The sequence below is a fragment of the Erinaceus europaeus genome, chromosome 14 (genome assembly GCF_950295315.1).
Source record: "Erinaceus europaeus chromosome 14, mEriEur2.1, whole genome shotgun sequence".
Classification (NCBI taxonomy): domain Eukaryota; kingdom Metazoa; phylum Chordata; class Mammalia; order Eulipotyphla; family Erinaceidae; genus Erinaceus; species Erinaceus europaeus.
The window spans coordinates 13,520,217-13,589,306 of NC_080175.1; the positions used below are offsets into that span (position 1 = coordinate 13,520,217).

At 42.7% G+C, this 69,090-nt stretch overlaps 2 protein-coding genes across 4 annotated transcripts in view; both read right to left on the bottom strand.

Moving 5' to 3' along the window:
• The window catches only part of VWA2 (von Willebrand factor A domain containing 2), a 51,040-nt gene extending 31,038 nt beyond the window's left edge, over nucleotides 1–20,002 (bottom strand). The window contains exons 1-4 of one of the 3 annotated variants that reach the window (XM_060171241.1): nucleotides 19,576–19,991; nucleotides 8,831–8,906; nucleotides 6,054–6,117; nucleotides 1,850–1,924 (exon numbers count right to left, since the gene is read on the bottom strand). In XM_060171241.1, coding sequence (XP_060027224.1) covers nucleotides 1,850–1,924; nucleotides 6,054–6,105 — 127 coding nt within the window. In that variant the 5' untranslated portion in view covers nucleotides 6,106–6,117; nucleotides 8,831–8,906; nucleotides 19,576–19,991. Of the gene's footprint in view, nucleotides 1–1,849; nucleotides 1,925–6,053; nucleotides 6,118–8,830; nucleotides 8,907–19,575 lie in introns of all 3 variants that reach the window. The other 2 variants (XM_060171242.1, XM_060171240.1) reach the window with 2 other exon arrangements.
• Nucleotides 20,003–26,547: 6,545 nt separating this feature from the next.
• TDRD1 (tudor domain containing 1) lies at nucleotides 26,548–60,130 on the bottom strand. Its single transcript, XM_060171243.1, has 26 exons — nucleotides 59,987–60,130; nucleotides 58,217–58,547; nucleotides 57,359–57,417; nucleotides 56,458–56,602; nucleotides 55,843–55,948; nucleotides 54,930–54,993; nucleotides 53,324–53,428; nucleotides 52,116–52,298; nucleotides 51,510–51,653; nucleotides 50,600–50,771; nucleotides 48,742–48,828; nucleotides 46,642–46,809; nucleotides 46,409–46,516; nucleotides 45,452–45,622; nucleotides 43,104–43,346; nucleotides 41,812–41,949; nucleotides 40,037–40,147; nucleotides 38,985–39,155; nucleotides 35,866–36,141; nucleotides 34,887–35,006; nucleotides 33,755–33,871; nucleotides 32,621–32,788; nucleotides 31,351–31,578; nucleotides 30,801–30,847; nucleotides 30,625–30,717; nucleotides 26,548–27,405 (listed from the first exon to the last, which is right to left on the bottom strand). The coding sequence occupies exons 1-25, from the start codon at nucleotides 59,987–59,989 to the stop codon at nucleotides 30,625–30,627; spliced, it is 3,558 nt and encodes a 1,185-aa protein (XP_060027226.1). The 5' UTR covers nucleotides 59,990–60,130; the 3' UTR covers nucleotides 26,548–27,405.
• Between the last annotated feature and the right edge of the window lie 8,960 nt (nucleotides 60,131–69,090).

Genomic DNA, 69,090 nt, shown 5'->3' on the forward strand with positions numbered 1-69,090 from the left:
CATTATGAAATCACCAATGCAAATAATTTTTTTGCTTTTTAATTTTTATTTACTTATTTATTCATTTTTTTAGATAGAGACAGAGAGAAATCGAGAAGGGAGGGAGAGAGACAGAGAGACACCTGCAGCCCTGCTTCACCACTTATGAAGCTTTCCCCCTGCAGGTGGGGACCAGGGGCTTGAACCTGGGTCTTTGTACACTATAATGTGTGCGCTTAACCAGGTGTGCCACCACCTGGCCCCTCAATTGCTTTTTCTAAAAATTTCTTTATTGGGAAATTAATATCTTAAAGTATACATTAAATACAATAGTTTTTATATGCATAACATCTCTTATTTTTCCACATAACAATCCAACCCCCACTAGGTCCTCTGTCATCCTTTTCCAGGACCTGTACTCTCCCCCACACCCACCCCAGTCTTTTACTTTGGTGCAAACAAGACCAGAAGAGAAAACACAAATAGAACCTGAACTGGAGTTGGTGTACTGCAAATACATTTTTAAAAGCGTAAAATCTGGGAGTCAGGCGGTAGCGCAGCAGGTTAAGCGCACTTGGCTCAAAGCGCAAAGACCAGCATAGGGATCCTAGTTCGAGCCCCCAGCTCCCCACCTGCAGGGGAGTCGCTTCACAAGTGGTGAAGCAGGTCTGTAGGTGTCTATCTTTCTCTCCCCCTGTCTTCCCCTCCTCTCTCCATTTCTCTCTGTCCTATCCAACAACAATGGCAACTATAATAACTACAATAATAAAACAACAAGGGCAACAAAAGGGAACAAATAAACATTTTTTAAAAAGCATAAAATCCAGGGCCAGGAGGTGGCATACACAGTTAAGCACCCATCAAAAGCATACAATTCAACAGTTTTTGGTATGTCCACCAACCCATTCCATCACTACCACAGTCAGTTGTTGATGGTTTTCCATTCGCTGCAAAGGAAACCCTGTACCTTTTCAGCTAGCAGCTCCCTAACCCCACCCCCACCGCTGCCACCCCCACCCCCAGACCCGTGTAGAGGGAGGACTCTTATTCTCGAAGGAGGGATGGCATAAGCAGGGCACCGGGCAATTCAGAACTTCCCTGAGGCAAAAGCAATGGTAAGTGATGGAAGCAGGCTTGGAACCCAAGTGGTCTGCCTCCAGTGTCCGTGCCCCTCCGTGCCCCGGAGAGAAGAGAAGTCAGAGAAAGACCAGGAGTCACCCAGAGGGAAGCAACCATGGGAGATTTCACCAGAGTGGAAAGGAAGGAATATGGTGGCAGATGAGGCTGGCTAGGTAAAAAACAATGGTCACAGAACAGACTATTAAGCACTGGGCAAAAAATTCCAAGCAACAGAGACTCGCTCAGGTTTTTTTTTTATTAAAAAAAATTTTTTTTTTTGCCTCCAGGGTTATTGCTGGGGATCGGTGCCTGCACCACAAATCCACTGCTCCTGGAGGCCATTCCCCCCCTTTTTTTTTTACCCTGATTGTGTTTTATCATTGTTGTGGTTATTATTATCGTTGCCATTGATGTCATTGTTTTTGGATAGGGCAGACAGAAATGGAGAGAGGAGGGGAAGACAGAGGGGGAGAGAAAGATAGACACCTGAAGATCTGCTTCACCACTTGTAAAGCGACTCCCCTGCAGGTGGGGAGCTGGATGCTCTAACCCGGATCCTTATGCCACGTGCGCTTAACCCGCCCGCCGCGCTACCTACCACCCGACCCCCCTCGCTCAGGTTTTTACTCAGGTTCAGGACTTGGTCTGGTCTGGTGGAAGATCTTGACCACAGGTTGAGAGGAAGACAGGAGTGGGGCAGTGTGGAGTCATGTGCTCTGGGACCCATCACAGGCACAAAACAAACGCTTACTTTTGCTGGCAGCTGAGATCTTCCCGATGGTCTCTCTGCTGACTTGAACTTCCTGAAGTGGGAGAGATGGGGACACTAGGAGAAAAAAAAAAACAGAAGCAACCAGTCATCACAAGGCAGAGAAGGGTGAAGTGGTAGTAGTATTCACAGTGACAAACACTAACAGATAAGAAGAGAAACCAGGAATGTGGACTTTGATGTCACTGAATCTCAAAAATTATCAGCCAGAGAGCATGAAGAACCACCTTCTCCAACGATCCCACACCTATCATAAACTTCACGCCCCCTGTGAACTTCACTTTCTGAGTATTTTGCTGAGAAGAATTAATTCATATGCACAGAAAAGTTATGGGGGGGAGGCATTCTGGGATTCTGATGAGCTTTGCCCCTGGCTAGTGTGTGTCTCTTGCCATAAATATTCATCTTTGATGTGAGTAGACAACTCCAAGAAGAGAGAGGAACACACACACCAGCCAAGGGAAAATATTCAGGTAGGCAAAGAGACGTCTCAACTCAACCAGTGAGAGGTCATTTTACATGAGACATTCACTGATCAAACTCTCAATTTAAATGTTAACTGGTCTTTATGAAATCAGAGTCATAAAGCTAAGTACACCACCTTGTAGCATCACACATGGTGCTTATCCGACAGGGGACCAGAGTTAAACATGGGGAAACTTCTGTCGGGTAACTCCCTCCAATACTATGTGTGAGAGAGGGGTGCCAGGGACAGCTAAGGCCCACAGAAACAGTGCTGGGAATACTGGTCTCTTCTTTCAGCACGTTTACCATGAATGAGGGCTGAAACCTTTCTGGGTAGGAAGTTAGTGCATGGATATATTTTCATTTGTTTCTATAACAGGTCAGCTGCAATGATGGCATATGTGCCACCAATAATACCAATGTTAGAATTAAACTCTGAAGATGTGGGTCATAGGCTGAGGAAGTCTGAGAACTGTGATTCAGCCAATCAGGATGAAAGTCCTGAAGACCTGAGTGATATCATCACTGTTTTATTTATTTTAATATTTGTTTTGTTTACTTATTGTCTCTAGGGCTAGGCTGGAGCTCAGTCCCTGCACTATGAATCCACTGCTCCTGGAAGCCATCTTTTTTTCCATTGTTGTTACAGTTGCTGTTATTGTTACTGTTGTTGCTGCTGTTGTTGGATAGGACAGAGAGAAATTGAGAGAGAAGGGGAAGACAGAGGGGGAGAGAAAGGAAGATAGACATTTGCAGACCTGCTCCAGCAATTGTGAAGCAACGCCCACCCTCCCACCCCCCCACAAGTGGGGAGCCAGGGGCTTGACCTGGGACCCTTTCACTGGTCCCTGCGCTTTGTACTATGTGCACTTAACACCCGGCCCCCATTACTGTTTTTTACTGTGGTGTCTGATGCCAGAGTTCATGTTAGTGTCTGCTGAGTAAGTACTGAGATGGGCAGACCGGGAAGGGGTCAGGTGGAGGAAAGTGAGCATAGGGGAGAGGGTTGCTCACCTGTGCCCTCCAGAGCCAGAGGGATAAGAGAAGGGCTAGAAGGAAGGGGGCAAGGAGGTCAAGGAGAGGGAGATGGGGAAGGTGCTCAGAGGTGGTGTGTGTGTGTGTGTGTGTGTGTGTGTGTGTGTGTGTTGGGAAGGGAAGGGAAGGGAAATGCAAAGTGGCTGAAAATGCCAGGAGAGCAGTCAAGAGGGAAAACCCCACCATGGTGTGAGGCACTTGGGTGGGAACATGCCGAGTTTGTAGCCTCCCTGGGCGGTTCCAGCCCCACTTTCTGTGTCTGCAAGCTGGCAACTTCTGCTTACCTGCTCTGTCCTCCTCTCAGTCTCTTTTACAGAGCAGATGGCAAGATGGAACCAGACTAATGTCTGGAACTAGCAGTGATGCCATAAGCAGCAGCTGTCAAATATCTTTAATGAAGGCTAGGCGTTCTGCCACTTCCACCAGAGGCAGAAACAAGAAACAGGCACAAAGCCTGTTCCAGAACAAAGCTCATGACTAGCCTGCATGAGGCCCTGGGTTCGGTCTCTGTTGCTGCATTCAAAGAAATAAATATGGGGCTGGGTGTTGGCACACTTGGTTGAGCACATACATTATCATGCATAAGGACCAAGGTTTGAGTCCCGACTTGAACTGGGATCCTTACTCTGGTCCTCGCACTTCACGCCATGTGTGCTTAACCCACTGTGCTACTGCCCGACCCCCGTGAATAGGTTTTTATTTGGGATATGGTAAGTGGGCTGGGAAGTGTGCATTTTAATCTGCCTGGGATAGCTTTACAACTTTTTCTTTTTCTTGGAGCTGTTCTTGCTGCCAGAAGCCTTACTTACTTACTTATTTTATTGCCACCAGGGTTATCACTGGTGCTTAGTGTTGACATCAAAAATCCGCTATTCCTTACAGACTTTCTTTCCCTACTTTATTAGATAGGACAGAGAGAAACTGGGAAAGAGGAAAGGAGATACAGAGGAAGAGAGACACCTATAGACTTGCCTCACATCTTGTGAAGCACCCCCCCTGTGGGGAGGGGGGAGACGGGCTGGAACCCAGGTCCTTGCATGTGGAAATAGGTGTGCTTATCACCTTATCCACATGTGCCACCGCCTGGCCCAATTTATTTATTTTGATGAGAAAGGCCAGAACACTGCACAGCTCTGAATAAATGATGGCTCTGGGAACTGAGCTGGAGGTCTCAGTTCCCAGGTTTCAATGCAGTCCTGCATTCTGAGGGTGCTCAGAGAATTCCATCCTCCCCCCTTTTTATTTCTTTATTGGGGGATTAATGGTTTACAGTTGACAGTAAAACACAATAGTTTGTGCATGCATAACATTTCCCAGTTTTCTACATAAAAATACAACCCCCTTCCCCCCACCTCCCCCCCCTTTTTTTTTCTTGGAAACAATCATATTTCTTGTCTCTCCCTGATCACTGATCTCCTGATCCCAAATCTCTTTGAGCGATTTCTTCCTCTCAGGACGACGTATAATGTCAGTGGTCTATTTCAAGGGCACTATTAATTGGGCTTTTAAAAGAGCCAACAATAACACAACTAGAACTCACTTAACAATTTGGCAAAGTGTTCTTCCAGAACATAGAAGCTTTCTGTTCCTCCGCATCCAGAGATCACCAAGAAGGTGCCAACTCCTGGGCCCTGCTGGCTGCAGTCCATCCCATAATGCAGTGGTGCTGCTGCTGACCTCCCCAGAATAACCTGAGGGGCAGGGACATTCCCACCCTGTACTCCCAGAGTTCAGACCAGCTCCTTATACAGAGCCACGGACACTAGGTTTCCCTGAACGTATCCAGGAATAACTGGCAAAGCTGAAGACTCCCCAAGGTTCTGCAAAGAACAAAAAGGTCCTGCCCTTTTTAGACGCTTCTTCTAGGAGGTTCTCCAGCTAAGGTCTGGCCAGCTGTTTCTCCAGAAGTAAGAGAGGGGAACACAGTGAGCTGGGACCAATCAATAAACACTGGTGCTTAAGTCGGTAAGGCAACACCATCTGCAGATATACAGTCTCAGGTGACATTTCTGTGGCTCCTCTGTGAAATGTCCTCAAGACCACACAGTTCTCCCTGGAACAGACAGCTGCTGAATGTGGGATTGCTGCCTCCTCTTTAACCATCAGCCGATTCTAGAGCTTTTATCCCCTGGAGGTTGGAGGAATGGGAAAATCTCATCTCCTACAACCCTGCCACGCAGTAAATCACTCTTCTTTCTCAGAGGAGCCTAGAGCAGTGGGGCCAGCTCTGGAGTCAGGAGACCTGAATCCTCTTTCTGCCTCTGCTATCGACTGCTGTGTGACCCTGAGTGAGGCACACAGTCTCTCTGGGCCTCACCCAGACAACCCAGGGAGGGTCAAATTTAATGTTCTGCGAACTGGGCAGAGCCATGGAAGGGACAGATTGGCAGAATTGTCAGGGAGAGAATCTGGACTATGTCTGGGCTTTCAAGGGACACAGGCAGGCCTGTCTTCTGATGGGCCTCACTGCCCCCTCCCCCCGGCCACGCAGCTGCTGTGGGGATACAGTGTGGAGGTTAGGGACACAGCTCAGGTGTCTACTTCAGTGGCTCCGCCCTGTGTGTGGCCTGGGTAGAGATGCAGAGAACCTCCAGAGAGCTTTTAAAGTTAAAAATCACCAGGATGGGAAGCTGACCACACTTCCCAATACCATCTCCTACGCCTCCACCCCAACCCCAAAATTTACCTCCATAAAACAGGAAAATGCAGGTGACTTCCAGCATCAGGAAAGTATGCATGTTGGTATGACTCTAGGGCCAGAATAAAGACAATAAATAAAAAGCATAAGCAGCGAGTTTAAGAGGAATCTGGGTCCCCCAAGTCATACCCCCACCCAAGATGAAGACAAACCTGAACTTGGGTTTTCAGACCAGCTCTGCTATCAACTGCTGTGTGACCCTGGGAATGTCACACAGCTTCTCTGGGCCAAATCTGTTCAGTGCAGGGGAAGTTTGATGACATGCTGGGACAGAACTGTGACTGGGCCTATCCCAAGACACTCATGTGACCCTGAGGCCATTCCTGAAAAACCTGGAGAAGTCCCAGTGTCTCCAACAACTGGGGGAGACTACTCTGGTGACTTTGATTTTATTTTGCTTATTTATTTTTATTGCCATCAGATTATCATTGGGGCAGCAAATCCACCACTCCTAGCAGACATCTTTCGTCCTTTCCTTTCTTTCTTTCTTTCTTTCTTTCTTTCTTTCTTTCTTTCTTTCTTTCTTCCCTTTTCTTCCTACTTTGACAGGACAGGGAGAAGGAGACAGACAGAGATAAAGACAGACATCTGCAAACCTGCCTCACCACCCGTGAGAGGCTTCCCCCCTGAAGGTGGAGGGCATGGGCTCAAACCTTGGTCCTTGTGTATGGTGACATGTGCTCTCTCTCCTTGGTGAGCCATCTGCCGACTCTAAGCATGAATTCTCTGGATTAATTATAAACAGGAACATGGCCAAGAAACAGAATTGCTGTTGCCTAACAATTCTCTCCTGTGTGTCCTGGTTACCTACCAGTTTTTCAGGGAGGTAGGAAGAGTGGAAAAGCGAGATCTTTTGATAAGAGAGAAAAAAAAAACGAACAAGACTCTAATGGATTCTACAAGCACACACATTTGAATTCTTCTTTTAATTTTAGCTGTGGAAGTCAGCAAATACACACTTGCTATTTCAACTATAGGGCCACAGGTGCAAAGCAGACAGTGGAAGTACATATTTGCAGTACATGAGCTGAAGGGGGGGGGGTTTAAAGAGAAGGAAACAGACTTTCCCTCAGGGTTATTAAGGGGGAATATATAAAACGACTTCACTACAGATCCAAGACATTTGTTTCTTTTTCCTTTTCTTTTGTCCTTTGAGACCCAAAACAGTTAAGATAAGAGCACCAAGTGATGTTTTGGTCTCTCTCTCTCTCTCTCTCTTTCTCTCCCACTCTCTAAACATATAAGCTGAGAGGGCAGACAGATACTTCACTGGGTAGGGTGTCCATTTTGCCATGAATCTGGCCCAGGTTTGAGCCCTGGAATCACGTGGTAGTACCAGGAGGTTGGAGGAAAGCTCTAATGCTGTGATGCTCTTTTCTCCTCCCCCCCTTTCCCTCTCCCTACCATTTATCTGGATAAAAATGTTGAGCTGGGAGCAGTAAAACCGCTCATGTGCAAGGCCCTGGTTCCAGGGGGGAAAAGCTAAAATTTGGGTGAGGAGGCAGTCCAGTGGCATCATGCATGTGTTAGGTCCTTGGTTTAATCCCTGAAAAAGAAAGAGCTGAGGAAGGAAGGAAGGAAGGAAGGGAGTGGGAGGGGGGCAGGCAGGAAGGGAGGGAGGGAGGAAGAGAGAAGTGATGAATGAATAAAAGAGAGAGAGAGAGAGAGAGAGAGAGAAAGAAGGAAGGGTGTGAGGAAGGGAGGGGGAAGATGGAAAAATACTTTATGCCTGAGATACCATGTTCCCAGGTTAAATCCCGGAAGCCAACATAAACTAGAACTGAGTAGTGAGTGCTGGGGGGGAGGGGAGAGAATCATTGAAAAAAAAAATAAACACCTTTGTTGGGTCTGCAAGGAAGCTCATTTGAGAAGCCAGTTGCTTTGCCATGGGTTTGACCTGGATCCAAGCCCCCAGCCTCCATGGCACTGAGGAAGCTTTGATGCTGTGGTATATCTCTCTGTGTGTCTCTCTCTAATAATATTGATCTGGAGCAGTGAAATCTCAGTGACAACCAAAAAAAAACGGAGGGAAGAAAGAAAGGAAGAAAGAAGAAAGGGAGAAAGAGGAAGAGGAAGAAAGGAAGGAAAAACAAGACTTGGGGTGGGGCCAGGGAGGTGGCTCAGGGGTGAAGTATCTGCTTACATGAAGTCCTAGATTCAGCTCCCAGCACCGCATGGGAAAGCAATAAATAAACAGAACTCCATGGAGAGTGGGGGTGTACAGCAGCCTCTCCGAATTAAACACAACCAATCACTTCGTATGACTGGAGAGAGTGAGGCAACACCATGCATAGACCTTCTAAACATCCTCTTCCACTGAACTAAGCACACTGATACGCTCTCAAGAGTGAGCTCCATGGAGAAATTCCCCAGCAAAGGTGTGGAACAGGAAGCCGGAAATTTCCCTAAGAACCCCGGGTTCTAGGATGAGGGCAGAGACATGTGCTGGGTTCTGTCTTAGTTGCTCAAGGACACAAGTCTTCATGTCTGTAGCTCTCCACTTCCCCCAGGGGGCACCAGTTTCTCAAGTTTCTCAAGACCCATCCTTGCTCAGAGAAGGATGCCCTGGGCCAACACACCACTCTTGAGCCTGGCGTCAGTGACAGCCCTGGGCTGGGACTCCCAGCTCCTCCAGAGTACTGGCTGAACAGGCTGAGAGGCTGCACTGCCTGAAAAGACCAAAGTTCCCCAGGAAACAGAGCCTTTGGATGGGAGGAAAGCTTCGAGATGACCAAGGCATCATCCTAAAGGTGCTGTGACCAGACCTTACTGAGGCTGACAGGAAATAGGACTTTATGATTTCAGGGCCAATCTTTAGTCCTTGGGGTTGAGATCCAACTCCTGGGGGAGGAAACAGGGAAGCGGAGGTCAGTCTATGTGTGATAGGAAAATTAAGAAGCAACCTCAAGTGAACGAAAAGGATTGTTACTGGCTAGCAAGTCCCAGAGGGGCTTGGGCTCAGGCTCCCAAGTCCACCTTTCTTCTCTAATCACACTGCTGCAGGACCTTCTGGAGCCCAGGACAGCTCAGAGGCTTGAGCTCGGAACTCCCTGTGCACCAGCCTGACACATTTCTGTGACCAGCTGGCAGGAAGGAGGTGGATCTGCCCCATGATGGCTGAGAGCCTGTACCCTGAACCCTGAAAACCACTCTCATCCCAGGCCCTGGGGCACTAAACGCAGCTCTGGGTCCTCACTACAGTAAAGGGGGGCTGAAGCAGGTGTTGCTAGGATGCCTTAAAAAAATCCACTGGGGGCTGGGTGGTGCTGCACATAGTTGAGCATACATATTACCATGTGCAAGGATCCAGGTTTGAACCCCTGCTCTCCACCTGCAGGGGTGGCACTTCATGAGCGGTGAAGCAAGTCTGCAGGTGTCTTATTTTTCCGCTTCCCCTCTCCACCCCCCTCCCCCTCTCAATTTCTCTCTATCCTATCAAACGAAAAAGAAAAGAAAAAAAAAGCCACTGGGAGCAGTTGATTTGCAGTGCAGGCACTAAGCCCCAGTGATCACTCTGGTAGGAAAGAAAAAAAAAACCTGGGCCAGGGAGAGATCATAGTGATCACGCAAGAGGTTTTCACAATTCAGGCTCTGAGATCCCAGGTTTAATTGCCGCCATCACAAGCCACAGCTGAGCAGTGCTCTGGTTATTATGGAAAATGACAAAAGCCTGGCAAGATAGTTTACTTGGCTAGTGCACCTGCTTTGTCTTACACACAGTTCAAATTCAAGCCCAGCTACTATGGGGGGAAGCTTTGGTGCAGTGCCAACTTTCCTCATCTGCTTCTTCCTCTCTTTTTCTGAACAGGTTGGCCCTGAGCACTGAAGCCTGGGTGAAGACTAAAATAAAATAAATGTTTGTTGTTGTTGTTGGTTTGTTTTTGGAAATAGACAAAGAAAAACAGAGGGAAGAGGAAGAGAGAGAGACTAAGACCTTCAACACTCCTTCATTACTCATGAAGCTTCCCCGCAGCAGGTGAGGGCTGGGGGCTTGAACCCAGTCCCTGCACACTACAACATGTGTGCTCTACTGGGTGCAATACTGTCTGGGCCCCTAAAATAAATTAATGAAATCTCCTGGGACAACAGGGAGATGGATGGCGCGTATTATATGGTATGATGGCACAGAAATTTAGTTTTTGTTATATTTATTTAATTTTTCTTATATTTGTTAGGCTAGAGAGAAACTGAGAGGGGAGGGGGGCAGAGAAAGGGAGAGAGACACCTGGAGCATTGCTCTGCCCTTGTGAATCTTCCTCCCTGCAGGTGAGAACAGGAGCTTGGACCTGGGTCCCTGAGCACTGTAACGTGTGCACTCAAGCAAGTGCACCACTGACCACCTCTCACGACACAAGAACTTAGATTATGGAAGAGATACATTGTGTACACACACACACACACACACACACACTTAAAATTTTATACTGTAAACTAAAGTTAAATTTTTTTTTGTCACTTTTGGGTCTTCATCACTTCAGGCTGATTTTTTCCACATGAAGAGAAAGAGAGATCATGGCACTGAAGCTTCTCCTAATGTAGTTGGGGCCAGAAGCCTGAACATTAGTTGTGTGCCTGACAAACCGATGCACGATCCAGGTGAACTGTTTTGCCAGCCCAGTGTTAAAACATTTTTTTTTAATAAAAAGCTAAAAAACAAACAAACAAAAAAAAAGTATTTTCATTGTCTGCTGAGGTGGTAACACAGCAGTAGCTCACAGGACTTGTGTGGGAGACTCCAGGTTTGAGGGGCCGGATGATGGCACACCTGGTTAAGTGGACCCAGGTTCAAGTCCCCTGGTCCCCCTCCTGTAGGGGGAAAGCTTCACAAGTGGTAAAGCAGTGCTGCAGGTGTCTGTTTCTCTCTGCATCTCTATCTCACTTCCCTCACAGTTTCTCTGTCCCATCAAATTAAATAAAGTTAAAAAATTATGAAAAGATAAAAAGGGGGGCTGGGTGGCAGTGCACCCAGTGAGTGCACACAGGACTATGTGCAGGAACCCGGGTCCAAGCCCCGGCTCCCCACCTGCAGCGGGGATGCTTCACAAATGATGAAGTAGGTCTGCAGATATCTTTCTCTTTCCCTCCCCTCTCAATTTCTCTGGTCTATTGAATAACATAGAAAGAAAGAAATAAAGGGAAAAAAATGGCCACCAGGAATGGTGGTGGTTTCGTAGTGGCAGCACTGAGCCCCAGGTATAATCCTAGAGTGAAGAGAGGGGGGGGGGGCTAGGCAAGAGCCTAGAAGAGTCAAATCTCACTCTTCTTGGGAGGAGGAGGGGTTGCTTCACAAGTGCTGAAGCATGTCTGCAGGTGTCTATCATTCTCTCTACTCCCCTTCCTTCCCCTCGCAATTTCTCTCTGTCCTATCAAACAAACAAACTAAAGGCAGGAACGGGAGGTGGCCAGGAGTGGTGGATCCACCAGGAGCAGTGGATTCACACTGCAGGTACCAAGCTCCAGCATTTTCAGTTCTTTGCACTTCAGAAAACTTCCAAAACACACTCCACCCAGACCCTGTCACTGGAGTGTCTCTGTGTCCCACACAGCCCCAAGGCTCCTGCCTGCACCTCAGCTAAGTGGAAAATGAGGGTGCTGTGATTACAGTTGACAGTGACCGGAGCGGTGACAGGACCTGCTGAGGGCTGGACACACTTCCTCCCTGTCAGCTTCTAGCCTGGCCCTGCCAGCAAGATTTGTGTGTGGTTCCTCTCCCCCCAGTAAATGTTTTCTTTCTTCCAACTCCACACAACAGGACGAGGCAGGACGAGTCCCCACTCGTCTCCTGACAGCCAGGAGGAAAAAAAAAAGGTGTGGGGACGTGACAGAGGAAGCGGGCTTTTTCATGCTGCCCAACCCCTGCTCAGGTTCAAGGTGATTTCCTGGGGTCACAATATGACCTTGGGCACATGCAGAATGCTGTCAACCAGACTTGTGCAGCAACCTCATCAGGCTACTGTGGGGCACGGGAAACCAGGACTCAAAAGCAAGGTGGCAGAGAAGGCTGGAGGCTCCTAGCAAATAATGAGATGCTCAGTACACCTGGTTCCCTCCCACCGCTGCCAGACAAACCAAAACAATCACCTCTGGCTCCATCACATGCCTCTGCTTGTCGAGGCCACGTCCCAAAGATCCTGCTCATTAAAACTTGCTTGAAGTTGGCGATCTGCACCTCACTGCCCCCTCCTAAGGGTTTGGCTCAGAGGCACTGGCCACCTGCCTTCCTTCCCTGTCCTCAGAGCACAGCCACACTGGAGCTACCTTGCCTTCCAGGTGGCAAATGCCTCCAGGATCAGGAGTTGAATCTTAGCCTTAGCCCCAGCACAGTGTGTCTGACACATAGTAGGTGTGATGGGTTCTCCCTACATAGATTATGTGTTGTTACACTTTTTTTTATATAAATCTTTTTTTTTTTTTTTTTGTCTCCAGGTTTATCGTTGGGCTTGTTGCCTGCACAACGAATCCATTGCTCCTGGTGGCCATCTTTTTTCCACTGTTGTTATTGCTGCTGTTGCTGTTGGATAAGAAAGAGAGAAACAGAGAGGAAGGGAAGATAGAGAGGGAGAGAGATAGACAGACACCTGCAGACTTGCTTCACTGCTTGCAAAGTGACCCCCCCCTCCATAGATGGGGAGTCGGGGGCTTGAGCTGGGATCCTTGATCTGGCTCCTGCACTTTGCACTATGTGTGCTTAACCCAGTGCACTACCGCCTGGCCCCAAATATTTTTTTGTAAATTTTGATAGGATTTTGATAGAGAGGGGAGAGAAATAGGGAGAAAGCAAGGCACCTGCAGCAAGGCTTCACCACTTATGAAGTTCCCCCTCTGTAGGCGGAAGGCAGAGACTTGAGCCCAGGTCCTTGTGCATGCTAATGTGTGTGTTTGATCAGCTGTGCCACCACCAGGCCCCGTGCCCTTACACTTGATGTAGATGAGTGCGAGGCATAGCTCCTGCAGAATCACTGTGCACAGTCTCACTGCCTCTTTTAATACTGAGATGAATGACACAGTGCTGTTAGGATGCTGGTGAAATAGTAGTTGTACTTTTTTTTTTTTTAACTATCCAGCCCCACCCAGTTCTCTTAACTATTCAGTTATGCCTCCTTGAGCATCAAATTCTTCTTGTACAATGCTACATCCAAAAACACTTTTATTTATTTATTTATTTTGCCTCCAGGATTATTGCTGGGGCTCGGTGCCCGCACCATAAATCCACTGCTCCTGGAGGCTATTTTTTCTCTTTTGTTGCTCTTATTGTTGATTGTTGTTATCATTGTTATTATTGCTGTCATTGTTGGATAAGATAGAGAGAAATCAAGAGAGGAGGGGAAGACAGAGAGGGGGAAAGATAGACACCTGCAGACCTGCTTCACTGCCTGTGAAGCGACATCCCACCCCCCACAGGTGTCTTTCTTTCTTTTTTTAAAAATTTTTTAAAATTTATTTATTTCCTTTTTGTTGCCCTTGCTATTTTATTGTTGTAGTTATTGATGCCGTTGTTTTGAACAGTACAGAGAGAAATGGAGAAAGGAGGGGAAAATAGAGGGGGAGAGAAAGACATCTGCAGATCTGCTTCACTACCTGTGAAGCAACTTCCCTGCTGATGGGGAGCTGGAGGCTGGAACCGGGATCCTTATGCCAGTCCTTGCACTTTGCGCCACATGCGCTTAACCCGCTGTGCTACCGCCTGACTCCCTATCTTTCTTTCTTTTTTTGCCTCCTGGGTTATTGCTGAGGCTCAGTGCCTGCACTATAAATCCACTGCTCTTGGAGGCCATTTTTCCCATTTTGTTGCCTTTGTTAGCCTTGCTATCATTATTATTATTGTTGTCATTGATGCTGTTGGATAGGACAGAGAGAAATTGAGAGAAGAAGGGAGGTAGAGGGGGGAGAGAAAGATAGACACCTGCAGACTTACTTCACCTCTCATGAAGCAGCCCCCTCCCATAGGTGGGGAGCCGGGACTCAAACCAGGGTCCTTATGCTGGTCCCTGCACTTTGTGCCACATGCACTTAACCCGCTACACTACCGCCTGACCCCCTAAAAACACTTTAAGTTTTTAAAAATATTTATTTATTCCCTTGTTATTGTTGTAGTTGTCGTTGTATAGGACAGAGAGAAATGGAGAGAGGACAGGAAGACAGAGGGGGAGAGAAAGTTAGACACCTGCAGACCTGCTTCACTGACTGTGAAGCGACTCCCCTGCAGGTGGGGAGCCGGGGGCTGGAACCAGGATCCTTAACATGGTCCTTGCGCTTTATACCACCTGCGCTTAACCTGCTGCGCTACCACCTAACTCCCCCTAAAATCACTTTTTAAAGACTATTTTTACTTATAATTACATCAATGAAACAGGAAATGAGAGGTGTCGGTGAGATTGTGGAGAAAAGGGGGCCTCTGCTCCACTGCTGGTGGGCATGCAAACAGGCACAGCCCCTTTGGAAGACTTATGGAGAGTCCTTCAGCAAATAAAAATGGAATTACCTTATGACCCAACAATATCACTCTTAGGCATTTATACAAAGGACATAAAAACATTAATTCAAAGGGACATATGCAGTCCTGCGTTCATAGTTGGATTATTCACAATGGCCAAAGACTGGAGGCAGCCTAAATGCCCACTGACAGATGACCAGGTAAAGAAGTTATGGGATATAGGGCACAGGCGGTAGCGCAGTGGGTTAAGCGCACATGGCGCAAAGCTCAAGGACCGGCATAAACATCCTGGTTTGAGCCACCAGCTCCCCACTTGCAGGGAGGTCGCTTCACAGACTGTGAAGCAGGTCTGCAGGTCTTTCTCTCCCCCTCTCTGTCTCCCCCTCCTCTGATTTCTCTCTGTCCTAGCCAACAACGATGACATCAATAACAATAACAACAACAACAAGGGCAACAAAAGGGAAAAAATAGCCTCCAGGAGCAGTGGGTGCAGGCATCGAGCCCCAGCAATCACCCTGGAGGCAAAAAAAAAAAAAAAAAAAAGAAGAAGTTATGGGATATACAGTCCAGTCCATGGAATACTACTTTGCAGAAATAAAAAGAAAGATGATATTGTGTCCTTTGGGACAAAATGGATGGAACTGGATTGTGTTTAGTGGAATAAAAGACGAAAGCCAACTAGCAGATGGCCTCCTCATCTGTGGAATCTAGAGGCCTGATACACATGAACTTGTCAGTGGAAAGCAAAAGCAAAGTGTAAGACGTCCTGAGAACTATGGTGGTTATCTGTGGGAGGTGGGAGGCTGGCGACACAGCCTTGGTGGTGGATGTGATGTGGAACTTATCCATGATCTTCTGATCCACTACTAACCACAAATACAAAATAAATTAAGTAAAAGACTAGTTTCTTGACTGTTTTCATGAGAATGAGTGAGAGAGACCAGAACACTGCTCATTTCTGGCATTGCCTGGACTTGAACTGGGCACCCCCAGCATGCATGATGTGCTAGAACTGTACTACCTCCCAGCCTGGTATAAAAATCTTGTTGTTGTTGTTGTTGTTGTTGTTGCTGCTGTTGTTGTTGTTGTGTGTGTGTGGTGAAGTTGGGGCCTTGCATATGTGTGACTTCAGTGGTCTGGGTCTTTCTCATTCAGATAGAGAAAGAAATAGAGATAAAGAGAGACACAGACGAGGAGAAACAGACACCACAGCAGTGGAGCTTCCTCTGGTGCCATAGCACCTCTTGTGTGGTGCTGGGGCTTGAACCTGAGTCTTGTACAAGTATCTTAACCAAGTGATTTATTTCTCTGATTCTGAAAACTTCTTCCCTCCAACCCCACCCATTAAAGAATTCCACAGTAAAAACAGTAAAAATGAATAGCTAGTACCAAGTAGGCATTTGCTGTGTGACTGGCATTAGGCTCCACACTTCTGTGTCTCCTTTGTCCAGTTCCTCAGTTAGCTGTGAAGTGTGCATCATGTCGTCGGCCCCACGAGAAAACGGAGGTGAGCAGGAACAGAGTGTCTGTCCCAGATTACAGAGGTTATCTGTGGATCAGACTTCACCTTCCTGACTGGGTGAGTGGGTGGGTGTGTATGTGTGTGTGGGGTAAGATAGAGGAACTGCAGCATCACTAAAAATCTGCCACCCAGGGAGTCAGACAGTAGTGCAGCGGGTTAAGCACACATGGCGCCAAGCGCAAGGACCGGCATAAGGATCCCGGCTCGAGCCCCCAGCTCCCCACCTGCAGGGGGATCGCTTCACAAGTGGTGAAGGAGGTCTACAGGTGTCTATCTTTCTCTCCCCCTCTGTCTTCCCCTCTTCTCTCGATTTCTCTGTCCTAACCAACAACAACATCAATAACAACAATAACTACAACAATAAAACAAGAGCAACAAAAGGGAATAAATATTTAAAAATTAAAAAAAAATAAAATTTGCCACCCTGATTCTTGCCCTCTGGCACTTCTCTCACCAGCTAATGCCTGCCAGCAACTCCCATACTCCAGCACATAACATGAGAAGACTTCCAGAACCTTCTGCATTCTTGGGCAACGGAAGGTCTACAAGCCAGGAGCAGAAACAGATCACTCGGCCCAGGTGCACCTGGGAAGCCGTTTCCATCAGAAGAAAAAAAAAAAAAAACCTACTTCACTCATCACACTTGTTTCTTGCTGTTCCATTACTCAGCTGATCCCACACATACATACCTCCTTCCTGGATTCTGGGGCTCTCACACATGGGCACAGATCCCTCTATCTCTACACCCACCCCAACTTTTTCATCTAGTTGTGGCCTCCAAACCCCTGGCTTCCTTACAGCAGTATTGGGGGCGGCAGGCGGGGGTACGGGGGACTGCCCAGGGCCTGCTTTGCCACCACACAGCAACAACCAGAGACAGAACAAGGCCACTTTGAAGGAGGGCTATCGGGCAGTGGCTGAAAGCAGTTTGGCAGGACAATGCGGACCTTCTGCAGAGAAGATGAGAGTGAAAAAGGAAACTGCTTGCACTTCACTTACAACCTGCAGTCCTAACCTGCAGACTCCATTAGCCCCCAGTGTCCCTTCTCCATCATCCAGATGTAAATATGAGCCCTTTACAAGAGCAGTCAACACAGAAAGACCTTCAATTCGAAAGCCAAAACAAAACAAAACAAAACAAACAAACAAAAAAACCCTCCAGCCAGGAAGTCCTCAGTGATTTCTGCTCTAACAATCACCTTCCTTGTCCAGGTGGCAAATCTCTGGCACAGGTCCAGAGCTGAAGGAAGTGAAAGACATTTCAAAGCTGTCCCAGGAAGGAGGGGGTGGCAATCATGCCCCCCCCCCATCCCAGAAGAATCACATAACTGGAGAAACTCTCTTCTGACAACCAGAAAGAAGTCAGCAGTCAGGAAAGGAGGAACTCCAGCAGACAGGCTTAATTACAGTTTCTCCAGGTTCCCCACTCAGTTCATTAGACATCCAGAAGAGTTTTCAACATCTGCTTTTGAAAATTCTTCTTAAGTGGGGAGGCTGGGCAGTAGGTGGCATGCCAGGGGAAGCGCACTTAGCACTATGCACAAGGATCCAGGTTTCAGCCCCCACACCCCGTCTGCAGGGAGACGCTTCACAAGTGATGAGACAGGTCTGCAGATGTCTGTCTGTCTGTCTGTCTCTCTCTCTCTCTCCCCTCCCATCTCAATCTCTCTGTGTCCTGTCAAATAAAATAGGAAGGGGGGGAAAATTGGAAGGAAAGGCCTCCAGGAGCAGTGGATTTGTAGTGGGGGCACAGAGCCCCAGCAATAACCCTGGGGGAAAAACAAAACAAAAACAATCTTCAAGCGGCAAAGTCACAGCTATGGGACTCCGGGAAGCACATCTACGAGAACACTCACAAGGTGAAGAGTCCAGAAAGAGAAGCCAGCCAAGCTCTGCCTCACAGCTTTCTCTGCCTCTACTATTTCACCTGTCTAATGCTGGTCAGTCTCCACTGCAAGACCGAAAGAGAGACAAGAACACATTCAACTCTGGAATAAGATGATGTCAGAGATTGAAGCTGGGGCCTCTGTGGCCTCAGACATAACAAATTCTGTGCTTTGACACTCAGCTATCTTTCCAGTCTCCAAAACCATTTTTGAAGTTTTGCTTATTTTTGTCATCATGTGAGCTTCACCCACTCCCAGTCAACTTAGACCTGAACTCATGAGCCACCTAAGAAGTTTCCCCTTGTTGAAACTGAAGAAATTCATAGTTTGAACATTGTACACATTCTCATTCTTCAGTCCAAGACACCAACTGTTGGCATGGTGGCCGCCGAAAAGCTCCTCTAGGCTGGATAACTCTAACCCTGCAATGAGATCAGCCTCTCCACCTGGCCACCCTCCCCGAGTTTAAGGCCATGCCTGGTGCAAGTTTCAAGGGACAATTCTGAGGCTCTACCTGTGGCCAACCCAGCTGATGATAGGGGTCGGTGGCAGGTGAAATGCAAGAAGCAGGTGGCTGGGACAAGAGGCTAGTCTTATGAAAGCACAACAGAAAGCAAGTCCCCTGGCCACCCACACAGAGCAAGGGGGCTGTGGACTCTGCTTAGAGACTTTGTGGGGGCTTCGGGCTGTGCAGGGCTAAGCTCAACATCTGCATGTGGGTGTTTTTTTGTTGTTGTTGTTCTTTTATGGGGTGTGGGGGGGCAATGAATTTCAGTGCCTTTGTGATTTCCCAGTTCCACATAACAAGTGTCTGCTACATTCCCCCCCACACCCCACCAAAGCCTTGGAATCCCTTCTCCCCCAAACCCCCTATTCCATTCCCTCCCCAGAGTCCCTTGCTTTGGTGCTGTATACCAAAAGAGACTCCAACTCCTTTGAAGTGATGTGTTGTAGAACAGAACTGGGAATACAAACACCAGCAACAAAAGAAGCAAAGGTAGGAAAAAGGAGAGCAGAGAGGTCAGTCAAGGCCAACTATCAAAGACCTACACATTAGAAGAGAAACTCTAAAATCTCAACCTTTGCCTCACCTTCTTTAGAACCTGCTGGAAAAGTGTTGGGTGGGATGATTCAGGAAGAGAGGGAGGAAAGAGAGGAATACTGGATAACTCTATATGTCAGTAGAACTGGGGAGACTGAGTCAGAAAGGGGGGACGCGTGCAGGGGTAGATAGCAATGGTTATGCAAAGAGACTGTCATGCCTGAGGCTCAGAAGCCCCAGATTCAATCCCCCTCACCACCATACGCCAGAATTGAGCAGTGCTCCGGTGTTTCTCTCTGTGTGTGTCTCTCTCAAAAAATAAAATAAATAAAATATTTAAAAGAAAAAAGAAAAAGAAAAAGAAAAAGGAGGAGGAGGAGGAGAAGGAGGCGAAGGAGGAGGAGGAGAAGGAGGAGAAGAAGAAGGAGAAGGAGAAGGAGAAGGAGGAGGAGGAGAAGGAGAAGGAGAAGGAGAAGGAGAAGGAGAAGGAGAAGGAGAAAAAGAAGAAGAAGAAGAGGGGGGACACAGGGTGAAACCTGCATGTGTTTCTAAAAGTTAGGGCGCCGGGCTGGGCACGCACCTAAAGCCTTTATTCAGAAGGAGACACCCGCCCTCTGTCCACTTACCTGGGGCCGGCGCCCCTGGGCTGGGTAATCGGGCGCCGGGGTCCCGCGCGTCCTCCTGCACCAAGCCCGCGCCAGGTGCGCTCCCCCCGGGCCGCTGCCTCCCGCGGGCCGCGCTCAGGTGGGGCGCAGACAATGCGGAACAAAGCCGGCGTCTCGCGCGTCCCCGGGGCCCGCAGGCTGCCCGCGCCCGGTCGGAGTGGCGGGGGCCCTGCGGGCTGGGCTGGGAGCGCCGGAGGGAGCGGCTCGAACCCTTTCCTGGGCCGCGAGGGGGCCGCGCGCAGCTCGCCCAGAGCCGACTCCCGGGCAGCACGGGCGGGGCGGGACCCGGACGCCGGCGAGGGAGGCCGTTCCGCGGGCCAGGGGGCGCTGCAGGCCCGCAGGAGGCGCCACGTGGGACACCTGTAGTCAGCACCCCGCACCCCGCGGGAAGGTGGCGGGCGCCCCCCTAAGGGAGCTGGTGTTGGGCGCGCCTGGTGGTTTCAGGAGACTTGTTGGTCGGCCCACACGCAAAGGTGCTTGCAGCTCTGAGCCCTGGATGAGGGGACACCGCGCCTCCCCACCAAGGCTCTGCACGACTTACTCTCCGACCCACGCGGGCTCCACTTTTCTTTTTTTGAGCATATGCCCCGGGTCAGTGAGATTGCTCACCTCAACGAGGGTGCCAAGTATGCAACCCGGCTTGGAACTTCAGTGATGCAGTGTGTCTGTGTGAAAAAGTGTTGGCTCTGGAAAGATCAAGGGGGGGAACAAAAAAAAGCCGGTTGTATAGCACAGTGTTTTGCAGTCACTCAATAAATGTTACTGCATTGCATCCTACAGTTTGATGATGAGGCAGACGGAGTTAAAGAGGGCGCTGGGCGGTAGCGCACCGGGTTAAGCGCACATTAGTACGAAGCAAAAGGACTGGCGCAAGGATCTGGGTTTGAGCCCCTGGCTCCCCACCTGCAGGGTGGTCACCTCCCAAGCGGTGGAGCAGGTCTGTCTATCATTCTCTCCCAGTATCTTCCTCTCCTCTCAGTTTCTCTCTGTCCTAGCCAACAACAAAAATGGCCACCAGGAGCAGCAGAATTGTAGTGCAGGCTGGGAGCACCAGCAATAACCCTGGAGGCAAATTTAAAAAAAAAAAAGTGAAAGACCACAGCACCAAAGTCCTGTCAATAGGGTGGAGATGTGGCTACAACCTGGGTTACAAGTATGGATCCAAGGCAGCTATTCTGCCAGCTCTTAACACATCATGTATGATGTGTGTTCACTGCCTCTTCCCAATACTACCAACATTACCATGTGTTTCTTTCCTGGTGTCGCTTATATAAAAATCGACACTTTTATATCCATTTCTATCAGAACCAGCTGTTCCATTTCCCTCATTGAACATGTTTGTGGAGACTTCCTACTACACTTAATCTGTCTGCTCCTGTTGGCTATTAACTTTTCAATTTTTTAAAATTTGTTTATATTTCTATTTTCCCTTTTGTCGCCCTTGTTTTTCGTTATTGTTGTAATTATTGATGTCATCATTGTATAGGACATAGAGAAATGTAGAGAGAAGGGGAAGATAGAGAATGGGAGAGAAAGACACCTGCAGACCTGCTTCACCGCCTGTGAAACGACTCCCCTACAGATGGGGGAGCCGGGGGCTCGAACCAGGATCCTTATGCTGGTCCTTGTGCTTCGCTGCCACGTGCACTTAGCCTGCTGTGCTACAGCCCGACTCCCAACTTTTCAAATGTTAACCATGAATTAGATATTTTGCCCAGAGACTTCCTTGGGATAAACTGCAAGAGGCTGAAGTTCTAGGCTCCAGAGCACAAGTAATGTAAGGCTTTTAGTATTATCAAATTTCCCTCCAGGAAGATTCGTATTTCCTCTTTTCATACATTTTTCTCTATTTCTCATGTACATACCCATCTGAGGGCTCCCAGAGAAAAAGCCTATGGTGACCTCAGTGTGTCATATCTCACGGCAGAGCTGGAAAAGGACTCATTTCCCACGAGATTCAGTCCTCCAAGCAACACTGCTCGAGTACCTGTGTATGAGACAGCCTGCAGCCGCAGCCCAACTAAGGGGCATGCATGCCGTGGCCTCGCCTCTGTGCAGGAGAACTCGCAGGTATACATTTTTCTTGGGAGAGGGGTATTGATTGATGGGCATTGGCCCCATAGAGTAAAATGCTAGTCACACAAATAATTTCACATTCTGACACTCACACTAAAGTTAAAAAGAAAAAACAAAACAAAAAGGTATCCAGGAAGGTGCTGCTGTGGTAGTGGGACTTGAAAGTTTAAGGTGCTGAGTTTGAACTTCCCTATCACATATATGCCAGTGATGCTCTGGTTCTAGTTCTCTCATGAATACTTTTAAACACAGAGTAGCAAGTGAATGTTACTATCATTTTTGAGTCCCAAAGTCTCAACATACAAATATAAACCAGACATTTTAATTTGTTTGCCTCCAGGATTATTACTGGGGCTTACTGCCTGCACAACAAATCCGCTGCTCCTGACAGCCTTTTTTTTTTTTTTTCTTAATTTGATAGGATAGAAAAATTGAGAGAGGAATGGGAGATACAGAAGGGGAAAGGAGGGGGCCGGGTATTGGCACACCGGGTTAAGTGCACATAGTACAAGGCACAAGGATCCCGGTTCAAGCCCCTGCCCAGCTCCCCACCTGCAGGGGGTTGCTTCACAAGTGAAGTAGGTCTGAAGTTGTCTTTCTCTCTCCCTCTTTCTCTCCCCTTCCCTTCTCAATATTTGTCCTATCTGAAAACAAAAAGTGGCTGCAGGAGCAGTGGATTCGTAGTGTAGGCACCAAGCCCCAGCAATAATCCTGAAGGCAAAAAAAAAAAAAAAAAAAAAAAAAAGAGGGAGAGGGAGAGAGGCAGAGATACCTGCAGGACCTGCTTCATCACTCAGGAAGCTTCCCCCCCAAAAGATGGGAAGTGGGGGCTCAAACCGAAACCGGGTATTTTATACTAGGTCTTTGCAGGTCTGCTGTGTTTGGCATTCACAGCACCCATCAGTTTGGACCAACTATGTATTTACATGGTCAGCAGCTGCTGAGAGAGGGAGTGGTGCTAAAGCAGGGTCGGGGAAGGGCAGATCCCAAGTCTTGGTTAAGAGCGGAGATTTCACAGCTGGCAAACCTCTGCCTGGCCACTTATATTTAGCTTTTACAGGTAAATCTCTGCCAAATGGGTTTTATCGAGTCAAAATTTAAATGTTACCAACAGTTGCTATTTTGAGAGGGTAGGGATATTTTACATTCATTCTATGAATGTAAGAAGTAAAAGCTGGGCAGGGGTACATAGCATAATGGTTATGCAAAGAGACTCTCATGCCTGAGGCTCTAAAGTCCCAGGTTCAATCCCCTGCACCACCATAACCAGAGCTGAGCAGTGCTCTGGTAAAAAAAAAAAAAAAAAAAAATTCTAGCTTGTCTTTCCCCTGGCTCCCCACCTGCAGGGGAGTCCCTTCACAGGCGGTTAAGCAGGTCTGTAGGTGTCTATCTTTCTCTCCCCCTCTGTCTTACCCTCCTCTCTCCATTTCTCTGTCCTATCTAACAACGACATCAATAACAACAATAATAACTACAACAACAATAAAAAATAAGGGCAACAAAAAGGAAAATTAAATAAATTTTATTAAAAAAATAAATAAGAAGTAAAAGCTGATAACTAGTGGATAAACACTGGTGGGGTGTCCAGTTGTTTCAAATTGCTTCTGTCTATGCCAGAAAGCTGTCAGGCTCTTCCATCAACTGTGCCGTAGGGAGGCAGAAGGGTGGATACTCAGGTTCTGGAGAAAGGGGGTGGGTGGGTGGGTGGGCAGTGGTGAGAGGGGAAGCCACATATAGAGAGGCCAGCAGGGTGGAAAAAGGCTGTTTACAAAGAAAGGTTCAGCACTACTTTTGTCATTCATGAATACCAGTACACACAATTATCCTCCCATCTACGTGTTTGGAACCATGGATGAACCTTTTTTTTTTTCCCTCCAGGATTATTGCTGGGGCATGGTGCTTGCATCACGAATCCACTGTTCCTGGAGGCCGTTTTTCCCATTTTAATGCCCTTGTTGTAGTTGTTATTGTTGGACATTACAGAGAGAAATCGAGAGAGGGGAAGGCAGAGGGGGGAGGAAAGACAAGACACCTTCAGACCTGCTTCACCGCTTGCAAAGCGACCCCCCTCCCAAGGTGGGGAGCTGGGGGCTCGAAATGGGATCCTTATGCCAGCCCTTGCACTTTGCTGCACTACCGCCCAGCTCAATTCTTTTCATCTGCAGAAACAAACAAAAACGGACCCTAGAGAATCTTAGTGAGTAATCACTGCCAGGGGTGGGGGAGAGCTTGCCTAGAGAACCCTCTGTAATTAGGAATACCACAAGAGGGGGCTTGATTTGCCAGCCTGGGAGAGTACCTGTACTGATAATGAGCCCACCACTAACTCTGACGGGTTTTTTGCTGTGGGCTGGCAAAAGCCTCACAAGGACAACTCTCTAGCAGTTTGACAGTGTAGGGCCCTGCTGATAAGGATCTAGTCTTTACTGGCCTTCTGGAGCAGTTTTTCAGTGAGAAAACTCAAACTTCAGGATACTAATGCTCCTCTCATCCCCTTGACTATTTTGGACTTTCAGATCTCTAGTTGGCCCAACAAAAATTAAACTTTTAACAGAAGAAAAGGCATACTGGAGAACTGAATGGCCTTGTGTCTTTCCTGTCACTGTTTGTGGTCTGTGGCAGTGCTCTACCCTGGCAACATGAGCCCGACTTGTCTCAATCCTGGCATGGCCCCCACCAGGCAACAAGCTACATGTCTGGTTCTGTGGCCTCAGCTCTCCTGTACTTACAAGCAAACTAGATATTTGAAGGGAACATGATGGCAAGGATTGCCAGGTGTGATAGGTCATATGTGGCACTACCCAGTGAAAAGACCACCTGTGAGTTTGTATACATTCATATAAGCATGGAATTATACTCACAATCATATACTACAAACAAATGTTAAAAAAATTAAGCCACTGGGCTCAATAAGTATGAAGCTCAATGAACATTTGCTAGATTCATGTTAATTAAAAAGAACTTAAGCCACTCAAAAACCTGGTATTTTATATGGAAATGTGTCAAATTAACTCAGGAGACATTTAATTTATATCTCTATTTGTGAGGCAGGTTTTAGAGACTAGGCTTTAAAAAAGACTTCTGCCAGAAACTATCAAGTACTTATCGGAAAATATTGGCAGAACTCTTTTCTATCTAAACTTTATAGGCATCTTCAATGATACAAAATCTTCCTTGCCAAGGAAGACTAGGACAAAAATAAACCAATGGGACTACATCAAATTAAAAGCTTCTAAAAGGATGACAGAGGACCTGGTGGGGGTTGTATTGTTGTGTGGAAAACAGAAATGTTATGCATGTACAAACTATCATATTTACTGTCGACTGTAAAACATTAATCCCCCAATAAAGAAAAATTTTAAAAAGCTTCTGAACAGCAAAAGAAACCACCACCAAAATAAAAGAAACCAGACCACTTACAGAATGGGAGAAGACCTTTATATGCCATACATCAGACAAGAGGCTAATAACCAAAGTATATAAAGAGCTCACCAAACTCAGCAACAGAAAAACCAAATGACTCCATCCAAAAATGGAGAGGATATGAACAAAATATTCAAAGAGATCCAAATGTCCAACAACTATATGAAAAAATGCTCCAAGTCATTGTCAGAGAAATAAAAATTAGATGATATACCGCTTCACCTCTGTGAGAATATCATACATCAGAAATAGCAACAACAGATGCTGAGAGGTTGTTGGGGCAAAGAAACCCTCCTGCACTTCTGAGGGGAATGTAAATTGGTCCGACCTCTGTGGAGAGCAGTCTGGAGAACTCTGAGTTGGCCAGAAGTGGACCTACCCCATGACCCTGCAACTCCTCTCCTGGGGATATAGCCTAAGGAACCAAACATGCCCATCCAAAAGCATACCTATGTTCATAGCAGTACAATTTTTAATGCCATGAAGCAACTCAGGTTTCTAACAACAGATGAGTGGCTGAGCAAATTGTGGTCTATATATACACTGGAATACTACTCAGCTATTAAAAATGGTGACTTCACCTTTTCACCCCATCCTGGATGGATCTTGAAGAAATCATGTTAAGTGAGATAAAGTCAGAAAGAAAAGGATGAATATGGGATGATCCCACTCACAAAAAGAGGTTGAGAAGTAAGAACAGAAGGGAAAAATACAAGGCAGAACTTGGACTGGATTGGATTTGGTGTTTTGTACCAAAGAAAGTATTCTGGGGGCAGGTAGGGAGTATTCAGGTCCTGGAACATGATGGTGGAGGACCTAGATGGGGCGTTAAGAGTGTTATGTGGAAAACTGAGAAATGTTACTCATGTATCAACTACTGTATTTTGCGGTTGACTGTTATTAAGCCCACCCCCCCCCCATAAAGGAGGAAAAAAAAAGATTTCTGAAAGATAGGGAAAGAAAATACCACAGCAACACTCACACATGGGAAACCTGGGATCAAATTCAGGACCTCATGCATGGAAGTCCAACATTTCACCCACTGTGCCATCTCCCAGGCCCAAGATTTTCCTTTTTGAAGAAAAGGCAAATAGCTGAACCACCAAATAATATTAAGGTCTATTGAAAACTACTGGGCTATTGGGAAAGTCAAAGTGTTTTTCTATGCAAAAATGTGCCACAAACACAACACTTGTGTTCATCTTACTAGTACCATTTGATAAAACATTGAAATCTGATGAATTCAAAGATTTCTGTGTGTATTCAGTTTACCCTAATTTCCCTTAGTAAAATGGTTAAATTTGGTGATTCCATAATTTTATATGCATTTTTCATTGTGGTTAGAATTAAACAATATTGAACTAAGCATCGAATGCTCTTATGAAAAAAAGTCAGCAAAATGCTGACAAAGAAGAAAACTAGGGAAATCTGGCATGAACTGAAACAAATTTATTGAGCAAAGCAGTATAAATTTTGTTTAACAGAAGCCCATTAATATTTTTATGTGGAAAAAATCCACATAAACTAACAGATTAACTGACACATATTAGCAGAAAAATCAGTATTACAGGTTTCTTCTATTAAGTTTGGTGGCATCTTCTTTGATCTTATACTATGCCATCCAAGAAAAATACTCCAACTCAGATTATGAATTTCACCTGGTAACATATCTGCACTTCAGAAAATGGCAAATTCTATCTACCATAAAAGAGAAAAGTTCCTGCCCTAGTTGGAATGGTGGAGAGTGCAACAATGGACTCAAAGGAAAAAGGAGTCAAGAAAAAGTGGAGAGAAAGAAGTCAGAGACCTCAGAGCAGACAGAAAAAGAGCAGAAACCAAAGCAGGGAGGTGTAAACAGCATTTATTATTATGTGAAAGAGGCAAATGATGACAGGGAGAATAGGCTTATTAATAATTCTGACATACAGAAAATAATAAAGGCTGTGTATCCATCAACTATATTTATTTGCTATCAACATGGAGACACATTTTATATACAGCAGAAATCACATATATATATATAGATAGATAGATAGATAGATAGATATGTTTCCCCAATATCCCAATATAAGGTATGAATCTACTGTGCAAGACTTATTTGGAAGAAATAATTTAGAGGGAAAAAAATATCAAACTGCCCAACCTAATGGAAGAGTGATAAGCGAACAGAAACAGAGGCATTAAAAAAAAAAAAAGCTTCCAAACAAACAAAAGATGCGGTACTTTTTCTCCTAAATCTAGCCTTTGAAGTTTCCTTTTTTCACAAGTGTTTACTTCCGAGAGACACTGTTTCTGAAAAAGAAAAAATCAATTTCTGTTATATCTTATAGGAAAACTCGGTAACTATGCATCTTCTATATCAAGTACAAACAAATCATATATTCACTTTTAACTGAAACTATACATTTAAATCAGGCTCTCCAGGTACAAAGCTCACCAGCAGCAGAGCAGTGCTATCTATGTTAATTACAATTGTTATACCTCATACATAAAGAATGGCTAATTGCACCATCTTCCAGATATTAAAAATATTTTAACTTACATGTCACAGTACTTACCACACTTGAATAGATTAAGGGCTCTATGTACTCACTGCAACATTCCTAGTTTAGCAATTTTACAGTTTTAACAAATTTAAACATTTCTCCACAGATGATGAAACAAATTTCAAATACATTTATCTAGAAAGAATAATAGAGCTAGTATTCAATTATATTTTTACCACAATAAAGGAAGTATGCTTAAGCAGTCCTGTTATGTAGTTTTTCCTGACATAAAGCCTTACTTTTGTACCCTGTATAATAGATCTAATGTAAGGTGATATTGTAGCATACATACAGATGGCAGCAAAGAGCAGAAGAGAGAGCTCAGTCTTGATACATCTTAGAACTGTTTTTCCAGTCTCTGTGTAAGACTTTCTGGAAGCCTTTTAATCTCTTTGAGATTCAGTTTCCTCATCTATAAAAGGGGGTTCCCCAAGAGTACTGTGAAGAATAAATGTGTAGCTATTGAAGTGCTTTTTAAAGGCCAAATATAAGTAAATACCAACATACGGTATTATTCTGTATTTAAATGTAGGCAATGTATGTAATCGCACAGTAGGGGAAAGTCCATTAAGGTATGTTTAATTCAAGATTTCTTCATTAGTGATTTAACACTGATTTTCAAAATTACAAGTCAACAGGGGTACAATTCCATACTGTTCCCACCACCAGAATTCTGTGAGCCCATTCCCTTCACTGGAAGCTACAGTGGTTCTCCCAAGGTCACAGATATGGGTTGACTATTAATGCTGTAAGTATCTGTCTATGTATCTTTGTACATTTTTTCTATGGTCCTACTTTCTCTTCCGAAGTTACACCTATACCCACTACTACTTTCAAATGTCCCTTTTCCCTCTTTTCTCTCTGGGTCCTAATGAAAGAAAATTTCAGAGTCCTCTAGTTATCTATCCCCTAGCATTGTTCCTCTTCTGGGACTATATGGACCAAAATTCTTTTTGGGGTGCAGAAGGTGAGAGTTCTGGTTTCTGTAATTGCATCTCTGCTGGACACGGATATTGGCAGGTTGATCCATACCTCCAACCTGTTTTTCTTTTATTTTTTAAAAAGATTTTATCGATTTATTCATGAAGAATGACAGGCAGAGAAGAGAGAGAAAGAATCATATGTCATTCCGGTATATGTGCTGTGAGGGATTGAACTCTGGACCTCACGCTTGAGAGTCCAACATTTTTATCTACTGCGCCACATCCCAGACCACCCTCCAACCTTTTTCTATCAAGATTATTTTTAAAGTAATGACTTCAATCTATCTAGAAACAGAAAACACATCTAGTATTTTTGGAGTCAGGAAGAGAGCTCACAGGCTATCCGCCTTGTCATGAACACAGACCAGGCTCAAAACATGGTAAAGCATGAAGCTCTGGAGCTGCAGCCTCTCTCCCACTGTCTGTCTGAATCAAAGAGAGACTCACAGTAGTGGGGGGAAAAGAAAAAACAATGCATGCCTGGCCTTAATTCAAGGGGGAAAAAGTTGTGTGAGCACTCTAGAAATCCTTATGAAAAAGAGTCTAGTATACAAATCAAAAGATGGTAAGGCATACAAGTTAATCAACCTGATTGAAAATGCAATAGTTTGGCACTAGGACTAAATTCTATTCCTTGTCATGTCATGTCCCTTAAATTTAATGATAAATTCAGTTTCCTAGATTAAGATTTTGAACTCCAGTAGATAAAACATCCAAGTATTAAAACTTGAAGACTGTAGTTGCAATTGTAGGGCAGAATTTGTAAAGTATAACCCAAAACATGGAAAGGAACTAAATCCTAAGAATCACAACGATCATCCATTAATGACATTTAACTTGGAACTTACATTTTTATTTCATTTCTAATTTTTATTGTATGTATTTATTTGGTAGAGAGAGTAAGAAATCCAGAGGAAGGTGGAGAAAGAGGGAGAGTGATAGACACCTGTAGCACTGCTTCACCATTTGCAAAGTTTTCCCCTTGCAGGTGGGAACTGGGGGCTTGAACCTGGGTCTTGCACTATGACATGTGCACTCAACCAGGTGCACCACCACTAGGCCCAGAATTGAGAACTCCTATTTTTAAATCACAGAAACAGGACAAGTATAAACTACTACCCAGAAAATGGGCAAAACAGGTTCTTCCCTAGGAGAGTTGCTGTGCCTGCATCAATCCCACACAGGACTCTGCAAAAGGTCTGACACAAACTGCTCTTTCAGCATTGCGGGGTGTGGCAGGTAAGTCAAAGTTCTATTACTTTTACTAGAATTAAAGAAACTCAATGTAGTACAAAGGGTAACTTCATTTTGCTCAGAAATTCTGCCCATAAAGTAATCTCTAAGGGCAGACCAAAGCATCATAGTCAGTAAAGAGCGAAAGAAGCATTGTTTAATTTCAGATACTGATTTTAACTACTAGCATAACATTTTAATTACTAATTTTAATTAAAAACATTTAACTACTAGCATAAAATTTTAATTTCAGATACTGATTTTAACTACTAGCATAACACAAAGGGAGAGGTTCGTTTTGCTTCAAAAAATAGTAATTCCATCAGTATAGCCCAACTGCCATTCTCAGCTCTCTGAAATCTCTTCATAAAAGAGCTCCATGTTTTTCTAGCAATGCTTGCACAAGTGAGTTCATTTCACATCCAGATACAAAGAACGGAGGCTAAGCTTTGACCCGACAACAGTTTTAATAACTCCCTTCACATATCAATACCATAAGCTTTCCTAAAAATCGAAACGTTATTGCAACCTGCACACACTCCTGGGAGTAGTTCCATAAGCAGTGCCAAAAAAATAATATCAACTAAAATCCAGAGACAGTACAAACATTATAACTAGGCCCCAGACTATTAAGCAAGGAAATAAAGCACAGCCTCTCAAGGTGACACTCCCTTTAACTATTTTTACCACAGGCCTAGGATGTCTTACTAGTGGTTACAGAAGTAGCAAAGACATCAAATTTAACTTACTTAACTTTTTAACAATTTTTTCATTTCAATAAATTTATTTTGACTGATTGGATTGTTTAAGAGGAAGAGAAGAATCTGCTCATGTTTTTCAACCTATGGATGAAAAAGAAATAGTATTATTTCTAAAAATTAAATATGTTAGAAGCATACTTTCACTTATGGGAAATTTTACATACCTGTTTCTGTAATTCAGTGCAGCAGCAATCAGTCTTGTTAAACTTTTCTAGAAGCAAAACAAAAACACTATTATTATAAATACATTTTTTAAAAAACTTGGGAAGATACTCAGATCTATCCCCTCGGGCACGGCTTCCAACCACCACTAAGTTTTCATTTCAGTTTTAATGCTATCTATTACTGTCTCCTGGGCATTACCAAATTAATACCACTGGTTTGCTTTTTTTGAATATCATAAGGAATTTCTATTTTTTCGTTAAGAATTCTGCCAAATCAATTTATGGAACATCACTGAGCGATAAAATGAGTACTTTAAAAAGGATCAAACATTTAAGTTCCATGTGACTTCAGATGCTTGACATTTCTAAAACTCTTTAAATCTCAATTCTATCTATCTGAGAAAAATTCAGAATGGGAGGCTTGTGACCCTCCAGTCATTTCCCTCTCTGGTGTCACCCTGCTACTGGGTGTTAAGGAAAACAAAGAAAAGATAGTCACCTAAGTTTATTACATCTGCCATTAGTTACACCTATATCTACAACTAAGTACCTTTATTTAAAGGAGTCTGCATTTTAGAGGTGGTATTTTTCGCCAGACCACAGGTCACCAGCTTATCAGTTATACTGACAGGACCATTGTCAGAACACTTCTTTACTGACACTACATGAATGTTCTTAGTAATCTCTTTTACAGAAAGCATAACATTCTGATTCAACATGAAGTTTTTCAGTAGCTCTATTATTAATTGAGAACAGCTTCCATTCAATTCCATTAATCCTGAAAAAAATAAAAGTTAATTCATCTTCAAATCCTTTAAGAAAAATATTTAAATTATCAAAGGGTAATGAGCAAAAGACTCACTGAGTTTAACGAGGCTTTTGGTAGATTTTGATGTAGTATTCCTGTTGTATTTTTTTTAAATCAAACCTATTGGGGTCCAGAAAGTGGCTCACCCACTAGAGCATCATACACTATAGCACATTATATATAACTTGCTGAGGCCCCAGGTTTGGGCACCTGGCCATGAGACAGGAGTGTGTGCTGAGGGGAAGCTTCACAAGTGGTGGGGTGATGCTGTGGTCTGTCTGTCTATTTATCTGAAGGGGAAAAAAAGCCAGTGAATGAAATGTAGTTATGTAGGCACTGAGCTCCAGTGATAACCTTGGTTGAAAAACAAAAAGGAGAAAGTAAGACTTATATCAAGCATGAATCTCTGTTTAGAGAACACTAAGCAGGCAAAGGTCTGCCTTCATGGACATATAATGGGAGAAACAACAGTAATAAACAGGTTTCAAACTCTCTAGTCAAAACCAAAGTAGGTTAGGAAGGAGCTGTGTGCTTTAAACCGTTTTTTTTTTTCCATATATTTACTTAGAAAGACAGAGGGAGAGAATGAAAAAGACCACAGCACCAAAGCTCCCTTCAATGTGGTAGGTGCCAGGCTCAAACACAGGCCATGCACATGACAAGTGACCTATTTCACTGGCCCAATTGGTGCCCTTTTATCTGCCGGGATTTCTGTGTGAAGCAATCAGGAATATCAAGCTATGTTAGTGTTTCAGTTCAATTTATTCAGACTCCACGGTCAAATACAATCTCAGAATCCCAAAACTCTGAAACTAATCTGTAAGTAAGATGGACTCACTTACTGTAAGTTTGTATGAAAATGAAGAAAAGCATGAAATTTCCTTGTAAACTTTGCTTAGTACTTAAAAAATTGAGCGGCTACTTGAAGTATCCACTTGACTCAGACTCAGGACTCTAAAGCAGAAGGGAGTTCATTTCTCATTCTTTCAGACTAGAAAGTGACATTGTCTACCTTCAAAGGAACATCTGATGACTTGGAAAGGAAGCTCCAAGTGGCTGGCAGAGATTGGCTGCAATCTCGAGAGCGGCAGCGTCTCAATGTTTCCATAGTCTGCATAAAGAACCTTGGCCTCAGTGTCTGATGTCCACAGGACAATGGCACGGTACCAGATATCATCCACTGAAAAGACAGTGTAATCTCATTAACGGGCCTCTCCCCTCCCCAATTCAGATGGTTATTCAGAATTACATCAGTATCACTTGGAAATTCACCCAAAGATTTCTGGCAAGACTTCGGATTAAATACAGGCATCAATCACCTGTACTCTCTCCCAGGTCCTATTAAAAGACAAATTTAAGATTTTTTTCCTTTTTTTTTTTTTTATGAAAGGAGGGATACAATCACAGGGGCAGAGAATAAGACAATAATGGAAACTGGAAAGATATGCAGAAACGGAAATGATTTAACAAATTCCAACCAAAGCTACTATGGAGAGGCCAAGAGTTCCAGTTTGTATTGCAAATCCCCAAGGCTCAGTAATTATGTTACTTATTCAACAATTGAAATTAAATGTAAAATATTAGCCAGAGCCTTATTCTTTACATGTAACTATGCCTTTTAGGAAATTTGGCAATGTATCACTTATGTCTAATGTACTACAGAAACCTGTCTGAATGAAACACAACTGTAAGCTAAAATTCAAGTTAATAAAAGGCTTTATTTAGCCTTGGGACCAGGTGGTGATACACCTGGTAGAGTACACACTTTACCATGCTCCAGGGCCCAGGTTCAAGTCCCCAGTCAACTTCATGAGCAGCGGTGAGGGAGGATGGCAGATGGTACATTCATGGAGTTCTAGAAATTACTAGTAGCCCCATCATACAGAAATACCATTTAACTGATCCAAAGAGAGAGAACTCACTATCTAAAAGTACTAACAGGTTTTCAGACGCTGACCTATATCTTTGCATAAATGAGTCTATAGTAATGGAGCACAGAAGCTGAATGTGCCCAGTGTATAAAACCTTACCTTGACCTTAGTTTTTCTAACAAAATAGGCTATCCATGCAAAATAACATGTCCAATTAATTTCATATACAAGTCAGTAGACAAAATACTTTAACATTTAACTGAGATGAATCTTACTTGTGTATTTGGCACAGCATGCATCACCAATGTTTGGTCTGTAGACAGAGTGACTTTTCTGAGCACTGCAATATTCTAATAATTCAGTTGTCAATATACTTAGTTTTTCCTGATCTTCTAAAATATATAAAAAGCAAACATTTGTGAAGAACTTCAGTGCTACGCTTTACAACAGTAATATAAAAAATTAATAACGACTGCATTAAAATACACAATTATGTTTTAAAAGCAGATAAAGTAAGTCACTACTGGTCATTTGTGGAAAGGAATGCAATCAACACCAGGAGGAGGCAAGAAGGAAGCCTCCAGTGGACCAGTGAGATTGGGGCGGCTAGATTCATGTGTTCATTCAATGAAAGCTGTACTCAAACTGTTCAGTATACTTTTCAGTACGTATTATAACTAGTAATAAAAGACAAAAGACATCTATTTTACCATTCCATACAATGTACCTTGTAATTCTAAGCTGCTTTTCACTCAAGATAATATTTATAATGTTAGAGACAAATTTAAGAGCAGTCTTCATTGGTATTATCATAATACACGGTTTGATCATTTGAAGCTTCAAGTGCCTGCAAGTTATTCTGATGTGACCACCCAACTAACTACACCTTTCAACACTGCAAGCACATTAAAGATATTCCTAAATTGTAAATTTCATTAAAAAGGAGTAAAGTCTACTTTTCTTCATGATCAAGTTCACTGCAAAACATTTCTCTTAAGTTTGTAAGACACAGTAACACTGATGATAAAATATTCTTTCAGTATACAGAGAACTGTTTTGATTCAAAATCTCCATGTGGCTGCACAAGATTCCCTTAGTGAATGCAATATGGACACAATATATTTTAAGTCACATATTACACAGCAGTTAGACATTATTTTAAAGAATGATACATGATCAGTATCTGGCTGAGAGGTAATGAAAACAAGAATACCCCTTCATGCTCACAGTCATGCTTTGCGTAACTAAATCTGTCATAAATACCATTATGGTAAATTCATAGTTAAAATATGAGTGGGAAAACTTATCTTGCATGCCTGCCTTGCCCACAACTTCCTGAGATTCACCTAAGCTTTATCATACAGTTACAGAGATGATAATAAGTATGCCTGAAACTTTCATTCTTACCTGACATCTCATTTGGTAGGGCATAAAATAAGTTTGGGCTAATGATTTCTAGAATGTTTGCTGGTACAGTTTTATTAACTGGCAATTCTGTTGTTCTCCAATGAGTAGTTGAAGAAATGACTGAAATGTACAAAAATAGTCTTATATGAAAGCTATCAAATTCAGCATTCTGTCCTAGTAGTAGGTTTCTTCACCTATTGCTGGCAACATTTTCCAAATTCCCAAGCTTTAAGTTAGTTATCCTCACACAAAGGGTTCAATTCAATTTAAGGGATTTTGTAAGAAAACAGAAAAGCCTAATCAAGAGAACCATTGAGCTTTCCATCCCTATAGTAGTACAGTAATATTACAGATAACATAATACTGTATGTAAGAAACACATGAGTAAACTTCAAACTTTACGATGCACAGCAGCTAGACAAAAGTTGACCTGATAATAGTGAACATAGTGGTTGTTAAGTAAAATGTTGGGAGTCGGGCAGTGGCACACCGGGTGAAGTGCACATAGTATAAAGCTCAGGGACCTGTGCAAGGATCCCAGTTTGGGCCCCCAGCTCCCCACCTGCAAGGGGGGTCGCTTTACAAGTAGTGAAGCAGGTCTGCAGGTGTCTTTCTCTTCCCCTCTCTATCTTCCCCATCCCTCTCAATTTCCCCCTGTCCTACCCAATAAAATGCAAAATAATAATAATAGCTTCCAGGAACAGTGGATTTGTAGTGCTGGCACCAAGCCCCAGTGACAGTAATCCTGAAGGCAGAAAAAAAAGTTTTGACGAATCAGTATGAAATCAACTTTGTCTATTAATAATCTATTTCCACAAAGTATGTTTTTACAGGAGAGTTATATCAGGTAAGACAGAATTTTTTTGTTTATGGCCATACTATCCTGGATATATCCTATCTGATCACAGAAGATAGACGTTTTCCCACAGCCGACAACAGCAAGAACATCAAATTCAAACAAATGGTTTTAAGGTGTTACCTGGATACTCTGTAGTGTCAGCCTGAAGATCCTGTTTATTGACAGGGCTGCTTTTCGCCAAGTCCTTATTTGGTGAACTAACTTGTAACACCAGATTTTCCTCAATCAGAGTGTCACTGATTATTCTGGGGTAAGACGTGGAGAGATCTGTGAGTTCAAGCCCCGCTCCAGCTTCTGTGTGTTCAACTACCCGGGCTTGGAGCTTTATCCCAGAAACACTTGTCTGAAATCTTTCTATGGCGTCTTTACTCCAGTGTCTATTTTTAGGCTGAATGTCTGCAAATGAAATCTGTCTTAGAAAGAGTTATGAACTACACTTTTGCTTCAATATCATCAAAGAACTGTGTGCTTGTCAAATATACTATTTAAGGTAAATGATTTTGCATACCTCTTACCAATACTCAATTATATCTATATCCTATGTGCCTGAGTTACAGATAAATACCTTTATCAAATATATTACCTGTGTGTTAGGAAACTCAGTATCTTTCCTTACAAATTTATCTTCACTTGGTTTTTTTCTAATAAACAAAGATAGGAGGACAGTATGATTGTTTCTTTCAGAAGTCACTGTTGTGTTCTGACACAGCTACAATAATATTGGCAGGAGATGTCAACTGTACACTTCTTTTTTGGTGCCAGTGCTTTGGTCCTGCATAATTCCATAATTTTTCTTTCATTTTAGATAGAGACAAGAGATAGAGAGGCAAGACAGAGACAGCGAAGGTGATGCCATAGCACCTCTCCACCATTCATTAGACATATACCCTGTCACCATGCGTGGTGCTCCTGTGTGGTGCCCGAGGTTCAAATCCAGATCCTCACAGATGGTAAAGTGTGCTTTACTGGGTGAGCTAACTCTTGGCCCCATTCACTTCTATTTTTATAATGAATATTTCAATGACAACTTAATACAAAATATTGGGGGGTGTTTTGGCTTATCTTTTCTCCATAACAGTGGCTCTCAAACTTGAATGTGCAACTGAATCACTTGAACTTGTTCAAATACACTTGGGGCCACACCCAGGAGTTTCCAATATAGTATGTGTTTTGGGTAGGGACTACAGTTTTCTAAAAAAAAAACCACAGCAATGCTCAGCTCTGATTTATGGTGATGCCAGGGGTTGAACCTAGAACATTGGAGCCTCAGGCATAAAAGTCTTTTTTGTATAACCAATATACTATCTCCCCAGCCTGAAGATTTGCATTTTTTTACACAAGTTCTCAAGTCAGTGCTATTGTTTTGGCTCCACATTTTTAAAAGCCTTGACATAAAGCATGGTAGTTAAAAACAATAATCGTGGGGAAGGACAAGCAGTAGCACACTCAGTGATGCAAGCATACACATTACCTTGTATAAGGATCTGGGTTCAAGCCCTGGTCTTCACCTGCAGGGGGAAGCTTCATCAGCAGTGAAGTATGCTGCAGGTGTCTCTCTTTCTCCCTCTCTATCACCCCTTTCCTCTCAATTTCTCCCTGTCTCTATCCAAAAAAAGAAAGAAAAGAGGAAAACAGAAATGGCTTCTGAGAGTGGTGGTTTTGTCCTGCAGGCACTGAGCCACAGGGATAACTTTGGTGACAGTAAAAAGCAGTAATAACTTGAAACATACTTAGTGCAAAATAAGTAGAAAGCAGACAGGCAGGCAAACATGAAAACCATCTATCCTTCCAGACATGAATATACTGGGAAGATAATATCTTCCACAATTTTTATGTGCATATGAATATTCATACATGCATATTCATTTCTTTATAAAATGTATAATGGTAGCTATTATAGATATAGCATCGTAAGTGCTTTATGGTATTTATCTTTGGTTTATAATGACTCTTTGAGAAATACAGTAGTATTTTCCAGATGAGGAAATGAAAGCAGAGTTCATTTTTTTCCCCTTAGGTCTCATGACTTCAGAGGCAGAAGTTGTTCTAGAATCTGTCCTCTGAACACAATGCTGTCCCCTGCATCTCTTATAATTTGACTTCAAATGTATCGTGACCAATCTTCCTATCGGTAGCATGTTCAACATCATTTGAGTACCTAATGACCAGCAATCAGAACTTGGTAAACTGTTCTAAACATCTTCTTCTGACAATACTTCTCTGAAATAAGTATTACTATTATCCACTACATGAACCATAACTTAATTATCTTCTATAATTGGCTTGTTAGTTTTTTTGCTATTGTGAACAGTTGTGTGATTTCCTTGTAGGTGATTTTTGTACAGTTCTATGGCTATTCTTTAGAAAAATTATCAGATACACAATTACAGCATCCAAGAAGATGGCTCAGTGCATACACTGCCAAGGCCTGAATGCAGGAGGCCCTGGGTTCAACCCCCAGCAACACAGGAAATAAAAGTCTACGAAATATTAAATTAGGGCCAAGTGGTGGTACACCTGGTAACAGTGCACTTGCTACCATGCACCAGGACCCAGGTTCAAATTCCACCTGTAGGGGGAGGCTTCATGAGTAATGAAGCAATGCTGCAATCTCTCCTTTCTTCCCTCTCAATGGGGGACACACACCCAGACACACACACACCCAGAATGGATCACATACACACATACACACACACACACACACACACACAATGGATGGCACTAAACTGCAACAATAACAGGCAGAAGGAAAAAAAAGGAAATGAGAGCTACAGAAATTATACAGAAAAAAGTATAGAAGTTGCTAAGTCAGAAGGTTTCAATGCTTGAGGCTCTTAAGGATTCCTGCGAAATATCACAAAGAGAATCAATACTAGTTTTTCACAGAAAAACAAGCTATCCTCATATTTAGGTATCAACAAAGGACATCCTGGCCACTAGTTTGTGTTTTCCAAACCCCCCCCCCCCCACTTTAAAGAACCACTCTGCCTTGTAACAGTACCCAGGGGATGAACCCATGAGCAGCCTCTGGAGGACTTGCCTGCAGAAGGTCCCAGGTTCAGCCCCCCAGGCACCATGGGTAGCCAGAGCTGAGTAGTGCTCTGCTTAAAACAAACACTCTGAAACTTTATAGTATGAAGTAGAATTTTTTGAATTTACAAAAAATACTAAAATCAAAATGATTAATATTTAGCTGCTAAAATAAGTTAACTGTGAAAACTTCTCAGTCTATAACATACCTACTAGCCAGCACTGTAGCCCCTGAAATGGAAGTTTTAAATATTTCGATGAGATCATTTGGAGTTCATCTGCAGTAACTTCTTCAGTGTTTCCGTAATCTACAAAATGTACTTTAACATTTCCACTTGGCAAGAGCTCCTTGATGAGTGCACGGTACCAATTGCCATCACCTACATTTAACAGAAAGAATATTGTCCTCCTTGAAACACTGAACTGCTCTCTTGAAAAATAAACTCTTTGTCTAAAATAGCTAATACGTCTGCTTTCTTCTCCAGCAAACTCAATTATCATTTAGTAAGGCCTAGCACATTCCTCAAAATACTGTTTTCAGTATCTCCCAAATGTTTGTTAAAACATTATTCTACATCTGATAGGTTTCATACACACAAACCTGAACATATTTTTCTCTCTGAGAGACTTGATATTTTCACCATGGTTATAATTATTTTGTTAAATATAAAATCTAAAAATGTTTTAGAGGACTGAGAAGTAGCTCACCCAGTACAGTATGTACTTTACAATTCAAGAGACCTAGGTTTGAGCCCTATAGCCACATGGGAAGACCATGGCCCCAGGGGAAACTCCACAAGCCAGTTATCTTTCCCTCCCTCTATAGATACATACATATATATGAAAAGAGTAATGGAAAATTTAGCCCAAGGGCAGTGGGGCTATGAATTAGCAAGATCCTGGTGCTGGAAAAAATTAAAACCTCCTGCAATGATTTAAACTATTTCAAATATATATATATATATATATATATATATTTAAGATCAACTTGCACAAGATGACAAATGAAGCAATGAATCTGCAATGACTAGGTCTTGACACTAACTTGCTTTAATATTATCACAAATCTGGAAAGAAAAACATTTATGAAAGTTCAGGTGAAAATAAGTTTTATTTGGAGATTCCTTGTTAAAAGAAAGAACAAAATAATCCATTATTTTTTTAAATGTCTGCACTAAAGTTAAGAATATACATTAACAAGTATTTAGTGCTAAGAAACAAAATATTTTAATTAAGTCGAGACCACACAACTGTAACTTACCTGCAAAAAAAGCACAGCAAGGTTGCCCTATTTCTGCCTTAAAATTATTAGGTGATTTCTGCTGGCAGTATTCTGCTAGTGATTTGTTCAAATCATTGAGTTTCTTTAAAGCTGAAAACACAATACACATACAGCACTTAATCTGTTACAATGCGGAATGAACACTTTCCTATAAAGTTGGAAAATACTCTTAATCATTCCCAAACAACTTATTTAAAAATGGGTAAGTAGGGGGGTCAGGCAGTAGTGCATCGGGTTAAGTGCACATGGCTCAAAGCGCTAGGACTGGTGTTGAGGATCCCAGTTTGAGCCCCTGGCTCTCCACTGGCAGGGGGGTTGCTTCACAAGCGGTGAAGCAGGTCTGCAAGTATGTATCTGTCTCTCCTCCTTTCTGTCTCCCCTCCTCTCTCGATTTTTCTCTGTCCTAGCCAACAATGACAACAGCCATAACAAGTAACAAATACAAGGGCAACAAAAATGGGAAAAATGGCCTCCAGGAGCAATGGATTCGTACTGCAGACACCAAGCCCCAGCAATAACTCTGGAGGCAAAAAAAAAAAGGGGGGGGCAAGTAGTTTACTCTTTAATACCTTCAGTTGAGCCCACACTAATGACTGGACACAGTGACAACTAAGGCACTGATGTCTGTATACCAGAGCATGAGCCTTGCACACGGCCCAGCAAACAGCCTGCACAGAAAGTCACAGGCAAGGGGTCCTTTGTACAGACTATTACTACACATGTCAGATACTGTTGCTTTTAAAAATAAAGATAGGACACATGGCGCAAAGTGCAGGGACCAGCATTAAGGATTCCAGTCCGAGCCCCTAGCTCCCCACCTGCAGGGGAGTCTCTTCACAGGCTGTGAAGCAGGTCTACAGGTGTCTTTCTCTCCCCCATCCCCGTCTTCCCCTCTCTCCATTTCTCTCTGTCCTAGCCAATGATGGCCACAACAATAATAATGGCCACAACAATGATAAAACAATAAGAGCAACAAAAGGGGGGAAACACGGTCTCTAGGAGCAGTGGGTTCATGCCCCGGCAATAACCCTGGAGGCAAGAAGTAAAATAAATAAAAAGTAAATAAAGTAAATAAAAAGTAAAATAAAATAAAGAGGTGAGCCTCTTTTCTGAAAGATTTTATACAGAAACTTTTAAAATTAAGATATACTTGATAGAAAAGGAAAAGGAGGGGTTTCCAAGAGAAAGAAATGGTTCTGGGGCTAAGTCAAAACTAAGTATTTGAAAACAAAGTGGGAGCAATGTGTGTGTGTGTGTGTGATTTTCTTCAACTGAAGTCTAATTTTCAAAAACTAATTTTAGAGGGGACAGACGGTAGCATGTTTGATTGAGTGCATATGATACAGTGCGTAAGGATCCAGGTTCCAGCCCTCAGTCACCACTTACAGGGGAAAGCTTCATGAGTGCTGAAGTAGGGCTGCAGGTGTCTCTCTCTCTCTGTGTGTCATCCCCTACCCTCTCAATTTCTAGCTGCCTCTATCCAATAAATAAATATAAAAAATTCTTTACAAAAGATTACTTAAAAAATAAAAATTAGGAGAAATTCTGCAAAACACAAACTGACTTAAGTGTAAAGAAAATAGTGAAAATAGAGATAATGCCTTAAACGAAATAACTGACAAATACAAGCAAATATTTCTTGCAAATACAAATGATAACTTAGGCTTCTTGGAAAGAGTACATTTTCTCTCTCAGACTTATCTTAGACTGATTACTTACATCAATGTATTAATAAGAAACAATACTCAACTTACCATCCTCCTTAAGCACATGGCAATAAAATTCTCCAGGACTATATATCATACAGACTACAACATCCACTGTTTGATCTACAGAAAGTTTAACCCATGTCCACTCCAATGGATTTGCTTTTTCTTCTATACCCAAGGGAACTGTGAGAATAAAATATTTTGCAAAATAAATAGCGTGACAGTGAGTGGTGGTTACTTATTCCAACCTGACTTCCCTAGGCAGACAACCTCACCAATGTGTCCTGGAACCTACCTCTCCAGAGCCTTACCCCACTAAGGAAAGACAGGAATGGGCTGAGGGTCAATGACCAGTCAATGGCCATGGCCAGCAGAGAAACAATTACAGAAGCCAGAACTTCTTCCTTCTGCACCCCAAAAATTCTCAGTCCATACTGGGGGGGAGGGTTGTGCTAATAATAGGGGAAGATAACCAAAGAGCTCTGAACCCCAATTCCTCTGGGTCCCAGAACACTTATCATCAGGAATGTTTGTTTTTATGCCATCAGATAGGGAAGTGAATCTGGGAAACAGCAGAGGCAGTCAGGCACTATTCACGTATCTGAGAAGAGGAAAAAGGAAGGACACTCAGAAACAGTAACAGGTGTAGGTGTGACCGAGGGGAAGTGAAGGCAGGATCTCTGTAGAAAACGGGCACTATATATACCAATATAGAGACAGACGGAAAGTCGACTGCAATCTGTGACCTTGGGAAAACTATTGAAGCTTCTGCTAGAGGGGGTTAGGGATACAAACTCCTGTGATGAGAATGGTGCGGAATTATACCAACTATCTTATAATTTTTAATCATTAATAATAAAAACTAATTTAAAAAGTTGTTAAGTATCCAACTGGGAGGACCAGTGCCTTGCTTGGCACACTGCCTGGGAGGTATGACGACACTAGGAGGACCTCTGGTGATGTGCTTATCTATCTCCCCTCCTCCCTCCTTCTCTAGCTAGCTATCTCAAAAGTCTGGCCTGCAGAGATTTCAGTAGCGCATGTGCAAAGTGTAGGTGATGGCAGTAAAAAGATGCTGGGTACTAACGAACATCTGTTAAGCTGGCAAACTAGCTCACTTGGACAACATGCTGCTTTGCCATGTTCATGACCCAGATTCGAGCCTCCCCCTACTCTCCACCTGAAGGCAGCTTCAGTGCTATGGGCTCTTTCACACTCTAAACAACAACAACAACAACAACAAAAACCAAATGAGTATTCTTTCTGTATGATAATCCACACATTCATAAAGTTACCTGAACTTCAGCACAGACAGTGTCTCACTACATTTTACTTACCACTGTTTTCTTTCAGGTCTCTGGGTTTTTCTGTCACCTCCGGTTTCTCCCCCACTGCAAAGCCTGCATCCATGAGAACTTTGGTAATGCTGACATTAGGTGTCACAGATATATCAACAAGCTCCACCACAGAACTATTCTCTGTCTTGTCAGCCACTCTCACTGTGATCATTTTGTTCTGTACAGCATTTTTCATCAGACAAGTAGCTTCTGGAGTCCAAATTCCTAATGATGGCTTTACTCCTAACAAAGATGTTTAAATGATGTTGAAACAGTCCTTGTAGCAGACACTTAAAAAATTCAGCTCCTAATTTCCACAAAGTTAAACTTAAGTAATCTATGACAGGCAGTGGAATAAAAAAAGTTCTACGCATTCAGGTAAATTGTCTCAACACGGAACTAAAGACAATGTTATAAAGGAAAAGTCTGTTAAAAAAGCTTTTACATAAAGACCTATTATAATTATCCTGACGTGAAATACACAGAAAGGTTAATATATGAATACAGAAATTAAGACTACTGGTTGCCATGGGCAATCAACTATAAACAAGGACAAATATCTCACTGAGGTAAAGGGAATGGTGACCGTGAAACTCCGTGATTTTACTTACTAAAAAACCATGGAGTTTCATACCTGAAACAGTGACTCTGTTTTTGGTATGTAAATTACATCAATAAATTTCTTAAGAAAATCCTAAATAAAAGCATGAAATGATTCAGGAAGAAATGATGGCCCCTGACATTAACTGTAGGAAACAGTTGTAGCACTTCCTTAAAGGGCAACTGAAGTCAACAGTCCCCAGGTTATATCCAGTCAGTTCATAAACTGTAACAATAACTTACAAAATAATGTCCAGCCTCTCTGGTAATGAAGTAGATGAAAGTACTTAGCTTGGAGCTTTTGAAAGCTTGCCCAGATGAAATGATAAAAAGAGCTATTTATACCAGTATAGCCACAAGCCCTTTGGAATATAACTAAAATATGCCTACTAGCTATCTACAAACAGAAGCCCCCCCCCCCACTCTGCATCTGCACTATTCCAGCCTTTAGGTCCATGCTGGTCAACAATTTGTTTGGCTTTGTAGTTAACTCTCTTGTCAACCACCAGGTTCCAGATGCTAGCATGATTACTAGCAGACTTCCCTGGACAGATGACCCCACCAATGTGTCCTGGAGCTCTGCTTCCCCAGAGCCCTTCCCCATTAGGGAAAGAGAGAGGCAGGCTGGGAGTATGCATCAACCTGTCAACGCCCATGTTTAGCGGGGAAGCAATACAAAAGCCAGACCTTCCCCCTTCTGCATCCCACAATGACCTTGGGTCCATACTCCCAGAGGGATAAAGAATAGGAAAGATATCAGGGGAGGGGATGGGATACAGATTTCTGGTGGTGGGAATTGTGTGGAGTTGTACCCCTCTTATCCTATGGTTTAGTCAATGTTTCCTTTTTTTTTAATTTAATTTTTTTTTATTGGTTATTGGATAGAGAAAGAGAGAAATTGAGAGAGAAGCGGGAGATAGAGAGGAGGAGAGACGGACAGACACTTGCAGACCTGCTTCACCGCCTGTGAAGCGACTCCCCTGCAGGTGGGGAGCCGGGGGCTCGAACCGGGATCCTTACGCCGGTCCTTGCACTTTGCGCCACGTGCGCTTAACCCGCTGTGCTACAGCCCAACTCCCCTCAATGTTTTCTTTTTATAAATAAAAAAATTTTAAAAAAGAGTTGTTTATATGGTGCAACAATGTATGAAGGAACAGGCTGCTTCCTACATTTCTGGTAAGTATGAAAACTAGTTCACCTCTTTCTGGGGAACAGTCACAACATGTGTCACAAACATGAAATGTATCACTGCTATGTCCATTCCACCTGAGAGCACATATTATGCAAAGAAAAGGTCTTGGGCAGGCTTCAAAATATAGTACACTGATGACAGCAAAAACCTAGAAATAGCCCTCTGATGGATTCTGGTTTTAAAACAATGACAGTTGTAGGAATCAATTTACTGACACTAAGAAAAATCTCTACTACATGTTAGTGACACACATCAACTTCTCAATACTATAGTCAGAATATTCTTATTGTTTTTACAAGTAGGTTTTTCCTCTACTTCCTATAGTTAATGAAGCTATTTGCTGCTAATACAGATTCTACAAGAGGAAAACTGTTCTATTTTATAACCACAGATAAACACACAATTTTACTATGAAGAGCCAAAATATATAGAGTATCGCTGAGCTACACACTGTCTAAACACAACTTATCTTCTCAGTAGCTTAATTTCAATTCTAATGTCTTCACTTCAGATTTTTTTATACTTTCAGAATATGAGGACCATTAACATTTCATACCTGCTAGAGTACACTTTATCGCTTGCATTGGCAACTCCAACAGCTTAGGAGTTATGGGACAAAGTCTTGTCAAACTAAGGATTTCAAAGTTCCCATAATCTACATATCCAACCAGCACAGATTCTTCAGAAGCATAAGCCAAAACAGAGGCTCGATACCACTGATCATCCTCTGGAAGAGACAGGTTCAAAAGATTTTCCAATTTAGATCTAAACCAAATTTTTTCCTCCATAATTCAGAGATTGTCAATTGCAGATTTTATTATATATGACATCAAGATTTCTTAATGTATTGTTATTCAGCACAACTACTACTGATTATCAGGAACCTTCAATGCCTAAGATGCCACCTTTATTCATGTCTTCAATATAGATTACTTATGTTGTATGCTGTCATTATTTCCATGTTCTGTGTCCACACTATACAGTGCAGATCCCCGAACCATGTGACTCCATAAGATCTAGACCAATATGAGCCACTCATTAAGACATGGGGCAAGGTCAGTTTTGTAATACCTGGCAGCATGACCCAAACAGACCCCACACTAAACCAAGTTGTCAACTGACCAAGTGCCTACTTGTATCTTCACTGAACCTTCCTTCAACAGCAAATAGCAGGCAGAGAGGCTGTGCCTTGCAGCTCTATGCTTCCAGGCCCTCTTGATATTTCAAAGAAAAGCAGTGAAAATGTGACTCAATACTGCATTTTCAGTTACGTAAATAGGATAGTCTGCACTAGTCTCTCAATCTCCAAGGTGACAATAAAAGCTTCCTTTATCAGTGCTCAACCCAGCCCTCAAAGGCTCACTCACTTCCTCCATTGGCTCAGCTTATTAGGAAACATTTAAAAATGTTAACTGTTGCATGTTAATACTTTCAAAGCGTCCCAGGAGTGCAAGACTATTTCACGTGTTTTACTTAAATATAAGTGAAAATTTTAATAACACTCTTTCCATACCTGAGAACTGAGCACAGCAGATATCACCAATGGTTGGATAAAAATCCGAGCGTGGAGACACTTGGCTACAATACTCGCTAAGGGATGACTGAAGTTCACCGAGCTTATCTGTAGATATAGGTCACATCTTAAGCTAAAGAAATACACATCTGATACACATCATCTTCATTTGTGCCTGTTGAGTCCCTTAACGTATGTCATCTTGACAGCGCAAATCAAGGGAATTGACTTACGTCCACTTTGCAGTTGCTGACAAAAGAAGTCTTCTGGAGTCTGAATGTGAGCAACCACACCACAAAACTCATCACCTACATTCAAAGTTAACACTTTGGGAATTAGGTCACTTCTGTCAACAACGATTTTGCTTTCGGCTGTTACTTTTGAAACAACTTCAGGGTCACCTTGTCAAGAAAACAGAAAAATAAGCCCCTTCAAGTTTGACTGCATCAATTTTTCAAGTCGAAGAATGCTCTTTTATATACCTCTAGACAGAAGATGAGGGAAAGGGTAGACTTACGTCAAGTTTGCTTATATGACAGGACGTATCCAACCACAGCACTGTTCATCTGGCTTTCACACACACACACACACACACACACCCCACCATTGGGACACATTCCCAATCCCCCAGCAAGCTATTTCCTTTGAAAAGGCTTTTTCTCTGCCTGCCCCAAGAAGTACACTTCCTGGGAGTTTCCAATTTACCTACTTCACATCTACTGAACCATGCTGCAATCTCTTCTGTGTGACTGTACTTCCCAGAGAACAACAGAAGGCACCCTCACACTACTTTAACCACACAGAGATTGCTCAGTAGATTTCTGGTCCTTCCATTAGATACTGATATACAGATACTGATATACATCTATGTCGCTGATGACTTTGTACTAGAAGCATTTACTATTTGTCCAGATCTCTTCCCACCTCTCCCATGGTGAATTCTCACATGATGTTGTAGGCCCTGGATACTTCCTTATTTTCCTTCTTCTACCTCCCCAAAGATGCCACTAGCTCTTGTGGTTTCAACTGTAAGAGACCAGTAAAAGTTGGTTTTGTCCTCTATAGAGCAAAAAACTACAACTGGACATTGTTCAGGAGAGTTGTCATACTAAGCCCTGTATTTTAGGGCTATCACACCAGAAATACTATAGGAATATAGACAGGAACAAAAGTTAATATCAGAAGATTGCTACAACTGTCCACAAACAATGAAGATCCTTCGATGCAGAAGATGAGAAGCAGACAACAAACTGACATACACAAGACATTTAGAGAGGAGAATCACTAGGACTTTGCTAACAAGCAGAAAGGGTGAGGCAAGACGCCTGGGAGATTGAAGGGTGAGTCAAGTTCATTTATGTGACATGCTGTATTTAATCACAGCACCATTAACCTAGCAAGAGAAAAATCAGTATCGGTATGTCTGCATCTAAAGTGATTGGTAAAAGAGCAAAGGGAAGGAGAAAATAGATTACAGTGGGGGGGGTACTGTAAGAGTAGACAATGAGAAAATGCAACGCTGACAGCAAAACTTAGATTTTACTCGTACGTGAAAAATTGCAAACAGATAAAAGAAACACTATCTTACTGGAATAGAAGGTGACAGTACTATTTATATTGCTAGAATACCCAAAAAAGAAAAAGAAGAGGGGGGTCGGGTGGTGGCACAGTGGGTTAAGCGAATGTGGCGCAAAGCACAGGGACCGGTGTAAGGATCCCAGTTTGAGCCCCCAGCTCCCCACCTACAGGGGAGTCGCTTCACAGTTGGTGAAGCAGGTCTGCAGGTGTCTGTCTTTCTCTCCCCCTGTCTTCCCCTCCTCTCTCCATTTCTCTCTGTCCTATCCAACGACGAACATCAACAATGGCAATAATAACCACAACGAGGCTACAACAAGGGCAACAAAAAGGGGGGAAAAATGGCCTCGAGGAGCAGTGGATTCATGGTGCAGGCACTGAGCCCAGCAATAACCCTGGAAGACAAAAAAGAAAAAGAAGAGGAACACACAAGGACATTATATATATATAATATCCTTATCCAGAAGTGTCATGGTCAGGGCCAGGTGGTGACGCATTGCTTAAGTGCCATGGTATTTAACACTATACACTGACAGTTATGTCAGTAATAAAGTGGAAGATAGAAGCAAAACAGGAAAATCTGAGATTAGAAAAAATATATTTCTAAATGAAGAAGCAATCTTTCTTATAAAAGGTTTCTAAAATACTTATTTCCATTCATCCCAACAGCATCATACATGTGTTATGCTTGCCAAAAAAGGGCACTCTTCAGTAACTAAAGACAGTATACTGTTCAGTAATAAACGGTATATACTCACTTTCATCTGCACTCTGCTTCTTAGAGTTTTGTCCTTTAGGTTTCAAGCCATATCCCATTTCTACAAGCACGTTGTCTACAAGTTTTCCTAAAGGTGATTAAATATATATCTCCAGTGAAATATTAAAAAGGATAAGTAAAATTTAAAAAGTTTCATATCTATATATTTTAGAGATTACAGCTATTAATAAACTGGTATAGTCTTTATCATGTCAATTTTTACACACAAACTGTAGTTTGTAATGCTCAACTTTAAAAAGTGAAGAGGCCAGGCAGTGGTGCATCTGGTTGAGCACACACACTTGCAAGGGGCAAGTTTCATGAGTGGTAAAACAGGGTTGTATGTGTCTCTTTCACCACCACCCTCAACTTTACCTGCCTCTCCCCCCTCTTTAATTTTTCTGTGCCTATGAAATTAAAAAAGGAAAAAGGAAAAAATGGCCACTGGGAGTTGTGGATTTATCATGCAGGCACCCTGATGGAGGTTAAAAAAAAGTTAAGGTAAAACTCTCATCATTTGACCAAAAAAATTAAATACTTCATAATACTAAAGATTTAATCACTTTATTGGCATACTTAGACTGACCACTATCTATGAGGAAAAAAATACATTTAATGCACAAGATTACTTTTTTCAAGCATAAGAAAAAGGCTAAGACAAGGATGAGTCAGCATTGACATGGATTTCAAGTTCTCTGAAATCATATACAAATGCTGACACTAGAATATGAAACATAACCAAACAGTAGCAAAACCTAGTATCATTTTACACTCAGTGGGTTTATCCATTTTTTTCTACTAATTCTTTTTTTATTTTAAAGTTTCTAAAAATTATCTTTATTTCTTGGAGTCAGTAAGAAATCAAGAGGGGAGGGGAGATCGAGAGGGAGACAGAGAAACACCTACAGCCCTGCTTCACCATTTGCAAAGCTTTTCCCCTGCAGATAGGGGTAGGGGGCTCAAACTGGGTCCCTGTGAATTGTAACATGTGTGAATCTTTAACCAAATCTAAGTCTCTAAAAATAGTACTGTAGAAACATGAGCAATTATGAGTCCATTCTAAAAAGTCTTTCTTTGAGGTGCTAAGTATATGATTCCACTGCTTCTGGGCCAGTGTTGTTTTTTTTCCCATTCCATTAAACCTCAGCTATACACAGGTAATAGAGATATAAAGAGAAGTGGGGCAGACACCACAGACTGGTTCCACTCTTCTTATGGCAGAACACTATGGGAACCATGATACTCCCATGTGGTGCTGGGCTCAAACCCAGGGTCTTAACCAAATGCCCAAGATATTTACTCTACCTGGTGAGTTATCTCCTGGCGTGATATATATAATCAGATATATGCATATAAATACACACACACACACACACACATATATATATGATTACAAAATGTTTCCATTTTTACAACTTAAATACTATGTACTTAAGTGTCTCAATATCTAAGAAAACACAGTACTATACAGGCTTAAGGAATAGCACTGATGATTAGGTTGATGAATTCAGAGGGACATGCTTGAATTTCTTCATTAGAAATAGTAGATACTAAAAATGGTTACAATAAGAGGATAGTGAAGTTATCTTTGTACTATGCTTCTATGGGTCAGTGCACAGACAAACTGCCATGTGGAGAATAGGGCTACAGCCACAGTTTCCATCACAATCTGTATGACTCCAGAAAAGAGTTATGTTGGCCTTACTCCATACCTCTGATTCTTCTGAGTAATAAGTGGTGGCTCCATTAATTTTTAAATGATTTATACATCTAACTAATACACTTTTATTTTAAGCAGTTCTAGGATTACAGAAAAATTAAACACTTAGATGCTTCATTTGAAAAGATTTAGATCTTACCTGAATTAAGCAGCGTAACAGTCACAGCAAAAGAAACCACTTCCTCCTTTAAGATGTCAACAATCTTTAGAGAACAGAACTGCTCCATTAACAGTGATTTAATAGTTTTGATACATTCATTGCTCCAGTTCCCTTCTGCTGGGATAACATCTGCTATAAAGCACTTTATGGCCTGAAAGATTTTATACGTTACTAAAAAATTAATGTTTGAAATGACCATTAATTATTCATTATAGTTACTGTTATTTCTAAAAGTGGCATCATGCAGAAAATTTATTTTGATATCTCCAAGTACTAAACTGAAAATAAAGGTATGTGTGTCTGTTAGCACTCTGTCCACAATTTTTTTCTTTTTGAGATTATAAGCTTGAAAAATACATTAAAGGCTAATTATTCTTTTTTTTAAATTTCTTTATTGGGGAATTAATGTTTTACATTCAATAAGGCTAATTATTCTTTACACAAAAGATCAGGTCATGAGCAGAGGAAGATAGCATAAGGGTTATGCAAGGAAATTTTTATGTCTGAGGCTCCAAGATTCCAGATTCAATTCTGAGCACCACCACAAGCCAGAGCTGATCAATGCTCTGGTAAAACAAACAAACAAAAAACCTCAGGTTACTTATTAATAGTTCAATAAAGAAGTGATGATTTCTAATTTCAAATTTCTAATCATGAAGTGATGATTTCTAATGAGCTGACTGATAAGTTGTGCCCAAAAGATGCCAACAATTTCTTACCTGAAGCAGTACTTAACTAGGTATAGGTAATAAGTCTAATAAAATGGAATCAAGAAATTCATTGTCAATGACAAGTATATCAATGACAAAATAGAATACTGTGTCTTTCAAAACACTGGAATAAGCTTCTTTGAAGACACTATTTAAAGTGTAGAAAGAAAGAGACTCACACAAGGAGGAAACAAATCAATGCTTTTGTTTAGCTGGTGAATTCTGTTCACTGGAAGTATCTCTTCATTTCCATAATCAATATATAACACTTGGGCCTTCTTCTTCTGCATATCAACGTCCTGTATTATAACTCTGTTCCAAGTCTGAAAGTGAAATAATGTAACAGTACTCACACACTTCAAAAATGGCATTTTACAGTTAGTGCAAAAAAAAAAAAAAAACCAGCCAATGTACAGGCATGCAACATGTTAATTACCTGGAAACCATCCTCATAAGCCTGTAAAATTCACCCTAGGACACTTTAGTATGCATGACTAATCTCAATCTATTTTAGCCCAGCAGACTCTCGTGCACACTGAAGATTCAACTACGTGAGTAAGAACGAACTCTAAGATGAGCAGTTAGTCTATGACAGTCAGGAGCCTACCCATGAAGCTGGAAGTAAGCAAATAGGCCTGAGAGACTGACTGCGAAGGAGAAACAGGAGTGTGCACAGAATCTTGCTTGCAGTTGTCCAATCTGTGATTAATGGCTCTGGTTTTGAGTTGTCATAACCAAAGTCAATCATAACATTTTATGAAAGAATTCAACTCATTAGAGATTACCTGATCAACAGTGTACTTGGCAACACACACTTCTCCCTTAACAGGAATATAATCATCTTCAGGCACCATATTTGCATAAGTTTCCTTTAAGCTTGCAGAGATCTGGTTCATATACTCTAAAACTTCTGAAGAATATAGCTGTACATAAAAGTCACTTGGGTGTTTGAACTCAGTAACGGTTCCCTTTTAGAGACAGAAAATAAACAGTAATGCAATAACTTACTGAAAATGCAACTCACAATATGAATTTGTCTTATGAGAGGTTTAAAAAAGTACTGTTGTCAGTTTTTGCACTTTGCAATCATTCCTAATTTCATCAATAAATACTTTGTAGTTATTGTTTCAACTCAAATTAAAAAGAGAAAAGCAAAAAAAGAGCATCTGGGAAGACAGTAACATTGATAGTATGACATTTTCAGGCTGGAGGCACTGGCAGTCCCAGGTTCAATACCTGAAACCAAAGATGAGTAGCGCTCTAGTAAAAAGAAAGAAAAAAAAAAAAGGAAGAAAGGAAGGAAAGGAAAGGAAAGAAAGAGAAGGGAGGAAGGAAGGAGGAGGAAGGAAGGAAGGAAGGAAGGAAGGAAGGAAGGAAGGAAGGGAGGGAGGGAAAGAAAAGAGAATAGTTATCAGTCCCATTTTGTAGTCTGGGGGGTGGTGCAGCGGTCCCAAATATGATCACCACCATCATATGTATCAGACTGTTGCTTCTGTTCATTCTCTTTTGCTTATTATTTATAAAAAGAAAGGTCATAATGGTTATACAAAGAGAGACTCATGCCTGAGGCTCCAGTCCCCCACACCACCATCAGCCAGACCCAAACAGTGCTTGGTTTTTCTCCATCTCTCCCTCCCTCCTAATAAACGTGAGCTGGACACTGACACTTCAGATTCTGAATGACTTAGCCTATAAAACTAAATGTACGAACTATTGCATTTACTGGTGACTATAAAGCATTAATCCCCCAATAAAGGAAAAGAAAATGTTAAAAAAAAAACCAACAAAAAACAAAAGTAAAAAACAAAAGAAAAAATCAGCTAGGGAGATCGCATAGGAGTAATGAAAACTGACTCTCATGCCTGAAGCTCTGACATCCTAGGTTCAATCCCTAACAGCACCATAAGCCAGAGTGAGCAGTGGTAAAAACAAAGGAAGGAGAGAAATAAAGAGGAAATGCAATCTTTGATTGTCTCTGGAGATTAAACAATACCTTAATTTCCATGGTTTCTTTGAGCTGTAGACTTCTCAGATCAGAAAACATTATTTTATCATTGCAAGTGACCACTTCTTTAGTAGTTCCAGGTGGACAGTCATTCTGGTTTAAAACAAAATACTTAAGTTGAATCACATAAAGTAATATGCTTCAATGAGATTTTGCCCACTATTCTGCTAGAAAAGTATTTTTAAAAATCCCACTCTTCACTTGAGTAAAAGCAAAGGCATGTGTGTATACCTTCAAGAGCCACTAAAACTACAGACAAAGTACACAAATCAAAGAAAGCCCAAGGATGAGGTCATGATGGTGTGATACTGTGTAAGTATTTTTTAAGTATCCAGTTACTCATTTAACTTTGAAAGTATTCACTTTTATTTTTTTCCTTACTGCCACCAGGGTTATCACTGGGGTTCTGTGTCTGCATGGTAGTCCATTGCTCTTGGCAGCCTTTTTTTTTTTTTTTTTTTTTTTTGTCTTTTTTTGATAGGACAGAGAGCACTTGAGAGGGAAGGGGAAGAAAGAAGGGAGAAAGACACCTGAAGCACAGCTTTACCCTAGCCTAGTGACACTTCCCCCTCCACAGATGGGAATCTGGAGCCTGAACCCGGGTCTTTGTACATGGTAAAGTGTATACTCTATAAGGTATGCCACCATCCAGGCCCAAAATTAACTAACTTTTTAACAGGGATGATTATTTCAGAAAGTTAAGAGTTTTTCTTTTGAAAGTAGAAACTATTATCAGCTAAATAAGGCAAAATTATCTAAAAATATGAGCTGGGGGCTGGTGAAATAGTTCACTTGGATAGTGTCCCGCTCTGCCATGAGCATGACTCAGATATGAGCATGGCCCCTGCGCATGAAAAAACTTTCGGTGCTTTGATGTTTCTCTCTCTCCTTCCCTCCATCTCTCCCTCCCTCTTAATAACTGTGAGTTGGACACACTGACACTTCAGATTTTGAATGACAGCCTATAAAACTAAATGTACAAACTATTGCATTTATTGGTGACTGTAAAGCATTAATCCTCCAATAAAAGAAAATGTTTTTTTTTAAAAAAAAAAAAACTAAATGGCAGCAGCTATCAACAGAAAAAAAATACAGGTAACAATCCCAATAAAATACATGACAAACTGCTAGAGAACATGTACATGCAAGGACTACAAAGAAGAAATTCTAGATAATATTACATCAAGATACAGATGTCACGTGTCCTTGAGGAAACAGCTGGACATAAACAATTCTCAAATAGTCACTCAAATGCCCATTTATTCAACAGGGACTTTTATTTTCAAGTAAACACACTGGTGAAATGCTAAGTCCTAAGCACTTTATTTAGCTTACGTTCTTTTACTCTCTGAGACAAGCAGGAGGTCCAGTGGTGGAGCACCTGCTTTGTATGCATGACATCCTGGTATATTAAAGCAACAAGACAAAAATAAGACATTCTCAATAGTGATGGCAGAGAGGTGCTTTGCAAGTGCTAATGCTTTGTCTTTGTTGTTGTTGTTGCACTATCATAAAATATTAAAAGTGGGCTAACGAGGTGGCTCAGTGGGGGAATACACACCAAGACCTGCATTAGGGAATGGGAATTTCATACCTCAGTTTCCATCTTTTCATTCTCTGTCTCAAAAGATGCTTTATTTTCTTCAAGTTGGTGGCAACTGGAATAAAGGATTATAAAAATAAAGAGCTGGAGTTATAAATCACCACTATGTTAAATTTTCAACAAAAATCAAGAAAGAAAAAAACTACTTCCACAGTTATCAAAGAAAGACAATTGATGCTGGCTATGAAATGGCCCTCTGTGGCATGGGGATGCTTCTACCGCAACAGCTCTGCTCTGTGCAAGCTGGAGAAAATTCCTACATCACTACAACAGTTGTGAGCATCAAAAGAGGTTCTGTATGTGAAGCAAGTAGCTGGCAAATGCAGTGGGAGACTATATTAAAGTCAAAGTTAGAAAGGCCTTGTCAGAGCACCACATTGTTAAAACTTAAGAAAACATACATGATTATAATTTAAGCAGGCTAAAAGCACTAATCATTACATCAAATTCACTTCAGGCTCTACATTTCAATAGGATCTAATAATATTCTATTCTATTTTAGATCACCAGGTAGGATGGTAGGATGTATGCCACTCATGAGTGGTTCAAATTCAATCCCGACAGTACATGGTAGTGCCAGATACCTGAGATGCTGTGACATCTCTCCCTCCATCTACTTATATGGAAAAAAAAAATCATCCCAGAGCAGTGGCCTTATTCATGCACAAGGTTCCAGCCCCCCCCAAAATATAGAAGTAGATAGATCAGATATAGGTATTCATGAAAGCTAAATTTGTAGAGCCATTGATTCAAAGTTGTATACTGTGCTATTCAGTAACAACACCCTGTAATTCAAAGTAAAAATGATTTGTACATAGCTGTGACCATATAAACTGACTATTCTTATGTCTCCAGAAAAACAAACTTCAGAGTATTCTATAATTAGTGAAAAACTCACACTTACCTTTGCTGGACAGGTTTGCACACAATGCTGTGTGCTGACCAGTCTCTCCTCTGGCAGGCAATGGAACAGTAGTATGTCTGTTTGCACTGGGAGCACCTCAGCGAGCCTAGCAAACAGGAACCTTAACATCACTAGTGTTTCACTCCAATTATTTTTCCAGTCATTTTTTAAAAAGCAGACATATTAAACACCATTCTGTAATTCTTACCGAGATTATCTGAGAATAGCTATGCTGTTTATGGTGAGAGATTGAGCTCAATCTTTTAAAGATAGCTCAAAATATAGAGAAACTGAAGTGCAAGGATGAAAATAAGAGGGATGATAGACTGGAAACAGATTTTCCTAAGAGTGCCCAGAACATATCTTGACGGGTATGAATCTGTGCATTGCAATTAAGTTTGACCTCAGGGGGAAAAAAACTAAAAGATAATCAAGCAAAATGGGAAAATACAGATGAACAAGACAAAATGTTGACAGCAATTGAAGATAAGAAGTGGGTATACGGTGATATATACTAATACTTATACTTTATATGTTAAATTTTTCCATAGTAAAACTAACTTTGCAGATGTCCAGAAGAATAGTTCAGCAGACATCTGAGAGCAATAAACTTACCAAACAAGCCACAACGATGGCAAGTTGTTGACCGGAAAGGCGCTCCTAAGGAGTTGAAGAGTGCTGGGTTACTTATGGACAAAGAATTCTCAACCAACTTGTGTATTTTTTTAGACTTTGCAGGAGACACATTGTTGCTGGGCTTCTATTAAAAAAAAAAAAAAGGAAATATTAAGTTTTTTAAAATAATGCTTTAAAAACACATTAGAGTTAGGACTTCCTCTTCTGGGAAGATGAAGCAGATGTATTTCCCTCCATAAAATAAATAAATGGTGCATTCTTCCACAATGTACAGTTAAACACTATCAGTATATGTAAAGCATACATAAGACAACTCTGAGGGGAAAAAAAAAAAAGACAGATCAACTAGGAATCAAGGGACTTAAGGGACATAGAAATGATTTTAGGCTTTTTCTCTGAGGTTATTCTGTCTCTGAATGAAAATAATGAAACATACATGCATGAGGCCTCAGCTCTTTAAAAAAATAGTAACAGTAAGTAATAATCCTGCACACAAATGTTAAAGGTAAATTTGGTCATAGTAAAATAACAACCTATTAGTACACACAACAGACTAATCTCATGAAATTTACAGAGTGCAAAATACTTACAAACTCTGACTCCATTTAGATCATATCAATGAAATTAAAGGGTTCTGGACATAGGAACTTTACTAGGGGCTGCTCTTGACGCGTGCCCCCTGCAGACAGGGGCTGGGAGCGCCAGCCTAGGTCCTAGTGCATGGTGACACATGCACTCAAGTGGCTGTACCACCTCCAAGTGCCCATCCCTGAAATCTTATGACTTTGTAAATCACCGTTAAATGACTATAAACAACAAAATAAGAATGTTTTGACTGTTATCTAAACAAAAACAAATTCAGAGGAAAAAAATCACTTACACTGTTTAGTTCTTTAGGGGGTGAATTATTTCCAGCATTTAATGGTGACACTGATTTTCCTGAGTGAGAAAAATACAATTTCTAATAAGAGACAGCTTCTTAACTTTATTCATAAAAGTGTAGAATACTATAATGAAATATCATTCAAACAATAAGACTATGCACTGTAATGGCCTCAAACCTACAACATACTACCATCCTACTCTTTTCCTAGTGAGAAAAGCATTTTTTCTGAAATGTTCTGTACCACTGTACTCCCTAGCACTACAAGTTGTCCTTCATTCACCAAACTGCTAGTTCTTTGCTTTTTTTGGACTTAGGACTTGTTAGCACACTGTCAAGTTATTTTACTTGATAAGACAGAAATTGAGAGAGGAGGGGGTGACAGAGAGGGAAAGAGAAAGAGACACCTGCAGCCTCGCTTCCTTTCTTGTCAAACTTCCCCCCTACAGGTGAGAGCCAAAGGCTTGAACCCAGGTCCTTGCACATGGTAACATGTGCACCTGACCAGGTGTACCACCACCCAGCCAGCTCCTTTGCATAGCATTTTTAAAAGACTCAATAAAATCCAGAGTGGTTCTTTTCTGCTTTCCTTCTGTTTGTCTCTTACACACACACTCACCCACTCACTCACTCACCCACCCACTCGTAGATATTCTCTCCCTGGGAACACTTTCCATTAGTCTAGCTAAGGCTGGCTATTCAATATCCTTCCACATTGATATTTAAGTGCAAAGTACTGTGAAGAAGTTGTTTGGCTAATCTGTTAACATCCCATGGGTGTGTAGTTATATACACTTGTGCCAAGGTCAGGGAAATCATCAGAATCAATTATTATGCCCAGCAGTCTCCACTCACCTGCTAGCAATGTCTTCTTGTCTCCTTTGGTTTCAGTCACTTCTCCATTGATGCCATTGAGGTTTGCAGATATTGAACTGTCTTCCTGACTAGCCAAGTACTGCTTGGCTTGCTCACAAAGCAAAAAATTGTTCTTTTTATTTCCATTCTCTGGACTTTTCAACCTGAAATTAGGGTGGTTAGGATGTCCTCCAGGACTTCTTAAAGAATCATGTGGTGGAAGCTTGCTTTCATTTTTCTCAAAATTAAATGGATCTGTCATTTTACAAGTAGATGTCTCCAAATTATTTCTTGACATCACATTAAGTGGCAATTTAATATTCACAGAAGTCTAAGGAAGAGATTTATTTAAAATCAACTTTTTAATTAAAATAATAAAAGGACTGCAGGCCCAGGTCATCCCTCCACCCACTGTTTTTTTTTTTTAACCATTAAAGAACATTCTTATCTCAAACACATTATTTCCCAGCTGGTACTCAAAACTTATTAGTGAATTACAACAGAGGTTTTGTTCTTTAAACAAGGTCAGGTTTTACCTTTCTGACCTCTCAGAATCCTCTCTCCTACATGATGGTTTGGTGTGTGCTTGGACAAGCTGAATCCACCACTCAGACCACCCCAGCCCTTTCATCTGCTGGGCAGTGCCTTCCTTCCCAGTCATCCTTCACAATTTACTGCAGCCGATGTTTTTACTGCAGTCTAGCTACCCAAATCCTGTTTTAATTAACTTCTACCCAAGCTTCCATAAATTGAGAATTTTTTAAAGACTTTTTAAAACTTTATTTTCCCTTTTGTTGCCCTTGTTTTTTATTGTTGTTGTAGTTATTGTTATTGATATTGTTATTGGATAGGACAGAGAGAAATGGAGAGGAGGGGAGGACAGAGAGGTGGAGAGAAAGAAAGACACCTGCAGACCTGCTTCACAGCTTGTGAAGCGACTCCCCTGCAGGTGAGGAGCTGGAGGCTCAAACCGGGATCCTTACACTGGTCCTTGCGCTTCATGCCATGTGCGCTTAACCCACTGCGCTACCGCCCGACTCCCTAAATTGGGACTTTTATGCAGCACTTTTTACCATTATGCTGTGCTCTGGCACATGTGATGCTGGGGACTGAAGTCAGGATCTCCTGTTTGAGGGTCCAACGCTTACTTACTGTGCTACCTCCTGGGCTGAGTATCCACTACTCACTAAACCTTTGTCTCACTACACCTTTCTTCGAAAGTGAAATAACAGGCACCGTTGCGAGTGCTGCTGACCTACCTCCAAGCATACATTATGCTAGCCTGTTACGTCTAAAAGAACTCTAGGTGTTGGGCTGGAGAACTAGCTGAATGGGTGCCTGCCTTGTCATATGGGCAGTTCAAGCTCCAATCCCAACACCACAGGGGAGATGACAAAGCTCCAGTGCTGTGTGGTGTCTTTCTCTCTCCCTAGGTCTCTAGTTGAATGAAAAAGCAGCCCAGGGGTTGTGAAATGGTGCATGTACAAAGCCGCAGGCCCGTAAATACACTAAAAACGTACTAAGTGTCCAGGCCAAGAGCAGTGATAAATGTGGATGACCAACTGTCTGTTCCGAAGTAAAGGCGCACAGCGTCTGTGTAAGTGTTGCAGGCATAACTGCTGCCTATCCTTTCAAAACTGCTCAGAGTGAAATAAAGTCAGAGTGGAAACTATCCCAGGTCCTGTCTAAAAGATGTTTTAATGTTTTGAACAGAAAGTAAACAGCGGAGGAAGCTGGGTGCGGGCTGACGCGGCACAGCACACACATTACCATGCTCAAGGAGGCAGGCTCAATTCCCGGGTCCCCACCTGCAAAGGAGATTTTCTTTCATGAGTGGTGGAGCAGTGCTGCAGGTGGTTTCCTTCTCTGTCTCTCTCACTTCTACCAAAAAAGAAATGGTGGAGCAGTGCAGGCACTGATGACCTGGGTGGGAAAGAGAAAAAAAGAAAAAGCCCTTTCTTGGTCTGCTAAAACTTCCACTTCATTTCCTGCTTTAAATTAGGCCTAGGTTATTCCAGTGACTATATAGAAGAGCTTAAACTAACACACTCTCTCTCAATCTCTCTCTCTCTCTCTCTCAAAGGGTGGGCAGCCGTCTCACCTCCGATGCTGCTTCCCAACAAGCATGCTAGTATGTGAAGGGCTCCCAGTTTTTTAATTTCATTTCAGTTTGAAACTGCCCAAATATCAAAGGACAAAATACATTATAAAAATTTATCAAAAAAAAAAACTAAACTGTTATCTTTTAGGGTTGGGTGCTGGCATATCTAGTTGAGCGCACACATTACAGACAGTGTGCAAGGCCCCGGGTTCAAATCCTGGGTTCCCCCTGGATTTGATAAGTGCTGAAGCAGTCCTACTGTGGTTGTCTCTCTCTTTCTCTACTCCTCCTCTGTCTATCCAAAATCAATTAATAAAACAAAAGAAACCAATACCATTTTAAGATGTGAGGTATGTAGTAAAATATCCAGTTACTGGGGAAGCACCAAATTTTGTATTCAACTTTGGTTGAATAACCCAATTGCCATCTTTGATGGCTGATTGGCCAGCTAACATTCGTGACAACACTGGTGATATTTAGTGCTCTCAGTGGAGTTTGTCAGGAAGCTTTCTGGTGACAAAGTCAGATGCCTAGTGTGGTTGTTTCTTTCTTCCTACAATGTGTGCCTGAAACTCTAAGGTCAGACTACCCATCTTGAAAACAAAGCAAAAAGGTCCAAGAATGAAAGCACACCCTAGGGGCCGGGTGGTGGCGCACCTGGTTGAGTGCACATGTTACAATGCACAAAGACCCAGGTTTGAGTCCCCGGTCCCCACCTGTAGGGGAAAACTTCACAAGTGGTGACAGCAGTGTTGCAGGTGTCTCTCTGTCTCTCTTCCTCTCTATTCCCCCTTCCCTCTTGATTTCTGGCTGTCTCTATCCAATAAATAAAGATAATAATAATAATAAAAGAAAGTACACCCTAAGGACAACAGAGCAGAAAATGCAAATAACCTAGTTTCCAAAATTGTTCCTGATAATAACCTTAAGTCATTCCACCGGCTCTGATCAGCCTAAGCACAGACGTGCTATAACAGACAAATAGATTTTTCAATACCTTATTTAATTTTAATGCAAGGGGGAGAGAGATACAGAGAGAAAAGTGGAAGGAAGGCCAGAGCACTGTTCAGTCATGGCTTGTGGTAGTGCGAGGGACTGAACCTGGGAGCTCAGAGTCTCAGGCATGCAGGTCTTCTAAAGAAGTATAACGCTGTCTCCCCAGCCCCGTGTTTTTGTTGTACTAGTCAGTTGCACCCCAACTGATAGAGCTACCTGTAAAATGAATGAGCACCACGACCATCAGAGTACTCTGTGCATTTCTGTGGAAAATTTATTTGAATTACTAAAAGCATGAGGGCGCAGAGAGTGGCGAGTGTGAGAGCAGAGGGTACTGAGGATGGGGATGGACACAGGACCCTGCTGCCCCCTCAGCGAAACAGAAAGGAGCGGCAGAGGGACTCCCTGGGCCTTTGCCTCACCAGCACCTGGCCTGCTGCGGTGCCCTAGGACAAGGCCCTGTGGGTCTGCTTAGTTTCTAAGCATTTGTGATGGGAGAAGCTTCCAGGGTCCAGCTCAGCTGGAAAGGAAGGCCTGGTTCTCCTACTGCCCTGGGAAGGTTTGCAGAGAGCAGAGCAGCACCTCCCACCCTACCCTGGGAAATTCTGTTGGAGGGCAATCCAGCAAGGACACCCACTAGAGAGAGCCGTTCAAGCACTGACCACTGTCTTCTCCAGTCTCTAGTAATACACAGTTAACACTTCACAGTCACCAAGAATATTTAGGGACTTAGTCTATGCACAATGGCCACACCATAAAACTGCCTGTATCTTTGTTATTTACACTTCTTTCTACACATCCCAGCACTTGTTTAGATCTATATAACAGCTAGGGGCACAAAGTTTTTAAGACGGTTTCAGTAGTAGAAAAAAAGCTGTAAATAATAATTTAAAAAGCTGTAAACACAGGAATTCACCTCTACTTGACTGCACCCTGTGGCAATCCCTGAGCATGTCTGATGTGATCCCTGTGCCATAACTCTGGGCTGAGACTTTAGGTATAAGGTGCAGCGGGCAGGCAGACAGACAAGACTACCAGGGTCCTGATGCCGCATAGGCTAACTGCCCTCATTTATGAAATGAGTAGTTTCTTCCAAAAAAATAAAGTTTGTTTTTTACACCTATCACTGGTGGACAAGTGTACCTATCATCATCCTCAAATCGACAAGTGATCAGCTAGCTACATGCTTCCCTAGCTAATGTGAAGAGTTTAATTCAGAGGATCCCAAAATTTTCACTTGTTAAAGAAATCCTTTTAAGGACCAGGAACGGAAGCAGCTAACTCTGCGAGTTCTACTGTGTTTCATGCCTTGACCCCAGTTAAGACTAGAGCTCCCCCCTGGGGAAATCCTTCCTCTTACTCCCTGGGCCTGGGGTGGGGGGCTCTGCAGGGCTCAGGGGGACACTCCCAGGAAGGGAGCCTTATTTCCTTCCAGAACACAACCTGGAGGCTAGCAGAGCAAACCCAGAGAGTTCTTCGCTTTAGTATCAAGAGCTCCTGCAAGCACAAGTGTATATATAATTTTCCCCTTCTCTGACATCGACTTTTCCCCTTCTCTGACACTGACTTTTTATCTTCCTGGTCACTTTCCTGCATTCAGGGAGAACGGCCACTCAAAGGAAACAAGTTTGCAAGCTCCAGGAGACACAACTTGGCCTCTGCAGACCCATGTTTCCTAGGCTTCTGGCTATGCTGGCTCAGGCTAACCACCTTCCATTTCAATTTGCACCAACTGTGATGAGCGACCAGAAGACACAGATGACACGCACAGCTTCCCATATGGAAGACAGAGACTGTCTGGGAGGGACTCAGCCCAGCACCTGGTGCTTCCTAAGCCCCCCAACCACTGCTATTCACATCTGGAACTCCACCCCCCCAACTCCCCAACAATTTCCTGCTCTCATATGGGCTGAGTCTAAAGGAGCAATGATGCAAAGGCTCATGTGATCCTTTTTGAATTCCTACAAAGGAGAAACTCAGGTGTCACTTGCCAAGTCCCCTGGGGTGGGCCCCTGACCGGAGGGCAATTGAAGGGCCGTGGGGGGGGGGGTGGTCATCTTCACAGCAAACACCTGGATGAGGGGCTTAGGAGCCTCTTCCTCAACTCCAGAGGCCAACCAGACCGGCATCGCTTCGGCAGGGGCACCAGGTCCCGGGATGGCCAGGGCCTGAAGCGATGAGCGCCCTTGGGGAGTGGGGGGGGGGAAGGAAAGGCACGTGGGCAAGTCGTCCCAGGTGTAGCCGTGGCTTAGGAAGGAGAAGAAGCGGGGCTGTGGGTGGTGGCGCACCTGGCTGGTCGCAAGGACCCAGGTTCGAGCCCCTGGGCCCCACCTGCAGGGGGGGAGGCTTTGTGAGTGGTGAAGCTGGGCTGCGGGTGCCCCTCTCTCTCCTTCCTCTTGACTTCTGTCTCTAACACATAAAGATAATTATAAAAATTTCTTAAAGAACTTTAAAAAAATACAAAATAAAAAAAGCAAGAGGGAAGAGAAAGCAAGGCCATAAGGGGGAAAAGTGGCCCACATCTATCTGTATATGTGTATACATATGTGCATGTATACATATATATATACATAGATATAAATAACATCTCGTATCTGCAAGCTTGGGAGAAACTACTGCAGCTTTCAGTGGAGGGGATGGGGGGGCACAGAACTCTGGTGGTGGCAACGGTGTGGCATTATGCCCTTGTCTACTAATTTTGTAAATCAATATTAAATCACTAATAAAATGAAAATAAAATGAAAACAAGTTTTTTTAAAAAAAACTTCATTTAAAAAAATGAAAAAAATCCAAAATAAACCCATTGCCTTGTTTTTTCCAGGTAAGAGGTGGAGGCGCTGGGCCTGGGTGCCAGTGGGCGCTCGCAGGCTGGACTCAGACCTGCAGCCCCGTGGCCTGCTCTGAGGGTCGGCGACACCCTCCACCCTGTTCCCCACCAGCCCCCCGCTGCACCCAACGCCCCCACCCACCCAACCCAACGCCCGACCCCAACGTCCGGCGCCCAACGACTGGAGCCCAACGACCGACGCCCCACCCAACCCCCAGCCCTGAGGCCGATCCTTCAGACCCTACCCCAGCACCCCCCCCCCCAAATGTACCCGGGGGACCCTGACCTGGAAAGAGGCAAAAGGCCCGCTGACCCCGACTGGTCTCTGAAGCCCGGCCGTGGTGGCGTGCACCCAAACCCGGGAGCACGACTGCTGCTACCCAGGCGTGTTGCCTCCGCGACCCACACGTCTGCAGCCTGGCTGCCTGCACGCAGTGCGCCTGCGCAGAGAGCGCTCACGTGTGCGCTGGTTCCGCCTCCCACGTGCTCACACCTGCGCATGCGCTTTGTCTCCCCGGCTGGTTGGTAGAAAGCTTGTTAGGTGGGAAGGTTCCAGTAAAGCAGGTGCTCTGAGGGCCAGCGCTCAATGCCGAGCTAGGGCATCTAGTCTCTCCGTTAAGGTGACTGGGGAGGAGGCGCTATCACCACTTAAAAGACAAAAAAATTTTCCGATGCTACCAACTGCCTCTTGCTTGGTCCTGGAATCAACGCATGAGAGCATGCAGGTTTTAACCCCCTTGATAGATTGGTGATAGAAAGTCCTTTGAAGGCTTTCAAAACATTTAGATGAGAAAAAGAAAATCAAGAAGTGCTACCGGCATATACTCACTGTTTCAACCCTGATTCACATTCTCATGTACATGATGACTTCATATATTCTCCATTTCACAACCCCCCCCCTTTTTTGACAAGTACCAGGCCAGTCTGTTTTTCTTTGTAGTAAGTGTTACTGTTCTTAGACCTGGTCTAGAGGCTAAACTGAAAAGTCAATATCATGTTCCTACTGGGCCACACCCAGTTTCTATTAGTATCATCACTTCCGTGGGACACACTTGTTACCACCATTAAGGAAGTCACACTGATACGTTATTAACTGCAGGCTATCAATTATCTTAATAGGTTTTCCTCTTTTTTTCTTTACTTTTTACTCTTGGCCAGGATGCTATTCCAGGTGTCACGTTAAATCATCATGTCACCTTTGAATTAGTTCTTGTTTGGGGCAGTTTCTCAGCCTTTCCTTGTTTCATAATTGTAAAATTTCAACTTCCAGGCAAACTAGTGAGGTATTTTGCAGGGTACCCCAATAGGGAACTTGTCTCATGTTTTCCTCTTGGTAAGGGTTAAGGTTATTGCAGGGAAGAACATAGAGGAAGTACTATTTTCAATGTGTCTATCTAGTATGCATGACTGGAACTTGATTTATAGTAGTCAATGATTTCTTTCTTTCTTTCTTTTTTTTTTTTTTTTTTGCCTCCAGGGTTATTGCCGGGGCTCGGTGCCTGCACCACGAATCCACTGCTCCTGGAGACCACTTTTTCCCCTTCTGTTGCCCTTGTTGTTTTTATCATTGTTGTGGTTATTATTATTGTCGTTGTTGCTGTTGTTGGATAGGACAGAGAGAAATGGAGAGAGGAGGGGAAGACAGAGGGGGAGAAAGATAAACACCTGCAGACCTGCTTCACCGCCTGTGAAGCGACTCCCCTGCAGGTGGGGAGCCGGGGGCTCGAACCTGGATCCCTATGCGGGTCCTTGCTCTTAGCGCCATGTGCGCTTAACCTGCTGCACTACCGCTCAACTCCCGGTTTCTAAGATCACCTGGCTGAGGTAGAACTTATTAAGTTTCTTTTTGTTTCTCCTCTTATTTTGTACTATGCACTCCCCCCAGCACTGCTCAAGTCTCTCTTATTGTGGTGCTGGGGGTTGAACCTGGGACCTTTGATGCCTCTTGTATAAAAGTCTTTTTTGCATAACCACTATGCTATTTGCCCAGCCTACAGAGTTAACTTAAGCAAGTGGACCTGAACATTAAAGTTTTGTTTGTTTTTCCTAGACCACTGCTTATGGTGATGGTGAATCCTTACAGTGATGAAGGGGATTGAGCCTGGGACTTTGGAGCATCAGGCATGGAAGTCATTTTTGTTTGTTTTATTTTCTTTAAAAAAAAAATTTTTTTTTCGGGGTCAGGCGGTGGTGCACTTGGTTAAGCGCACACATTACAGTGCCTGTCCCCACCTGCAGGGGGAAAGCTTCAGGAGTGGTGAGGCAGGACTGCAGGTGTTTCTTCCCCTCTCTATCTCTCCCTCCCCTCTCAATTTCTCTGTCTCTATCCAATAATAAATAAATAAATAAATAAATATAAAAAACTACTTCTTAAAAATATTTTTTACCTCTTTATTAGATAGAAACAGCCAGAAATCAAGAGGGAAGAGGGTGATAGAGAGGGAGACAGGAGACATCTGCAGCTGCTTCACCACTCAAAAAAGCTTTCCCCCTCACTGCAGGTGGAGACTCGGGGCTTCAATCTGGGCCCTTACGCACTATAGTGTGCACTCAACCAGTTGCACCACCACCCGGCCCTCTGTTTTCTTTTTTTTCTACCTGAGTACTGCTCAGCTCTGGTGATGCAGGGTATTGAACCTGGGACTTTGGAGCCTCAGTCATGAGAGTATCTTTGCATAACCATTATACTATCTACCTTCACCCCATGGAAGTCTTTTGGCAAAACCATTATTCTATTATCTGGCTCTATACTATGCATGTTAAAATATTTTATTATTTATTTATTTATTCATTTATAACACTGCTCTGCCATTTTATACAGTGGAAGGTATACAACCCAGGACTTGCAAGTTCCCTTCCCCACCCAGTTCTTACTTATTTTTTTTTTCCTTTTGTTGCCCTTGCTGTTGTAGCCTTGTTGTGGTTATTATTGTTGTTGATGTCATTCGTTGTTGAATAGGACAGAGAGAAATGGAGATGGGAGGGGAAGACAGAGGGGGAGAGAAAGACACCTGCAGACCTGCTTCACTGCATGTGAAGCGAACCCCCTACAGGTGGGGAGCCAGGGGCTCGAACCGGATACTTATGCTGGTCCTTGCGCTTTGTGCCACATGCGCTTAAGTGCGCTTAACCTGCTGTGCTACCACCCGACCCCCCAGTTCTTACTTTTAAAAGAAATCATTATGTGTTCTCCATCTAAGATAAAGGAATTAGGCTTCCCTCCCTTCTTTTAGGGTGGGGGTAGCTACATAAATTACTGGGATTCTTTCACATGGGAATGTGCTTCTGCTCCAGTTAGCAATGTGTTTAATCAATATGAATTGACTGTCTCCCAGTAGGGACGTTATATTTTGGTTAGTGATTCAATACTACGTGCCTTGCTCAAGTAGTTTGACCTTTGGCCTGTGGGAGCTGTTTCAGTTGCCTCGTTCCCTCTTCGACAGACACATTTCCCATCACTGTGGGTTATTTCTATTTATTTTTAAAGACTTTCAGTGAATAGAAAGCTAGAAACAGAAAGAGAGGACAAGAGTGAGAATGAGAGAAACCATAGAAAATAAAGTTTCCTGCAATACATGGGGACTGGGCTTGAACCTGGACTTAGCATGTGACAAAACTACCCAGTTGAGCTATTTTCTGACCCTGCCTTTTATTTATTGAGATCACCTACTTTCAGAAGGTGTGCCTTTTCATTCACACGTTTATACATCTTTAAAATGTTATGAATTTTAAATAGCATTCACCACATATATGCCATCTATAAAGTGTTTTAAATTAGGATTTATTTATTTTGTCCAATGGGGATTTGCCCATGTGTGACTCTACCACTCCTTGCCAATTTCTTCTTTTCTTTTCCTTTTTTATTTTTATTATTCTACTTTTTAAAGTTACCACCAGGGTACCTGCAGACCTGCTTCACCGCCTGTGAAGCGACTCCCCTGCAGGTGGGGAGCTGGGGGCTTGAACCGGGATCCCTAGGCGGGTCCTTGCGCTTTGCACCACGTGCGCTCAACCCACTGTGCTACCGCCCGACCCCCGTTTCCTCCTCCTTTTTTTATGTGGAATTTATATATTGAAGTAACTGCTTTTTCTCACCCTCAGTTCTATTGATTGCATCTCCGATAGAAAATATATTTCACAGGTGGTGTTGGGTTCATTTACTGTACCACATCTCCTCTGTCTTAGTTCTTGGAATGTTAAAATTAGCTTAGCAAGTTCAAGTGTTTTGTCCCATCCACCTAATGTAAGCTTTTTTTAAAATTTTATTTTTCCTTCCCAGAGCACTAGTCAGCTCTGCTATCTAGTGATGCTGGGGATTGAACCTGGGGTTTTAGAGCCTCAGACATAAGAGTCTTTTGCATAACCGCTATGCTGTATCCCCACCTCCTTGTAATGTTTCATGTTAACTTTCTCACAAGTGGTGGTCATTACCAAATACTATTATTTTGTTTGGAGTTTACAAAATCGGAATAGTCTATACTGTTTTTATTACATGGAATTCCATAAGGAACATTCTCATACCAATTATTTGATGGAAATTCACTTTGTAACAGAAGAGGTATGAAACATCATTCTTTTTTCAGAATGTGATGCCTGCTTGGTATTTCCAAAGGTGACCAATGATGTTTTAAAAAAAACAAAAAATCAATCTGCTCATTGACTTTTAACATAGATGTGTTTCTACCTGTTGCTATTACTGTTATAATTGGTGGTGCACATGAATGATTTCCCTGCTCCCAGGCTGATGTTTTTCATTCTTTTTATATGAGATAGAGAAAAAGAAATACCACAGGACTAGAACTTCCTCCAGTCTATGGCACCTTGTGGTGCTGGAGCCTGGGACACATGTATGGTAAAGCATATACCTTCCCAAATGAGCTCTCTTTTGGTCCCTGTGAGTATAATTTAAAAGATTTTGTTTATTTAACTTTTTAAAAGGATTTTATTTAT

Coding starts and splice junctions, on each gene's coding strand:
- TDRD1 (XM_060171243.1), bottom strand. Junction 43,347..45,451: donor GATAAAGTGTACTCTAGCAG/GTATGAAATGTT, acceptor CATCTTTGTTAG/GAGTAAAGCCATCATTAGGA. Junction 30,848..31,350: donor GCAGACTCCTTTAAATAAAG/GTACTTAGTTGT, acceptor TTTTGCTTCTAG/AAAAGTTTAACAAGACTGAT.